The 54,793-nt window shown below is 33.6% G+C and overlaps 5 protein-coding genes across 9 annotated transcripts; 2 read left to right on the forward strand and 3 right to left on the reverse strand.

The window, feature by feature from the left end:
* Positions 1 to 5,927: 5,927 nt before the first annotated feature.
* On the forward strand, positions 5,928 to 19,528 carry LOC128209242 (uncharacterized protein C19orf47 homolog). Of its 2 annotated transcripts, none has more exons than XM_052913192.1 (9): positions 5,928 to 5,965; positions 6,975 to 7,177; positions 8,246 to 8,315; positions 8,640 to 8,768; positions 11,249 to 11,509; positions 12,260 to 12,414; positions 14,314 to 14,527; positions 15,396 to 15,560; positions 16,819 to 19,528. In XM_052913192.1, exons 1-9 carry the CDS (start codon positions 5,953 to 5,955, stop codon positions 17,061 to 17,063), a joined length of 1,455 nt encoding a protein of 484 aa, XP_052769152.1. In that variant the 5' UTR covers positions 5,928 to 5,952; the 3' UTR covers positions 17,064 to 19,528. The 2 variants fall into 2 exon arrangements, with proteins under 2 accessions (XP_052769152.1, XP_052769153.1); XM_052913193.1 differs by having other exon boundaries at positions 11,249 to 11,482.
* Positions 19,529 to 21,800: 2,272 nt separating this feature from the next.
* On the reverse strand, positions 21,801 to 30,340 carry LOC128209096 (spermatogenesis-associated protein 17-like). Of its 2 annotated transcripts, XM_052912948.1 has the most exons (11): positions 30,213 to 30,340; positions 28,901 to 28,990; positions 28,472 to 28,553; positions 28,035 to 28,085; positions 27,493 to 27,596; positions 26,850 to 27,005; positions 26,335 to 26,491; positions 25,585 to 25,733; positions 24,799 to 24,928; positions 23,348 to 23,383; positions 21,801 to 22,708 (listed from the first exon to the last, which is right to left on the reverse strand). In XM_052912948.1, the coding sequence occupies exons 1-11, from the start codon at positions 30,278 to 30,280 to the stop codon at positions 22,634 to 22,636; spliced, it is 1,098 nt and encodes a 365-aa protein (XP_052768908.1). In that variant the 5' UTR covers positions 30,281 to 30,340; the 3' UTR covers positions 21,801 to 22,633. The 2 variants fall into 2 exon arrangements, with proteins under 2 accessions (XP_052768908.1, XP_052768909.1); XM_052912949.1 differs by lacking the exon at positions 23,348 to 23,383.
* A 23-nt stretch (positions 30,341 to 30,363) lies between these two features.
* Positions 30,364 to 36,818, forward strand: LOC128209095 (uncharacterized). 2 transcript variants are annotated; one of them, XM_052912945.1, is made up of 5 exons: positions 30,364 to 30,611; positions 30,794 to 31,242; positions 33,072 to 33,098; positions 33,873 to 33,988; positions 34,387 to 36,818. In XM_052912945.1, exons 1-5 carry the CDS (start codon positions 30,556 to 30,558, stop codon positions 34,957 to 34,959), a joined length of 1,221 nt encoding a protein of 406 aa, XP_052768905.1. In that variant the 5' UTR covers positions 30,364 to 30,555; the 3' UTR covers positions 34,960 to 36,818. The 2 variants fall into 2 exon arrangements, with proteins under 2 accessions (XP_052768905.1, XP_052768906.1); XM_052912946.1 differs by lacking the exon at positions 33,072 to 33,098 and having other exon boundaries at positions 30,381 to 30,611.
* A 973-nt stretch (positions 36,819 to 37,791) lies between these two features.
* LOC128209097 (uncharacterized) lies at positions 37,792 to 39,438 on the reverse strand. 2 transcript variants are annotated; one of them, XM_052912951.1, is made up of 4 exons: positions 39,279 to 39,438; positions 38,740 to 38,849; positions 38,233 to 38,289; positions 37,792 to 37,985 (listed from the first exon to the last, which is right to left on the reverse strand). In XM_052912951.1, exons 1-4 carry the CDS (start codon positions 39,346 to 39,348, stop codon positions 37,899 to 37,901), a joined length of 324 nt encoding a protein of 107 aa, XP_052768911.1. In that variant the 5' UTR covers positions 39,349 to 39,438; the 3' UTR covers positions 37,792 to 37,898. The 2 variants fall into 2 exon arrangements, with proteins under 2 accessions (XP_052768911.1, XP_052768910.1); XM_052912950.1 differs by having other exon boundaries at positions 38,740 to 38,858.
* A 2,566-nt stretch (positions 39,439 to 42,004) lies between these two features.
* On the reverse strand, positions 42,005 to 51,238 carry LOC128207590 (basal body-orientation factor 1-like). Its single transcript, XM_052910625.1, has 11 exons — positions 51,128 to 51,238; positions 50,180 to 50,305; positions 49,696 to 49,819; positions 48,918 to 49,127; positions 48,399 to 48,479; positions 47,826 to 47,896; positions 46,794 to 47,007; positions 45,799 to 46,070; positions 45,273 to 45,425; positions 43,311 to 43,502; positions 42,005 to 42,845 (listed from the first exon to the last, which is right to left on the reverse strand). Exons 1-11 carry the CDS (start codon positions 51,166 to 51,168, stop codon positions 42,737 to 42,739), a joined length of 1,593 nt encoding a protein of 530 aa, XP_052766585.1. The 5' UTR covers positions 51,169 to 51,238; the 3' UTR covers positions 42,005 to 42,736.
* Between the last annotated feature and the right edge of the window lie 3,555 nt (positions 51,239 to 54,793).

The following is a 54,793-nucleotide window of genomic DNA, read 5'->3' on the forward strand; positions in this document are numbered from 1 at the left end:
GAAAAGATGTATCATGCTCCCCGACAGGGTACAAATTCGGAAAAGAAAGCGCAGATCGGATAATTAACTCGTAAAGTTGGTTTTTCTTCTAAAAATATACCTTTTATACAGTGGCAAAAGAGTTGGTTATGAACGCACAGAAGCACGAGCATCGACACCTCAGTTCAATATTATTAGGATTGTGAAATTATTCTAATCATATTATTTGCGGGATGAAATAGCAAGCACATACTATTTGAAAGAGAAGTGCAAATAAGATATTAGAAGCAGAGCTCCCATCGAAATAAAAACAGAATAATGTTAAGTGTTAAATGCAAAGGCTGAAGAAGTCATAAGAATATACTTCAGGCAAACAATAAGTATAGATATGAACAAAGGGCAATTATTGTTAAAACTATAAGAGTAATAGAATTATACCTAGACAGAGATGCAGTTCATGTGCATTACTGCACTCCTTCTTATAAATATATCTGCATGTGAGGTTTTTAGTCAAAACCTCCAAGAGTTTTTGAAGGTTTTTTTTTCGAACAAGAATTAAGCATTAGAATGGACAATAACTCTTAAATACCAAAAGCAACAGTAATTAAGTATAACAAACAAGAGAAAGGGAAGCAAATTCTAAAAAAGGAGTTATGGCTCCTGTGCACTGCATATCATTTTAATAACGTCATATTTATGTGAAGTTTGAAAAAAGTTATTTGGAGTTATGCTTCGGAAAAAAGTAAGTTAAAAAAATAAACAAAAAGCAAAACAAAATAAAAAGATCTAAAAATATACCAATGGCAGTTCAATTCTTCATCTGCACTGCACTTCACTTAATAAGACATATATTTATGTATGACATTTGAAGTCATTACCTCAAATGATTTTAGTGTAATGAACTGGACAATAAGTAAGCATATAAAATATGGTAAAGGGAGTTACCTCCGTTAATCGAGAAAGTAGGATTAGAGATCTTGCGCACTGTACTTCCTTTTATTAGTTTCTAACTATAGTTCATGTTTCATTTAAATGCTTTCAGTAAGTTTCACGTTATGGACCGAAATAGCACATTCCTTTTTAATGCATATTGTAAATGTGAAAGGGGAGAAAACTCAGCCCCAGTTGAAGTGTGTAGTATGGTACATCCGCACTGCACATGTGCATATTACCTTCTGTCTGTGTTTCAAGTTTCATTGAAATCAAATTAGTCGTTTCAAAGTTTTTATCCGGGAAAGGGGGTGTGTTTGCACTGATAATAGCAAAAGATTATGGCAATGTGCAGATAACTCAGTAAATACGGAAGGTATGATAAAGCTTTTGTGCAATACATTTCTCTCATTGCTGTTATATCTTTATATATAAGTTTCATTTACATTCCTCCAGTTTTTTATCGCTCGGACAAGCAGATTCCTTATTTATGCAAACTTTAAACGTGAAAGGGTGAACTAATTCGGCAATGACATGTTGCCCACTTTCGGTGTTCAGAATGACGGACGAGTGTGAGGACGGACGGAGACCAATCATATACAATACGATCAGAGGAAATGTAGCATTTGTCAGGTCTTAGAAGACGAATATTTTCTTCTTCATTTTCTTCTAGAATGTAGACTATACGCTATTACAATAAATAAATTTGTACCCCATTGTTATTAAAGTAGACTAAATGGATAAAGATGATCTGGTAGGAAAAAAAAGTACTGTACTATAAAACTATATATATATATATATATATATATATATATATATATATATATATATATATATATATATATATATATATATATATATATATATATATATATATATATATATATTGCATTTTTGGTAGATCAAATAAACTTTTGTTTTGTGTGTTTTTTTGTTTTCATTCATGTAACATTTTAATATTTATTATATTTATGTATTCATGTATATTTTATTATTTAAATCTATGACTTGATTAAAATTCACTTATGACAGGCTTATAAAGAAAAAAATATTGTTACATAAGTACATGTTCATCTTTAAGTATATAATACTCGTATAACTAATAAGTTTAATGAAAGTAAAATATATTTAGTGTGGTGACTTTTGTCTGAATCAAAATAAGTACGTTTTTAAAAGTAAACATGAATGCTAAAACATATCAGTATGTATTGAATATAACTTTTCTTTAAGACACATTCTTTCTGAATGTATAACGGTAGTCGTTCATGCATGAATCTTAACATAAACTTGGTATTGAAGTCATTCATCTATATAATGATTCTCTGCAGTACTCAAAGGTGAACTCTTACTCCCAAATAAGATTTACCACAATTATCAGAATTGCTTTAATATACCAAAAAGGATGAATAAATATCGAAAACAATGATTATTTTGAAGGATTCCGAGTTAAATTTGAAAAAAGGTGCAGAAAACATGGTATTTCTATCTTATGAATCGATAGTAGATCACAGTAAATCTTTTAGCATTCACCGACCAATCGTTTAATATTTTTGGCGTTTTTAGCTATTAAATAAACGGTTATTATCTTGTTATCAGTAAATCTAAATGCTTTATTTAGTAAAAAGTTTTATCACTCAAAAGTTATGTTTGTTAAACATGTGTATGTATTGATGTTTAATAAGAGTGTCACTTTAATAACCAAACGGTTTTTCAACAATAAATCAAATTTAATTTAGGTAAGACTCTATATAAACGCTTAAAAGCTCCCTATATTGTCCCGTTTTGTATAGGTTGTCCGAAGAAAGGAGTTTGTTCGCAGATTTGTAACTGTAATTGTGAATTATATATAGTTTTACATTGATTCATCTGAGAACACTGTATGTATATGTATGTGTCCATAAAAGCTATGGCATTGTGAACGTTACATAAATATACCTTAAATCTTGAATCATATAATTAGCATGTTTGAAAATATTTCGATGCCGATTAAAATTAAAAAAGTGAATGTTCAAACTGCATGTTTTGTTAATATATATTATGTTATACTCGTTCATAACAGATTATTTACTATTTTAATTTAACTTGATGTATAAAATATTGAAGAATACATTTCCATGAATTACATTATGTTGTACACAGTAAAAATAATGATACTTAAAAGATATGAACATGTCATAGTTATTACAATAATATAATAAACAGATGGCATGGCATAAACAATTACATGCGAGAAAGCATTTAAAATGCATATAAAACAAATAAATATAAACCATTCTATATTAAATACTACTGTTCGCAGGACTATAAACTCATTCAAAGGCATATTTGCAATACAATATAATTTTCTGATACTCGAACATATAAAGTTCACTTATTCTATAAATTTACTAACACGACAGGCTAAATCAAGCTTCTTTACATATTGAAAGCCCCACCTAGAGCAGCATCATTTTTAACATTGAAAGGGTCAAACATTACTTTTCATCTAAAATATTAACAACGAATTGTTCTTTGAATGTTTAGAATATGATTTTAAATCTTAAATTTTTTGACACAGCGTGATAATTACGTGAGGTACATGTACATGTACTGAAACATTTATACAGAAAAATTACAGGTTGTTTACGCCAACATTAAATTTAAATGTGTTTTGAAAGTGCTGCATTACATGTCTTTCTTCAATAATTTGTCTTATATATTCCATATCATTGACAACTTACCTTGAAATGTCTTTCACTCGAAAGATATAGACCAATGGGTCGGCAATTGCATTTACTTGATGCAATTACATTGCCATGCGGCTAACATGGAGTGTAAAACCTAAAGCAAATATAACTATGGCCACAACAATAGGAACAATGCTGAGATAACATAATAATAAGTAGCGCCGCATGAGCCCTTCGTGTCCAAGACTGATCAGAAATGTTCGACCAGATATTTACTGAATCACTTTGAAGTGAAACTATTGCATTCACGCGGGATCTCCGTATTGTTCTCAATGGGGCAATTGAAAGAACATCAGACATAATGGCAGCAACCACATACAGAGATCAGATATCGCTGCAAATAGCAATGTGTCTCTAGTGCTGACATAAGTGTACACAGTGCTAAGATTGCATGATTCGTCAGTATACGTTGTCCTTATTTCACCAGCACTAACGTTCATCCAGATGAAATATACAGTTCCAAATACGTAATTAACTTCATCAAGAATATGCATATATTTTCTTTGACAAACAGAACATTTGCTTGTGCTTTTCGTCCATATGTACCGCTAAAAACAAAAAAAGATCGGTTCGTGTCATTGCAAATGCCAGTAATATCATGTAACCGCAAATTTGTGAAGAAATCCAGTCAAAAACAGGTATCCATAATTACGAAAATGCGACGCCTTATATTACATCATTGATGCCAATATACAATAGTTGAAGGAAAGGGCGATTGAGTGTTTCCTTTAAAATAATCTAAACAGATTAATAACGAGGATTCTATTCATTAGAACAATTACAATGCCGAAAAAAGTGGCGACCGACGCAGTTATTGGGTTCACCGTTTCTTCCATACCCGCTGAACCTGCCCAGTGCTGTCGAGATGGTCACGTCTGTTTTGTGCATGTTTTCAAAGGCCTTGTGATTTCTCTCACCTTTGAGACTTAGACGCAAGGAAATACATTTTCTTGTATTTTGTAAAAGAATCGTAGCAAATACAACCCAAACGCATGAAGTATTAATATGTATATATTACTCAACCATTTTATACAATTTGTTAAAAAGAATGTCTCAAGAAATATCATAGATTTATACCACCTAGAGAGAGACCATTAACTATTTAGAAAAGATTGTAGGAATCATTGATTATATCTGCTATAATTGCAATAAACTCTCCTAGTTTCTGGTGAGGAATATTTGTGAAATTTCATATTCGTCAAATCATTATTAGCAGGGTTCCCTTTTGGTGTGGTTAATGTCGATCAAATGACTTTATAAACAGGATAACAATGGCAAATGCAATGTTGTTATAATTATGTATAAGAGTGAGGTTTTTGCACGTAAACTGGTTTAAACCCCTTATAAATTTACATTTTACTGACCGTTTTAAGGCGGTACCCAACAATCCTTGATAAACATACCTAGTTATTTTTATACAGAAAATATATGCACAGTGTTGTTTGTGGAGTTTTGAGCAGTTGTTCCATGTTTCTTGTTTGTGGGTTTTTGTTTTTGTGTCCACTGTCTTTGGCGTTTACCCTGTGCCATTAAATGGGGTTTATGTTTAAACTTTTGGCTACTGAGCTTGTTTCTGTAGATTTCATATAAATATGGACATCCAATTCTGATTTCACTAATGTATTTCTCACTAGCTACCAGGAGAGACTCTGAGTTCATTACAATTATAGAAGAAACATGTTTGTGGTTTATTTGATGAAAGCCCTTATTTTTCATGATCAGTCATAATAATTATAAATTCCATCCCCAACGAGTTCTCTTATTTTTATTATCTTTATTTTTTTAATTATTACAAATTGTACATATAAATATCAAACTTACATATTACTTATTGTTATCAAATATCGACATACTCATAATTATGCAACACAATCAAACTGTGTGATTTGCTGAAATTGCTGATTTCAGTGAAACATAAATTTCATTCAATGTATAAAATTATGACGAGTATCAGATTCTTCTCATCAAATGTTTTACTGTTAAATTACATATGCCTTATACAGAAAAATACGTGATGGCGGTATTTAACCCGGACCAAGGTATAACATGTGATAAAAATATTTCGGAGTACTGATCTTTTATGAGGCATCACATTGTATACAGTAAAGGAGTTGATCTTGCATTGTATGTATCTTTTTAATCATTCTATTTGGTTTTCTTTGTGAATTGTGTTCGAGGAAGCTTCTTTGGTCATCTAAGTGTGGCTAAAGGCCTGAACAAAAAAGTTTGGGTTCAGCGTTGGAATGGGAAGTAACCGCTGTGTATATATTTTCTTGCTTTCTTTTTTTTCTTTCGGTTTCTGTACACGGCAACAAAGATGGCGTCGTCAGGTAAAATAAATTTTTTATGTTTCTACTTTCAAACTCACTTGTAACCCCTTATAAATAAGAAAAGATATAATGATGTTTGAGTTTGTCTCCTAATAATGATAAACCTGTCAAATAGTCTCACTCTTTGAAATTAACCTTCAAAAGACACTTCGAAAGTCCGTGTGTCTTGAGTTGTTCCCTGACACAAGAGTAAATATCTCGGAAAATGCTTATTTACAGTAAATCTACTAATGATTATCACCAAATTTAGAGTTCTGTTGTGTCTCAGGTTGTTTTCACAACCAAATATTGATTAAAAAGTGAACTAAATGGCCAAATTTTTAAGTCATCAAGTTAGCACCAAATTTGGAATAAACCCTGAGTAACAATAACAGTAACAATATGTACATAAAAACGATTGATTTGTTATTGTCGATTTGGGATTTTTTTATTTGTGAAAGAAGTCAAACATTTCACAGAATTGTCAGTAAACTTGCAGATTCACCAATTTAATCAGTAAATTTATTCATACCCCATCAGGATGTCAAAGGGCCCAGTTAGGTCCGTTCCCTAAAATGGCATTATTGTGGCTAGGCCCCTTTGCCAAGTTCAGGCCAGCGCTCTATTGGTGACCACTGTGATGAAACATTTGATTTTAATGAAAACATAAATTGTATAAATAAAAACAAACATAAAGTTTTATTGTAGATAGACATTCCCAGCAATTTTAATGTAAGCAAAATATTTGAATTATTGTTTGGGAATGATAATATATGTTAAAAACGGGAGACTTCTAATCATAAAAAAAATCCATCCACGTATAATTAATTAGACTAGATTAAGGCCATCTTGATTTAAGGGATTTTGAAACATTTTTACCTGATCTGTTTTTAAGTGGATTTTTTTAGTAAAACTTAAAATTTACTATCCAATAGATGTGACAGATGGATAATAAACATTGACCGCTCTAAACCAGTCAGATGACACTATTTATGTAGCAGATATTTGTTTATGATCTTTTTGCTTTCAGATATGTCATTTTGGATTGGATTCTTCAAAGAAGCAGGAATACCTGCTGGTGAAGCTGCCAACTATGCTGTGACATTTACAGACAACCGCATCACCCGTTCTATGTTAATGGATCTCACAAAGGAATACTTGAATGATATGGGCCTCTCCATTCTTGGAGACGTCATTGCTGTTCTGAAGCATGCAAAAACAGTTTTCAATCAGGTAGAAGTATTGTTTTGAGTCTATTCATTCAGTATTGTATGCATTTTGCTAACAGTACCTATAATAATTTAAATGAACTTTACTTATCAGTTGTTAATGTATCCAACGCTGGGTCATAGAGACCTAGATTTAATTCCAACTTGGAACTTCATTGATGATTAGTAGTAGTACAAGTTATCACACAGGAAAAAAAAGATTCTTCATCACATTTTACTACATTTTTACTGTTTAATTTAATGACAATGTAATAAATTATAGAGCAATTCAAAACAAAACTCGTAATGCTAATTATTTTTTAGACCTTTTTATTGACTTCAATTTTGCCAACAGCCTGCAAATTTGCTGACTCAAATGGTTGTCTGCGTTTTTACAGAGATTGAGAAAAAATGCCAACATAAAATATGTGAACGAGTCACTTTAAGAAGATACAAATTAAAGTGACACTCTTATTCAAAATCAATACATACACATGTATAACAAACATCAATTTTGACTGATAAACCTTCAACTTCTTACTAAATAATGCATTGATGAAAATTTTTAATTACTGATAATAATATTGTAGCTGTGTATTTGATAGCAGAAAACACAAGATATTAAATGATTGGTGAATGCTAAAAGATTTACTGTGATTTACTATAGTCTCATAATGTAGAAATACAGTGTTTTATGCTCATTTCTTTCGAATTAAACTTGGTCTTCTTCATAAGAACCATTGTTTTCGATATTTTTTTTTCATCCTCCTTTTTAAACAATATTATTAATTGTGGTAAATCTTATTTGGGAGTGAGAGTGCATCTTTAAAGTTAATAACATTATTTGTGTCATTATCCCATTTTTCATTCAATCCTAACCAAACTTATTTACAATGTTTATGAGCATATCTTGGACTATATTGATAGTCTGCTTGATCGTCAGTATATTTTGAGTTATGGCTCTTTTAATTTGTAAAAATTTTACCAAAATGACATACTTCGCTGTCTTACTTAATTTTTTTCATCTTATCCTTCGCATAATATCACAAATAAGTTTGATCAAACTCTTTATGTCTCAAGCTACTTTTTTCAGGATGTTCGAGACAGGGTGTTAAGAGACACATCTGCACAGCAGGAAACCCCAACCCTGAAACGATCAACACGTAAGCCTTAATTATTATTAAATATTATATTTAAGTTGATCATAAAATCCCTTGAGCTATAATGTTCTTAATTTTACAGACCTATATTTTCAGGAAAAATATAAAATACTAGTATTGTTGTTTGTTAGCATTCTATACATATTTGTTACAGGTCAAAATTAGAAACCTAGCAAAATGTATTAGTTTATTGTTGTTGTGTTTTAAAACTATTAGTGAATTATTAAACCTGTTAAAATTGCTAAGAGTCTTAAAACCAAAGTTAACCAAATTTAAACAATCTACTGTTGACGATTTATCAATCAAGTGGATGTTTTATCCCTTCAGCCGCCAGTCGCACTATTGGTCACTATCTGAGTGGTTCAGACCGCAGTGCCTCACCCCAGCTGGTCAGTTCCATCCCCAAACTCTCGAAGGAGATGTCTGCCCGGCTAGGCAGTCCCATCACAACAGCAGGTCAGTGTTTGAACAGTTAGTTAGACTGGAGTAGATTTTATGCTTAAATATGCATTATAACACAACAATTTAGTCAAAAGTTGGAAGAAACAAACTTGAAAAACAATTTGTTGAGAATTTGATTTTTAGCTCGACTATTTGAAGAATAAGGAGAGCTATACTACTCACCCAAGCGTTGGTGACGGCGTCGGCGTTACACCTTGGTTAAGGTTTTGCGTGCAAGCACACATAGATTAATATCTCAGCAACTACTGGAGGTTTTGCATTGAGAGTTTATACAATGGTACTCAGCCATCCAACCTACTTAATTAACCAAGTTAGATAACTCGTTTGCATTTAATGCCAATAATAGGCCTTTATTATTCAACTTAGAAATTCTGGTTAAGGTTTTGCATGTAACCACATTTAAGTCAATATCTCAGCAAATATATCATGTATTGCTTTGAAACTTTAGATATGTATATGATAAGTATTCCCAACTATCTAACCTACTAAATTATTAAATGATGAAGTAAGATAACACTTTTCTTAATATAATGCAAATTATGAGCCTTTATTATTTGACTTTGAAATTCTCCAATCTACTTAAATAACCAAGTAAGATAACTCTAGTTTGCTAAGTCAATACCTCAGTGAATACATCATGTATTGCATTGAAACTTTACACACAGGCTCCCTTTATTATTAAATTTTGCATGTAACCACATTTATGTTAATATCTCAGCACATCATGTATTGCATTGAAATCTTATCTAACACTGTGATCCATGCATTTTCGCCAAAACTTTTCAATCCTTACACTGAAAAGTGGGGGAATAGTCGAGCGCGTGAATCTGTGACAGCTCTAGTTTTGGTTTGAACTAAATTCATAATTCAAAAAACTCATTTTTGTCGATCCTGGTATAATAAACTAATTATGTCGGTCCCTGTTTAATAAACATGTTTTATATACAAATTTATCACATGCTTACCCTTGTTTTCCGTGTAATATACCCATTACGAATATTTTTATCTTTCACATGTGTAAGATAACATATCAAACATTTCTATTGGCTAGACTAATCACACGCGACCTAGATATCCCTCCGCATTGTTTGTAAACAAAATGGTTTAAACGCCAACAAATACTAACCTCAATAATGAAGCGGAAGGACTTCCGGGAGACAAATGGCTTACGAATCATAGTGCCAGAAAGCATCTTGTTCGAAAACTTTCTGATAACAATGTTCCGCCAACCAGATAATGCAGATTACTAGTCACAGAAATATCCAGTCAGTCAACAAATACAGTCACATTAGTGACAAACAACACGAGAACATTTCAAACATCTCCATCTTAACAGGCAATATGCGACCAATGCCATAAAATTTGCTTGCCAGTTTAATCAGCTGTCGGTTACCAAAACACAAATACGAATTCCGCAGCACAGGTTTCTCATCACACGTACGTCCCAAGACGGTAAGAACAGCTTGTTCTCTGGAAACATTCTTGATGGAACTTTTTCAACATCAACATCCATGCAGTGCAGAGTAAGGCTTCGTCGTAATCATCTGCATGTTGTGAAAATCCATGTCCACTAAGAAAACGCTTTAAAGTCATCGTAGAAAGCGACAGCGAATAACTTTTAAATCCGTGCACACAGTAAAACTTGACAGACGATGTAGGTCACATAAACCGCGTAAAAGCATGTACTCTCAGTGTGACGTCATCAAGTTGTGTACTTATTGTGTTTTAATGGTTAAAATTGTTCGTTATTCATGTTGTTCGATATTTTACTACACATGTTTATACTTGTGACTTGTTCAGCGCTTTATCAGAATAAAAACTTGATAACTGCTAGCTGTTTTTGTCATTTTCATTTGGAACTATTTATATGGCGCATCGTTGACATTCCACTCAGTGTACTTTGGCTGTCAAACAATGGGTTTAGAAAGTGGAACGTGGAACTAAATTGGTAATAAAAACACCATTTTAAGCATGTGATAAAAAAGATCTGACACTCGTTGTCATTTTATACAAGATTTTTATTAAACTCGTCCATGAAAGTTGTTAGTAAGCTCGCCAGAGGCTCGCTTACAAACAAATTTCATGAACTCGTTTAATAAAATTGTGATTAAATGACAACTCGTGTCAGATCCTATATGTACCTTTCTATTTGGTTTAATTTAAAAATCCATTAACTTATCAGTAAAACAGTCATGAATGCTGCACATTGACAGCTTTTGTTCATAAAAACAATATCCAATGATATGAGAATGGTCTTGTGGTATACCATAAGTGTCAACCAAAAGGTCGTTGCTATGAACCCTGACAGGAAAATGGGCTTTTGGCTATCCATATAGTGCACTATAAGTACTGGTGTCTGCTTTGGAAACAGACTTGAGGGTTTTTGCTGTCTTCACAGTCTGAATAAAGCTACCTGTGAAATAAATCAGTATCAACTAAATTAAAATGGTATCTTGCTTGCTCCATTCCTCTAGCCCCAGCTGCCAGTCCAAGTATCATGGTTCCCCGGGTTAAAAAAATGACCGTTCAAGCACCGACAGCCCAGCCCCTAAAGGAGGAGGTGCCTGTACAGAAGAAGAAGAAAGTGTTCCCGGAGGATGAAGGCCATTATACCATCAACCTGCCTCAGGGCTCTACAGATCGAACCAAGAAGATATTGGCCCAGCACAGGCAGCAGGCGGAGCTGCAGCGAATACGAGCTGAAGAAGGTAGTGTGCCTGACTGCATGACTATAGGTATAAAGTGAAGAATGTTTGATTATCATTTGTAAAATGTCTGTCTTTTGAAGACTCAAAGGTGAGGTATTGTCAGTGAAAAATTGACCTTGGGAAAAACTCAAAATTATTCCAAAGTAGCAACCAGTAATATATAGAAAATATACATCTTTTTACGTTTTTATGCATAAAATGTGCTGAAAAAGAGCTAGTTTTGTCAAGATTTTGTTTATTTGTCAAGAAATACTTTGCTTTTTACATTCATTTTTATTCTGTCGTTTTAAATTTGGAAAATATTATACTGGGGAAAACAATAATTTTTTGGAAAAAGGAACATATTTAAGTAAGGGAAAACAGCCTTTGAAAAGCATTAAATTGCACCAAGAAAAATAGCCTCATTGTCGTTGTCGTTGGCAATCGTTGTGCAAAAAATGTTCCCAGAACATCTTTAACTTTTGTTGAGTTTTTCCCATCATTTGACTGAGAGTAAAAAAATAAGTTGGAGTCTTTCTCTAGCTTGATCCTGGGACTGAGTCTGATAAAAAATTGTTCATGAAAAATTGCTGCTAATCTTACACAAGAAACCATAGATGAGGGGGAAATAATCACAGTCAAAGTTTTAATAAATAAACTATACAAATAATGCCTTGACTGATTTTTGCCAAATAAAAATAGTCTGGTAAAAAGAAAATGCTATTTAACTCAAAAATGATAAAGGTGATAAGAGTAAAGATTTAAATTAAATGTTGTTCAAAACTTATCTTCTTGCAGAGAAGAAGCGAGTGGCTGCCAAAAAGCATTCAGTGTTTCATCGGCTGGGGAGTGAGAAGAAAACAACCAGTCCGGATATTAGTGATTCCTCACCCACTGTGACAATTACTGGGCTTGACAGTATTAACATGCCCAGTACTTCAATGGGCAACCAGGTGAGTCCTAGGAAATAATTCTCTTCCTCCCTTCCCTGTCTTAAACCCCTTCAAACCTGACTTATTTTATTTGACAAAATCAGACTTTGGTGGTTGAAAACTGAAGAAGCAGCACATAAACGTTATTGTACCACAATTAAAAAGTATGGAAACTTAAATTCACTCATCACCTTGTCATGAAAAAACATCTACAGGCTTGAATCTACCTTTAAGCATTATTTTCACCTTTGTAGATATTATAATAATATTTGTAGCCTATCAGCCATGCATTGTATTTTTTTATAATTGCCAACATATCTGGGACTTTGTGGCATATAGAATACAATGTAGATGGATAGTGTATTTTTATATTTTCAAAAACAAAACAAAGGTCAAATAGTGTAGTTATTTCAATTATGTCTCCCCCTCTCTGGGGGAGACATATTGTTTTTGCCCTGTCCGTCAGTCCGGTAGTCCGTCAGTCCGTCAGTCCGTCCGTACGTCACACTTTGTTTCCGATCGATAACTGGAAAACCGCATGACCTAGGATCACCAAACTTGGTAGGGAGGTTGGTCGTGAGGTGTAGAGGATCCCTATTGTTTTTGGGGTCACTAGGTCAAAGGTCAAGGTCGCGGCGACCCCCAATATAAAAAACATTTCTGCTCAAAATCTTGAGAACGGTTTGACCTAGGTTCACCAAACTTGGTAGGGAGGTTGGTCATGAGGTGTAGAAGATCCCTATTGTTTTTGGGGTCACTAGGTCAAAGGTCAAGGTCGCGGCGACCCCCAATGTAAAAAACATTTCCGCTCAATATCTTGACAATGGTTTGACCTAGGTTCACCAAACTTGGTAGGGAGGTTGATCATGAGGTTTAGAAAACTCCTATATTTTGGGGGGTCACAAGGTCAAAGGTCAACGTCGCTGTGACCTCTAATGTAAAAAAATATTTCCGTGCAATATCAGGAGAATGCTTTGATCTAGGTTCACCAAACTTTGAAGTGAGGTTGGTCATGATGTCTAGATGATCCCAATTGTTTTGGGGGTAACAAGGTCAATAGTCAACGTCGTGGTGACCTTCCATGTAAAAATCATTTGCGTGTAATATCTTTCACATATGTTTACCAAAAATTGTAGAGATGTTACTCGGGTGTACAAGACCGGCATTGTTTTTGAGGTCACTATGTCAGAGGTGAAGGTCACAGACACCTGAACATAAGAAAAGGTTTCCGATCAATAAGTGGAGTTCCTATTGCCTTTGAGTCTTGAACTTTTGCATGCTGGTAGGTCTTCTTGGGCAGATGATCCGTATTGCTTTTGGGGTCACTGGGTCCAAAAAGAGAGTGATGATGAAAAACGGTTTCCAATCAATAACTTAAGTTCTGCTTTACCTGCAGTCTCCAAACTTTGCATGCTTGTAAGGGTCATGCAGTAGTTGGGGTCACTGGGTCAAAGGTCAAGTCCACAAGGGCTTGAAGATGAAAACCGTTTCCGATCAATAACTGGCGTCTCATTTCAACTTTCGTGCATTTTGTTTATTTTGTTTTTTGTCCATAAAAGACCTGCCGTTTTTTCCCTGAAAAACAGCTTAGAACACAGGTGTTTCATCTTTACACCTCTAAGTCTTACTAAGCCTTCGGGGGAGACATGCGCTTTTCTCAAAAGCCCATTCTAGTTGATAACCAAGTTTAGATCATCCATGTGTTGTACAAGGGTGAATGAATTTAAATGATATGCATTTACATTTCTAAAAAATATTCAATTATATAGAATGTACATAATTTATTTTAAATATTTGTTTGAAATTGTATATTTCATGCTATTTTATTGTAAATCTTTTACTGGTAAATCATTATAAGATATAAATAAACACCCATTTGTTGGTTAGATGTATAAACTCATCAGTCATGATCCTTTCCAGACCATCTTTTCTCGGCTTGGAGGCAAGACAACGGTTAAACGTGCAGCAACGTCAACAGTCTCTCTTGATGATGATGATAGTGATGACAGGGATGATGATGCTGTCGTTGCTGGTCCAATTCTTGAATATGCAGGCGTTCTGAAAGCATCACCATCTAAAAAGGCCAAAATTGTGACAGCGAAGAAAATTATGAAATCTGCTCAGAAAACTTTAGGTATGGATTAATTCTTTGAGCTTAAACATAATAAAGTAGTATGCTGAAACTTTAATATTGGGATTTTCTAGTTTCTCAAGATTTGCTGAGTTATAAATCCAGGTTAGTTTTATGGAATTGAATCCAAGCAAACTATTTTTTAGTAAAGTTAAAAGGTTTCATACAGCATGGCCACAAACACATTGTACACTAATTTACACTCACAGTAGGAACCTGTTATTTTCTAAGGGCCTGACACTAAACAAAGTCATCAATGTATCACATGTTTGTAGTAAAGCAAATTCACACCTGAACAGAATAATGACTAAAAACTTAAAAAAAATAATATTAAAAATGAACCCATATCCTGCTACAGAAAAAATGCTTATCAGTCCTTACAATGTGTAAACAAAATTTTATAACATGCGTGGATGTCATTATTTGGGCCATCCATCCTTATTTTATTATTATTATTTATTTTCCCTTTTATGTGCTTTGAGAAACTTGGTAGGGAATAATTGAAGCTTCATGCACAAGTTATATATATGTTTTAACAACATTTTAAAATGTGTAAGAAAAGAATATGTAACACAACTACCTTTGCTTATAAGGTATCAACACAAAAAAATCCCTTTGATACCTTGTAGCACTATTTTTTTATATTAATTACTACTGGATGTCAGGAAGAATTAATAAACTATGTAAAAATAAAATTCCTATATATTATAAAACCATTGTAGCACTGAAAATAAGGTAATTTAAAGGGAGACCCCACAGAACAATCTGAGGATGCAACTAGCATTGCATTGTTTACCTGAGTCTATGAATAGCAGGCAAACTTTTAGTCAGATATATACAAAATTGTATTATTCTTACTCATATTTTCTAGCCAGGGCTAAGTCAGTAGAGCACAAAACTGAAGGTATGTTAGCCCAGGACCAACCAGGAGGTTCCAGTATAAAGGCCCGCCTGGGAAAAATAGGGACAGAAGTGTCTAGCACTACACAGGCACAGACCCGCCAGCCGGACATATCAGTTGCCCCGACAAAGAAAGGTCAGGGGTACTTGTAACTTAAGCTTGACTGCTTTTCAAACATAAATGTAAAGATATTGTCAAAGCCTTTGTGTTGTTGTCTATGGTGTTGTTTTCTTCAGCATGCAAAAACATTAACCCTAGCCATAATCCAAAAATCTTTAAAGATACTCACATGAGACTGAGTGTACAATGTTACCATTGAAATACACATGTATCAAGTCCCATAGGCATACAGCTATAGCCTTTCGTTTAGTAATGCTTGTTTCATATGCCCTTTCATAGAAGGGAACATATAGTTTCATCTGCTGCATGCGGACAGGAGAGTGGTTGGGCAGGCTTGTTTCCAAGCCCAGTATGTTGCCTTTTAATATCAATACTTTAGAAGCATTTGTACAATCATAGCCATATTTTGGTCTGAATAAGTATGGGTGTAATATTTTTGACAAGTTTGACAAGCAATATTGTTTGAGTCACTTAAGAGTTATCTACCTTTAATTATAGAAATTACCTTAAATTGGTCTTGTCCAATCAATATTTTTTGTCTGAGCATGACTGAATTTAGACAATATGTTTATGGGCAAATTATCTCGGTTAGCTTCAATAACCAGCCATGACATCATTGCTCTAGAGTTATCACCTAGAAATAGGACAAGCCTATTCTGTGACAGTTGGCCTCTTGTTTTTTTACCTAAAATAAAGGGAATGAGCATTAGTATCTTCTTGTGATGTTATTGTAGCTTACTGTCACACCATTGCTCACATTGACTAGTGGTTGCCCATATTAATGCTTTTGAATCGGAAAAACAAATAATAACATGTGTGTATATTCAAGTTGTAAATAGATTGTTTAGACAAAATCCAAAGAATGACATGCATAATATGGTCATGCAACTTGATATGTTTTTATTTTAACTTTAGTGAAATATGATCTACTGAGTTCCGAAGTCATTCAAAGGTTAAAGTGTTTTGCATCTAAAGCCCATGCGAACTTCTTTACAGATATTCCTGGTGGGAATTTTAGTATGATCATATATTGATTATTTAAGGGTGCATGGCAAAGTGGTTAACATTCTGACTCTGAAATGGAAGGGCCATTGTATGTTCTCACTTGGAGCTTTGTTGATGATTGAATAGTACTGGTTATCATCCAGGAATCGTAAATGATTCTGAACAGCATGCATGTAGCAGGTTTATTATATGTATAATTTTATAATTATTGGTGCTTTTAAGCTGTTAAGAGCTTATGTTAGTTTAATTTTACTTCTATGTTTTTCAGCCATGTCATCACTCAGCAGCTCTCAGCTCGAGAAGATCACCATTACCGTGGCAACAACCCCAAGGGTCAAGGTCTCATCCAGTACTGTTCAACAAGGAATCACAGGGTCAAAGGTCAAGGCCAGCCCCCTTACCGGAAAGGGTTTACAGGAGGGGAACAAAACACGCTCAGTTCCAGTAACCAGCACCTCCAGTAATAGTAAACCCAGTGGCGTGTTTTCAAGACTGGGAAAACCAAAGTCGTGAAAGTTTGGAGTGAACGTTGCATGGGTAAAAAATTTGTCCAAATAGTATATGGCTTTGTGATAGGGATGTGGTATTATTGGATGTAGTGACTATATCATGGGGATAGCTCTCCATAATCCATGTATTTAAGGAGACAATTGAGATCTGAGCTGGGATAGAGAACTAGAGAGATAGCAACATTGTCTGTGAACAGCACCTCCAGTAATAGTGGCTGTGTGGCGTGTTTTTAAGACTGGGAAAACCTAAGTCATGAAAGTTTTTGTGATTGGGTTATGAATATAAACCTTATGATTGTATTGTTCAATGGCAGAATTGTATTCTTAAAAAAATTACATACATATATATTACGTTCACCTAGTTGAGATGTGTCATTTTCTAATTTTCCATGTGGTGTATTAATACCCGTGTTCTGCTTAATATCACAGCTTAAATTGAACCTAATGAAAATCATGCCAAAAAAATATAATTGTGTCTAATAAATCAGTTCGGTTGAAAAAAAATTAAGGTGTTTTTTTCCTGAGTCCTGAATTTTAATCCTACGCAACTGTATATTAATTAAATAATGCTGTGTAACTTAAAACTCAGCTTACGGTAGCCTCTTTAGAGCTGTCTTAATTTGAAGTTGTGTACATGTACTTTGCTAAGTTCTGTATTAAAATCATTTGCAGCAGAATTCAGGCATACCTGCTCAGTGTGTGATTAAGAAATATTAGCTCACTAAAGAAAAACTACAGTCCTGAAATGATCCTAGGGTTTATGTAAAGAGTTATGGTGCTGCTCTCCTGTTTTGTTATAACCCTTTTGGCCTCATGAAGACCAGCATGTGCATCTTGCTGTCTTTCATAGAATTAAATGCTTAAGAAACAAAACAAACTTTACATATTTGGCAGTTAAAACCTAATATTGCTACAATCAAACAGTATTCCTAAAGTTTTCAGTCAAAATCATGAAGTCCTATTGCTTCTGCTGGAAGGCATTTCAGTTCATTACTGAGACGCATATTCACTTATATATGGAGTCTTAAGTTTGATATTCAGACATATTTTTTATGGGCAATTCTTTAAATGTATCAAAAATCATTTTTTATCATGGTTTTTAGTTTGAAGATATATATATGATTGTGAAACCTGCCGTTTGTTACATATACAGCATTCTTCAACCTAGCTGCTTCCTAAATAGCAATTTTACAATAAGATGAAGAGTCTCCATCTAAAACTCAGACTCGTGATGTTAATGAATATGACCCCTGATCAAGCAAGAGAAACAGATTAGTTTTAACAATCCCTTGTGGTGCCCTTGTTAACAGCAGGCTTATATTAGGCAAAAGGTTGTTTTTGTGTCTTGTGATAAGTTTTGAATTGTATGTACATTGCATTAATATGTTCAGTTTGTATATTTTGTGTAATCATTTTTATATAAAACATGATACAAATTTTGATGCAGATACTTTGATTACAGAATGTATTTCTATTGTTGTAGTCGCTATAATTTCTCCACAATGAGAGTAATGTATATGAATGATATTTATGTATAACACATCTTTTAAATGTATTGGGATATTTATTTGATGTACTGTAATATTAGACTTCTTTGTTAAATTTTACAATTTTTTGTCAATTCTATTTTTCACATTGAAAAGATAAGTAAAGTTGTGAATATATGGAAAAAATGATTATGCACAAAGGATATATTAGTAAAACATGATAAGTGAAGGATGGGTTTTCATGTTAAACTTTCCTTTCCAGCCATATTCATCTGTCATGAGTATTCATGTCCTGAAATACTTCAATACTAAATGTTTGTTGTGATAACTTTGTCAACATTATGTCTCAGTTGAAGATCATGATCATTATTAAACTGTAAAGGGCATTATATGATGAACTATGTGCTACTGAGAGTGGACAGTGTTGAAATTGAATGAGAAAATAGAACAAAATGTTCTAAACCTAGCCTAGAAGGTTAAATGTTATGGTTGGTATACAATATACTGTCAGGCTTCACAATAACATGATTGCCTCAAACCCAGGACAAGCAAAATTGCCAGAGGGCAAGTCATGTATTCATTTAGTATGCCGGAATTGGCGAGTGAAATGATCAGCAATATTCCTGCCAACTTCATTGCAATTATTATTGATATAGTTTTTATAGTGAAAACAAAACAAAATGCATATAGATAACTGCATAAAAATACTATCATGAAAGTTTCTATGTACTGTGTTGTATGTATTAAAGTGATGGACTGACTGTATTGTCCCATCAATCTGAAACAGTATACATTGAACTTTCAATTTGGTTCTTTCAGAAACTCTGGGTTGAATAAAAAAACACTTTGTTTGGCAGTATTACATGGTTTTATGGTGACTGATGCTTTGTATTTTTTGATGATGCTTTGTATTATTTTTAGTTCTATTTAGTAGAAAAAATTATAAACATATTCAATAGTTTATTTTGAATAAAAATGTTAAACCTAATTGCTTCAAAATTGATGTTTATGTTATCATTCCGGTGCACTTTAAAGGGTTGAGGAGTAAGAGCATTGAATGGAATAGGTATAGACTGATCATGAACCAGTATAACAATGCCATGTTCCAGCCAATTTTAGCCCTGAAGGTGGGCATATTAAAATTGCACCGTCCGTGTGTCCGGCTCAATAACTCGTGTCCGGGCTGTAACTTTCTCTTGTATGGACATATTTTAAAATAAATTGCCACATGTATTTGACATATCAAGACGACGTGTCACGTACAAGACCTGTATCCCTACCTCTAAGGTCAAGGTCACACTTAGTGTTATTCACAATGGAATGCTGCATATAAGGACATAGAGTATAGGTTTTCGTGTCCGGGCTGTTACTTTTGTTTGACTGGAAATATTTTAAAATGACTTGCCACATGTGTTCGACATGCCAAGACGACATGTTGCGTGCAAGACCCGTTTCCCTATCTCTAAAGTTCAAGGTCACACTTAGTGTTTATTCACAATGGAATGCTGCATATAAGGACACAGATTATAGGTTGTCTTATTCGGGCTGTAACTTTCTCTTGTATGGACAGGTTTCAAAATAACTTGCCACATGTGTTGGACAAACCAAGACGACATGTGATGTGCAAGACCTGTGTCCCTACCTCTAAGGTCAAGGTCACACTTAGGTGTTTATTCACAATGGAATGCTGCATATAAGGACATAGAGTATAGGTTGTCGTGTCCGGGCTGTTACTTTTTCTTGTCTGGACAGATTTTAAAATAACTTGCCACACCCAGGAACTTCATACTTGGTATGCAAGTTTGTCATGATGACCCCTATTGATTTTGTGATCAGTTGGTCAAAGGTCAAGGTCACGATGACCTTAGGGGAGACTAGCGCTTTTTTGAAAAAGCAATCTCTAGTTTTCAAAATTATTTTATTTCACTTACCTAACTTACGGAGACCCAAAAATCATCAATCATAACTTCTCTATAAAGTTTGAACTTGGTGATGTTTCAATAAGGTATTCACATGAAACTTATAACTCACGTAACAAGTGACATTTAATGATATTCGGAGATATTCTCCTTTATCAAGTGAAAAAACAAACCCAGAGGAGTGATGAAACAGGCTGCCTCTTAGTGTCATTAATTGCACCACAGACTCCATGTTAGAACAACACCAACCCAAGACCATGTTACTATACCATTTCAAGATATGGCGTGAACCGCCAGGCTATTAATTAATCTTTCGCCACTTTTTTAATCATTAATTAAGGCGACTGACTGAAAATCAATACCATAATACTAGGTCAAGGTTTAAACTTTGAATTTCTTAAACCGCAACTTCATGGTAATTGATTATACTGCCATGGCCTATTCTACTCATCAATTCACTATGCAGAACCTGTGTTTGAATAACACAGCTGTTAGATTACAGCAACCTTTTACATAGCCTTGGATTTTGTGTCAACTCCATATCTCCCGTACTTGATGATGGATGTAGATGTGAGAGTGGTCTAGTGGTATACTGGTTTCTGCCTCTCAAGAGAGATTGTGTTTGATCCCCACCAGGGAAATTTGTCATGGCCTCTAACAGGCTCTTAAAAGACTAGACTTTGTTTACTTGTCGGCCAGATATTAAACTCTTGAGTTATGGGCATGTGTATGTTTTCATTTTCAACATATGTACTTAGTTCCAAGTTCATATCTTGAACAGATTTTACTTTTAGCTAAGGTTCAAGTACACAAACCTTTTAAGTAAATGCAGGAACATAATTTAACTAGTATGAATTATATTATTGGCCTAGCTACACATGTATGTATTGTTACTGGCAACATATATCAGATCCACAAGCTGCATAAATTGATTATTAACAAAGACAGAGTTAAAGGTTTTAAGTATTCAAGTATAAACACATCGACATCACATATTAAAATCTTGAACAATTTTGAGTTGTGTACGGGGTTGAAGCTTGTACATGGGGACAACACAAGCGCTCACTTGCAGAGACCTTTTTCTTTGAGAACAAAATTATATGCAAATAACTGCCATGCCTCATGTCTATATTTGGTGAGTAATAAGACTGTAGAAATGCCACACCTTGTATCTATATTTTGTGGGTAAATATACCATAAAATTGCCATGCCTCAAGTCTATAACAATACCGTACCATTTTCCATAAGAAAAGTCAATTTGTTCAAATTATTAACCTTAAGTCATTTTTATATAACACATGTGACTTACATAATAGTCAATGATAAAGAATAATATATGTTCTCTCATTTATTAGTAAAAATATGATCAGATAAACAAAAAAGGATGAATAATGGTCAACAAATGTGTACACTCAATAATTCATGTTTCAAAATATCACAAATTGAAATCTTTTGTCTTATGATTGTAAAAAACTATATCTATTTCTCTAACAGATATTTATCTATTTCTCTAACAGATATTTTTTTCTTTAAGTAAAAGAATGATTTACTGCAAAAAAGACTTTCTCACCACAAAGACAACAGTACTAGTACAATATACTTTGATGAATGTCATTTTTTGCGAATATCCTATCACAAAAAAACATGATAAAAGCATGAAACATAAAATTAACAATACTTGAAAATATCACAGACACTTTTAAATGAATAAAGTGAAAATAGAATTAGAGCACAAGGAAGGAATTCTACATCAATATAAATATGTATTTTGTCCTATCTGGTGTTAAATTTCAATTTCTTGAAACCCTCAACAGGCCATTTTTGTCTTTGCTTTCGTATGTAAAACATGCCTGTGATATTGGATTGCAGAATAGTTAAAAATAATTAACACAAATAGATACTATAAATATCATAAATATCAACATAACAAATACAAAATGCAGATGTTCCTCAAAGGTGTGAAGACTTAAAATAGAACAAGATTTCACTATTTTTATTTTCACTTCAAGTTTTAAAATAAAATCATATTTACAAAAAAAAATATTTCTCATCATGATTATGATATTACACTGCAAGATGATGCATGTGATAAAAAAAGTTCATCAAATAATATTTCCAATACATCTCGGTGTTTCTTTGTTTGCATCAATGTTCACACGAAGTTTTATTCACACTTGACCCTGTGAGTATGTGTCGTTGAGTTTATCAAAGACCGGAATCGGAGGCACTAAGGTTTTGAAAGGCTGAAACAGACAACAAAAACACAATGTATTACACTCAGACAAGAGTCAAAATATACTGACAAGTTTGAAAGTCACAGAATAATATTGCTGAAATTCATGAGCTGCATATCATCATGTTCAGTGATAACAAATTTAAATCTAAAACACTTTTCTGAAATTTGTTTTAAAATTTAACTTGTTTAGTTTAGTTCACACACAAATATCAAATATTTGGAAAAATAATGAAAAAACTAAGATCTTCATTGAATTGGGCCCTTGTTACATGTACTCTAAGGAAAGCCAAGTACAATTATTTTTTTCTAATTTCATAAGTTGCAGGTAAAAATCATAACTAAAAATCTTAACTTTTTCAAATTAAAAAGCGAAAGCCAAAGTTTTTTATGTTGAGTGATGAAGCTTAAGCTCTAATGATTTCTCATGATCAGATCAAAGCTGACTGTTTATTTTTTTGCCGGGATGATAAGCAATCAAACATTTTAGGCAGCATGTATTTATTTCTATAGCTTGTCATGCAAAGTTCACTCTCTTTTTTTTCTTCAAGAAATGCATCTATATGCCAATATTTATTAATGATAGCAATATGTGTTTATGAAAGGTTAGAAAATGGCAAGTGATTTTTTAATGGATTTGACCATTTACCATGTAATATATCTTATAAGGATCGGTTGGGGACACCTGTAATGGAATTACAGTTTTTTTTCAAATGATGATACACGTAGCTGGATTCACTTCATGAAGACTTGATCATATACATGTAGTTACTCTATAGTATTTACACACCTAATGAAATGTCCAACTGACATTGATATAATCAGTGAAGATGTACTGTAAACATTTATATACTGATTCTGCTCCACTTACAATAGACATTACTCTCATTTAAAACTTGCAGATATACACTCGCTGACATTTAGAATACAAATTACATGAAATCTAAGTGACATCACAAAAGTTTTTAATTCTACATTTCTATTCCCAAATGACTTTTTGAAGTTAAGTGTTATATTAACAACATTAAGAACAAAAAAACACCTATCATTTATAGAATCAAATAAATAAACTCTAAATGATAGTGACTCATGCACAGATATAGGTAAAAAGCTTAAACTTAAAGTTTTCAAAATATTCATATGTCACATTAAAGATTTTTGGCCCACAGTGTTGGAATATATACAGAACTGTTGCCCTCAGAATAAAATTAACTTAAATAATTATTATGTCAAAAACTAACTTTTGCAAAATCATAAATGAACAGTATTCTTAAAATTGTATGTGGGACCATAATCATTTTCTAGGTAGAAAAACAACATCAATAATGTTTAAAGTGTTTTTTACAGGTAACGTGTATGTGTGTACATGCAATCGTTAAACAGTAGAACAACACTACTCCGACCTAATTGCATGTTACCTGGTGTTCTTATTTCACATGAGCTCTGGTAAAACCGAGGAAAACAGGATTTCATGTTTAAATCAACCATTTTTAATACACCAAATATAACTTTCAATTCACTCACTCAGATTTCAGATTTAAGAATATTTTCATTTTAAAAAAGAATAAAATATTACTTTTAATTTTGTAAATTTAACTTATCATTTTCACACAAATAGACACTAATAGGTCTATAGGGTTATCAATACCCCCAGACCACCCAAAACCTTTATGTGATGTACCCCTTTGGCCAACTAAACGGTCTAGTTGGTACTATTTTAATTACTTCAAAAGACCTCAAAAGACATGTGTACATCATATTTCTAAATAAAAAATGAGTGTCATTCCTTATATTTTTCATACAGATCTTGAGTTTAGTAAACACAATTCTTAAATTTCTTCAAATGAAATTTCATAGCAGTCAACTGAAATTTCACTTCCTGATGAACATGCCTGATTTCTAAGTTTAAAAAATCCCTGCTTTTTTTAGAATTTTTGCAAGCCAAAAAAGCATTTTATCAGGTCAGGGCTTGCAGACATGTTCTAATTTCAACCTCTGTCATAGTTTTTGTTTGATTAATGACTGCTGTCTATATTTCAACCATATTCCTGACATACAAATTAAGTATCAACAAGTAATCAACAGTTTACAACAACATACCATTCTTGTGACATGTTTGTCAATGAATTCTTCCCGGAAATACTTGGTTCCATACGATGGGTGTCCAAAGTTTGAAGTCGTGTGCAACAGAGGATCATATTTGATCTCACGTTTTGTGAAAGGTACAAATCTACAATATGAATAATGACAAATAAATTTTTTTGGTTAATAATCATACCATGTTGTGTTTTTTGGAATAATCAATCTCAAATAAAAATCTTAGTTTAAAAGTTTTTGTCCATCTTCTACAATGGACTTTGTCACCTTAATTATGGTTAATATCCCTAATTAAATTTAAGTTAAAGTTTCTATATAAGATTCAATTTCTAGCTGTATTAATATTTTCACTGTTATCTTTCATTGAAGGAAAAATGTTAATCTCAATAGGTTTATTCATTTATGTGGTCTACAAATGGTGCATACATTTTAAGTTCTAACAACCTTTAGAAATGCAGCACTAGTCTTAATTCATTACTCTCAGTGTTATTAAAGTAGACTCATATCATGTTACAACAACTATTTGCGAGTAGATCTGTACAAAAGCTTTTCTTCCGGTCTCTTAAGGGGCATACCTCAACCTTTAAAACATTGATATGGCAAGGAGTGCATATTGCCATAGTAGAAATGTGTACCATGATTCACATTATAAATTTTGACCTCAAACTTATACAAAAATTACACTGAAGACACCAAGGCTACAATAGTACTACAACTTTGACTTCTAAAAATGGACCAGAAATTACAACACCATGATTAAAATACAACAAAAGCTATGCGAGTACTCACATATCATCATTGATACGTGTGACCCATTCCTCGGCCTTCATCTGTTCCCGTGCATGTTCTAGAGAGGTAAACGATGTAGCTACACGAAGGCTTGGCTGGAACGCCTTGTAACGCTGCATCTGAACTTCCTCAGGACCACGGAATGGACCCTGCAATACAAACAAATAAATAGGGAATACATAAATTTATATCCTGGTTTGTTTCACTGCCTTGATCTTTAATTTCAAAACAAATACTAAAATTCGTAGAAATAAATAATGAAGAGCCTTCATATTTAATCTTGATCAAATTTGACAATTCAAGGGTCATAACTCTAGGGTCAAAGATGTGATCTGGCTGTTTACTAATTTTCGCTTAGATATCATGTGACATTGTGACGAAGAGAAATGTTTAAATTAGAAGGCAGATATTAAAGTGATATGCTGCGTACAGCAACGATAATGCCGGAAAACATGGGAATTGTTATGTTTCAAAACTATGCAATATTGAAAGTATTTGTGTACTTCAAAAAAGCAAGAATACTTTTACCTGGCGCATATAAAATCCTGTACTGGTGGTTTTACAGAGCCTAAGATTCCATTATTTCATAAGCATGTTCATCAACAGGATTCATTTTTTTAACAGACAAAACTATGTCTTGGAATTTCAGTTGTTACGGTTATTCATGGTTATGACATATTCAATCCAAAGTGACATAATCAAGCACATTTGAAAATAATTCACTCAAAATATAATGCACAAGTCATTTACCTGAGGTTTAGATGCCAGGGGTGGGAGGGCTGGTGGTTTTGGCAGCTCGTGTCCATAACTCTTCCATGCTGGGTCGTAGGGGTTGTCCTTGATAGATCGGCGCTTGTGTACAAGCGGTTTCACACTGGACAGTGCATACTCCATCTCACTGGGATAACTGTGAAATAAACACAATCCTTCAAATGATTTACCGGTACCTTCTGAAGTTTTGTTTATACCCAGATAAAAGATGTTACAATTGTAGATCCCAAAATGGCATTAAATTGCAGAAATGAACTTTTTGTACATGAAATGTTCATCATAAAACTTAATGAATGCTTTTAAAAAAAGATATAAATGAGCCAAAAAAGGCATTTATGATAGAATTATGCTTTATACATGGCAGAATATTCAATAGTTTATTTGTGTTAGTGAAAAATCACTTAACATGATAAAAGTCAATATGGTTGTATTAATTACCCAACTTTAGCATCATTAAAATCAAACTACATATTCTCTCTAAACTATCCACATACGGCTGGAATGGTGAGTTGAAGACACCAGGAATGACAGTCGTTGAGATGAGATAGTGGTACTTGCGGGCCAATCTCTCCTGGGTCACCTTTTCCTTAGCCTCTAGCTGGCGCCGGCGGGACTGGGCCTGCTGTTCCGAGTACTCATCTAGCTCATTTCTGAAGGAAGAAATGATGACATATAGTAGACAGTTATTAGTAATAGACAGTTGCTAAAAACAACTTTTAATACAACAGATGACTTGATTAAGATCTTTTTGTATACATTTATGAAATGAGAATTGCTACAGAATTATTTTTAATGTAAAATTTAGTTCAATTTTAGAACACATGACTGATATCTTGTGAGCTTTGTTTAAGTAACGGATGGCTGCCTTGATAGATGACAATTTCCTTACACATGATGGAGACAACATGATGCCATAACAGAGCAGATATCTTGCTCAAGAGTCTTTAAGTGTAAGTCTGTAGCAAACAAATATCAGCTTTTAAACAAAATAATCATATCTATTGTACACTAATATATCAAGGATATTTGTTGAAATTCAGTGGAAGATCAAAATTTATTTCATCAAGTGATCGCAGAAATTCACAAGTGATGCAGTAACAATTACATGTTATTTCACAGAAAAGACTTAAAGAATACCTGATGATGTCATTCTTGATAACAAGAGCCTCTAGATAGCGTTTACGGCTGTAGTAGTTAAACACGTATTTCCTCACATAGTAGCCACGCCAAATCTTCTGAACCTGAGAGCAAGGAATGGGGCACATCAAATCAAAATACATCAACAAACTCATCATTTAATTGAGGTTGTGTGTATGATATTGTGTTTTGTCCAAAAAAGGCCAGTTAAGTTTCAAATTCTTTACAATATATTTGTATTCTAACAGCAGTAGCAACTATGTAGACCTGATACTAAATTATAAATAGTAACTCATGTAGTATTGCACATACTTCTTTAATTTTTTGCTTTCAATTACTACAAATATCACTTTGATCCCAAAAGTTTTATGATAGGCATTTAATTGCAGTTTTTAATCCAATTCATACACAGATCATCTTTGTGCATCATTCTGTTAATTGTTTATTAAGTTTAGTTATATTGAAACACTAGCTGTTGACCTGTGGGTAGTTTTCTTTGATTTTGTTACACACCATATGGTGTACAGGATGATTGAACATACCTTGGTTGCTTGATTATTGAAGAAGTTTAACTTCATCACAAGTACATAGTTCTGAAAAGGGAAAAAATGGGGCGAAATTATAAAATTTATTATCACTGCAACCATGTAGAACTCTGCAAAAAAAAAACAGAACCTCAGAAAGAAAAAAAATGTTAAATGAACTTTATATAAAGATGTACATAATTATTTTCAGGTTGGTGTTTTCCAAACTGTCTTAGTCTACAGAAGTATGAAAACAATAATGCAATATTTGTAAACACGCTTTAGAAAGGTTCTCCTAAAACTCTTTTTTGTATTGTTCATTATATCCTTAGTAAACTGACATAAACTGATAATTCTGTATGACAGTAGCTTGTTGGAAATGTACATTGACAACCTGAAAATAACGACACTACTGTAATAGTTTGTGTGTTAACTTATAAGTTGCCAAAGATCACCTTCACATAAAGCCTGAAGAACTGTCTTCCAAGAAATCCCCTCCATCTTCTCTGGATATGTGTGGCACATTTGTTCATATGCCTGAATGAAACATTGAGTATAAATAGTTATTCCATGACCTTTTTCATTTTTGGGGTTAATTTATTGTTCAAACACTTAACTTAAATTTAGAGATACAAGCAATAGTGTTATCAGTCTCCTCAGCATGATTTTTTTCCCAAATTTCTGTGATGAGGTTAACCAGAGTTTTTCTCAGCAATATTATGGATACATATTAAAGCAATATAAAAAATCAGAGAAATCCTTATTTTATCACAGCAACATCAGAAAAAAACTGATACCATAATCATGACATTAAACTTTTTGTATTTTTTGAAAGCTTAATATTTTTTATTTGCAATGGTTTTTCGTGTCCCTTTACCACTTACGTCATGTATGCCCTGACTCTTGCCCCACGGAACCATGCCTGCACCTTGACAGACGCAGCAAACTCTTGTAGCCTCTCTTGTTCAGCGACACTAAATATGGAACAAAAATACACATATCTGGATATGTATCAATCAAACAAATATTAGTATTTAACACTGAGATCTGCGCTTTACATTCAAAAATTATTGTGTATTAAAGCTAACATACACATATTCCTAACAGATTCAAGTAGTTGGAGTCAGGTAAAAATGGATGACCAAATAGAAATAAATAAAACTGCTTCTTTGGCCTATTTTGGTGTAATACCTCCATATTTCGTTAGTTTTGATTTTAATTATTTTTTCTAGTTGGTGATCTGATTTTCATAAATCTTAAATGAATCGTTCAGTTATGCAGAATATACCACTTAAATAATGTAATATATACTATATTTTAATAACAATGCATTCTGTGATTTCTGTACGAATGCTACCTGTGAATGCTGTGATCCACATTTTTCACACGCCAGTAAAATAAACAGCAATAAATAGACCATTGTTAAACCAGATATATACACAATTAAAATTATTGAATGTTTTCAGCAAGGGCAGTGATTGTTTGGTGAATTCTTACCCCTTTTTTTCACTAGAGTCCATTCACGAAAAACAAATAAACATTTTCCCAATGAAGTTTTTGTACAGAAAGAAAATATATTTTTAACCAAGATCTGCACAAAACCAATTTTAGGGATGAAAAAATGAATTTTTTATATTCATCTGGCATATTAAGGTTTTTCCCAAAGTATGGAAATTCACAAAATTAATGTACAAGGCATGGTTGGTGGAAAAATCTAAAAATACTGATTGAAAGTGAGGTTGTTGTAGATTTTACGACTATAATATATACTGATGTTGCTTTGCGTCAGTAATCTATGCACCTCTGTAATTAATTGGAGCAACCATCATGCTATACTCTACCTCCTTTAATTAGAATTATGCAAGCCTCATTATTTAAAACAGTTCAATTTCAAAGTGATATCAGATGAGTGAATCTTGATAAAATCTATCCTGGGTTTTATTTTCATCACCTGACGATCTGCATAAAATACCTTTAATTCTCTGTAAAATAAATAGTCATTCTGGAATCACTAATTTTCAAACGCTCTAAGCTTGCCTTTACACAGAAATGTTCAGAATGTCGAAACGAAATGAGTACGAATCGATGTAAACAAACATATTTAAGGTGATGAAATGGTAATTTACTCATATGGACAATAATTATGAATGGAATATCAATATAAATTAATTTAGGGTTATAAAAAACAGTGTTTACTTTCTTCTCTCGTAGGCTGTTTCGACTATGGTGCCAGTTTCTTCCAGCAACCTTACCATAGCCGCCATCTTTGTTGCTGTGTGTTGTTTAGTGACATCACGCTGAAAATTAAGCACGATATTTGTTTTAACTACAGAACTATTTTCAAGATTATTTTTATATGATTTTATTTATTAAAGAAAGTTAATTAATTATCTTTATATTGTTTATAATTTCTTGGAATAAAAACTATTCAATCTATCCATAGCAACCTGTCAACAAGATGGCGGACGTTAATCTGTTTTGAGGGCATGGGATCAGTTAAATTCGAAATAGTTTGATTTTTATTCGTTGACAGGTCAAAATGGCCATTAACATGCCACCACTCTGTAGGAGGAAGAAAGTTCTGGACAGATACAAGTATGAATTTTATCACATTTGATATTTATTTGTAAAAATATTATTCATAATTGACTTTTAATTGCAATTAACCTATTAAGTCAAATAATGTGTTTGCTTTATCAAAATGACAAATCTGAATCATGTTCTTTAATTCTTACTCAAATGATCAAACTGTTTACTAACATGTTTCTTAACTTCAGCCCTGACACCTTTCGAGTTATAAGTGAGTTTGCAGAGGAAACCCACCCAAAACATCCAGAGGAAGGAAATTATCCATCAGAGTGGCGGCGACAATGGCTAGACAATGAAGGCCTTGCCCTCCCTGACATTTACAACAGGCAAACTGAGGTTCTACCCAAGGCTGTACCAGATTACAGGATAAATAGACCCCATCCAGGCAATTGTGGTTTCCTTAGGAATAATGTACGCTCTCTGAACGAGCCAATCTGCAGCGTGTACACGTATGTCCCAGAAGATGATAGCAAACACTGGTGGCCATCTAGAGCTAATCCTGGGCCACCTAATGTGCCTCCAAGAACAAATGACACAGTGTACCGAGGAGATTTTCAGGAGGCAGAGAACAAAACTGCTGAGTTTGGCTCTCTAAGACACACTGCCAACCCAAACAAAGAACCAGCCCTTGGAGCAGGTACATAGTGTATTTTTGTTTAAGGTACCTAATGTACAGATGAGCATTCAATTTTACTGAGCCATTGGCAATACTGTTCAATTTGATCCCTGGTGACCCTATATAATTATTGTAAGGTATTATTTGAGAGGTATATGTATATTGCATACTGATTATTTATATGTAAATTGAATGACAAAGTTTGCAATAGTTTAATTGGTATATTCTTCCTCTACACATAAACCATTTCAAATGATACTGAAATAATATATATTGGAGAACACCAGGGATCAAAATTTCACATTAATGTACACAATATTTATTTCAATAAAACATATTCAATATATACAGTTTCAGATTATTTTCAAAGAATTTACTGTGGTAGTAATTCATGAAAAGTATTTAATGTCAGTCAGTTATTAAGTAAAATTTGAAGAAATATAAACAAAGATATTAAATACTAATTATAATCTTCAATAGTTTTGTATATTTGGTGAAATTTTTAATGTCAGCCTTGTGTGAATCCTTAAAGGAAGAATGCTAAAGAATGCTAAAGAATTGTAGTTTCATTATAATTTGATAATTATATTATTTATTCTAGAAATATGTTTATTTAAGTTGAATAATTTTTAGCTCGACTATTCGAAGAATAGGTGAGCTATACTACTCCCCCCGGCGTCGGCGTCGGCGTCCGGTTAAAGTTTTAGGGCAAGTTGGGATTTTCACTTATAAGTCCAATACCCTTCATTCAATTGACTTAATACTTCACACAGTTGTTCAGGGCCATCACATGATGAGGTAATATAACTCCATATTATTCTTTACACAGATTATGGCCCATGATTGACTATGGAACTTAGGTTAAAGTTTTAGGGCAGGTTGGGATATTTATTAATAACTTCTATACCCTTTGTTCAATTGACTTAATACTTCACACAGTTGTTCAGGATCATCACACAATGAGGTTACATAACTCCATATTATCCTTAATACAAGTTATGGCCCCTGATTGACTTAGGTTAAAGTTTTAGGGCAGGTTAAAGTTTTAGGGCAAGTTGGGATTTTCACTTTAAACTCCAATACCATTTTTCAATTGACTTAATACTTTACACAGTTGTTCAGAGCCATCACATAATGAGGTTAGATAACTCCATATTATCTTTTATACAAATTATGGCCCCTGATTTACTATGGAACTTAAAGTTTTAGGGCAGGTTGGGATATTTATTAATTACTTTTATACCCTTCATTCAATTGACTTAATACTTCACACAATTGTTCAGGACCATTACCCAATGAGGTTACATAACTCCATTTCCTTAATACAAGTTATGGCCCCTGATTGACTTAGGTTAAAGTTTTAGGCAAGTAAAAGTTAAGGGCAAGTTGGGATTTTAATAAAAAAAACTTCTATACCGTTCATTCAATGCACTTAATAAAATTCAAAATCATTTACGACCATCTTTCAACAAGAAACATAACTCCATTTTAACCCTTAATACAAATTATGGCCCTTGATTATTTTTTTTCATTTGAAAGGCATATTTGTATATTCTTATTTTCATAATGGGAAATCAAGTTATTTGAATCTGCCCGGGCTGGTGGGAGGGCAGCATCAGTCACCTTATGTATCGAATAATTTTAGTTAGGTTTGACATAAATAGACCAAACTTGGTAATATTACATCGTTATTGTATTCACTTCTAAGTCAAAGCGGCGTAGTCGAGCGCGCTGTCTTACGACGGCTCTTGTAATTTAAATTTTGGTATGAAATGATAAAAAACTATAAGTTAAATAACCATTACCGTAGTTACTGAAAAAATTGTTTTAAAATGAAAATTGCGTTGCAGATGTGAACCAAAAAAGAGTCAAAACATGTATGAGTTTATTTTTGTCGAAGGGGCATTATTTGTAAACATTCATTAATTCCTTATTTATAGTCCTTTCTATTTTTAAAATGCTGTCAACTTGGCGCAAAATTCTATCTTTACATACCTTTAATATTTTCTTTAGTCTTTACTAAGGTAATCAGATTATTTACAGGTAACAATCACTGTCTTAGGACAACCACTAACATGACGTAGAATTAGTTTTTCTACCATTTATTGCTATCATAATCAGAAAAAAATATCAATGTACGGTAGTTATAAACATCTTTTTTCTTCAATCTGTTATCTCATAGTTCTTCTCTTTGTTGCCTAGTATGTTTATAATTAGAATATGTTCCATTCATTTTATGAATGTCTTGAATATTTTTACCAATACTTGATAAATTAATTTGACACTGCATCTGCCCAAGAAATCCTTATAAACTTTACTCTGAAATTCAGTCTTTTATATCAATTTAACAACTAATATTAATAACACACAACACTCACATTCTTCATTCAGAATGTGACACTAGGGCATAATAGTAATTATAATTATATTAATAGTAATAATATTAATAATAATGCATACAAACTATTGTATCATTCAGTATATGCCTTGTTTCAACTTGCAAATACATACATGTATAGTGTAGCTAGCAGCATTAGTTAGTGACAATTATGTTTGGTATTCCTACATTGTAGTTTCATGCATAAAGCATGGGCAATATGGATTTCGAGAGAAAATGTAAAACACCGAAATAATGAATGCATATTTTTCAGTGCCTGTAAATTTCTTACGTCCTCGAGATGGTGGTCAAAAGTTGTTCAAGGAGAAAATGTCCTATGAACACTTATACAACAGCAGAGTTGATCCTAATTATCCAATTAGAGGAAAGGTATCAATTTTATATTATATAATATGCATTTATTTACTAAATCATCAGTGAAAAGATATCAGTCATACTTTTAAATTTGACTGTTATTCCTTACAGCCCAGGATGGTAAAAAAGGATAATAGAAATTGTTGTGAGAATTGAAACAATGAATGAAAAATATATGTTATTAAAACAAGAATGCACCACCTTGGATGACGATGCAGCTGTGTGAATACTGTCAACATTATACCAATGTGTCCGCAATGCTATGTATGAGACGCAAAAAAATGATAGTGCATTTATTATCCAGGCTGTCATGCCTATATGCAAGATATTTTGTTTTAAGAGATATGTATACAATGAGATCATTTGATTTATAGAACTTGTAATGTAGGACAATGATATTTTTTTTATTTCAGAGACACGGGTCATTTGTCTGGGATCAGATGTCTTCTGAAGCAACCAAGAATTTTGTAGACAAGTACAGGGTCATTTCTGCAGAGGAAGGAGCTAGGCGTCAACAAATCTCTGAGGCTGAAAACCTTGCAAATGAAGCTGCAAATCTCCTTGAATCTACCCAGCAGGCCATAAGTGCGATCCCTGGTCAAGGTCAGGGTCAAGGTCATGGAAACCCAAATCAAGGTCAAGGACAATCAGCCCCTGATGTGAGCAGTCAGTCTCTTGGTGAATCAATTCAAGTAAACAACAACAATGTACAAGAGGTACCACCTGTCTCTTCAAAGGAAGAAAATGCTACAAAGTCCAGCAAAGCCTCGCCCAAACAGTCCCCTACTGCTTCAAAGAAAGGTACTCCAGCCCCTTCAGGTCAAAATTCACCAAAACGGCCTGGATCAAGAAAAAATTCATCTAAGCCTTGTTCAGGAAAGAAAGAATCATCAAGAAAAAGTTCAGTTTCAAATGAGCAAAAGCCAGTACAAAAGGACGTTCAGAATAATGAAGTCACAGACAATGCATTTGATAGAAGTTCATAGGATAATGTCATGTCCTATTTAAACAGTAATTGTTTGTGGAACTTTTTTCTTGTTATTGTTATTGGAGTTTAGGTGCTCTTTGGCATATTCTCTAAATGTGTAAAATGTTCTCCTGTTTTTGCCTTATCTGACTGACTTTCTGTGCCTTAAGTTGGATAATTATGCTATTATAAATGTTTTGGTGAACAGTTTTCTTTTAGCTGTCTATTTTAATTTTAGAATTTTCATTCCTTGTCAAATAATTTTCTATGTTTTGTTAGATGAACATGGATTTTCTGCCTTTTATGAAAAAGTCACAAACGCATATCTGTTCTTCCTCTTGAGAACTGTTAGATGAACATGGATTTTCTGCCTTTTATGAAAAAGTCACAAACGCATATCTGTTCTTCCTCTTGAGAACTGTTAGATGAACATGGATTTTCTGCCTTTTATGAAAAAGTCACAAACGCATATCTGTTCTTCCTCTTGAGAACAAACTGCTTTTTGTTGATTCTGCTTTAATTTTCTTCTTTTTACTTTTTCAAAATTCAAAAATTAAGCTTAACAATAATTTGGTCTTTTGAAACACTTTGTAATGGCTTTAAAGGAAAAACCCTGTTTCAATAAAATTAAACATGCATGCAAATGTGTGTAGTGATTTCATATCATTCTGTGAGCGTTATAACCGTTTTCTTTTCAAGCTATGGGTATTTTCTACTGCCATTGGAACCTGTTTGCTTTATACATCATAAGTGTCTTAAACACTATATTGATTATTTCGTATTTGTTCACTTGAACACTTGAAAATACTTTTATTATTTGATACATCTGTGGTCATAAGCTATCTTTTGTTTTTATTATTATGCATTTTCTTATAAAACCGAATTATAAAATGTCAAAAAATCATGTGCCAAGCTTCAAAAGCATTTTTCCATTTATTGTTGACACAAGTCATGAAATATTACCACATAATTTTAATGACAGTATTATTTATTAAAAAGAATGAATTCATTTTACCTCTAGCATTATTACAGATAAAAGCATTAGAAAGATGTTGTGAAATTCAGCACAAGAAATATTACAGTGAAATGCATAAAAAACAAGTCACTGGTATTATAACAGAGAAAAGCATTAGAAAAAAGTTGTGAAATCTCACTACTAGAAATATTACTGTGAAATGCATTAGCTTTATCATTATAGCTTTTATGTAATTAAAAAGCAAAGTCTGTGATTGTTTAAGAGTTATTTAATGATGCTTTAATGAATATATATCTGTTGAATTGAGCTTTTTTAACCGTTATTATATATTATATAATTGTGTTTAACCAAGGAAATCCATTCTTGTGTATATGGTTGGCTATAAATCATACAGTTTTCATATTAATGTTCTTTTGTTGCAATAAATGTTAATATATCTATTTCTACATTACTTCATCTGCATAATAGGGTAAACGGATAAATTGTTTATTATATAGTATTCTGTTACATAATATCAATGTATAGTATTCTTTTGCTCAATTTATGAAAATATTATCATGCAAATATGATGTATTCTTTCTTTTCTGGTGAATAAAATAAAGAAATATATTTTTAAAATCAAACTACTTTCCAAAATGCTTACAGGAAAAGAACAGTTTAAGAATATTGGAATACGATTTCATAAAACAGAAGCAGATATGCTTTTGAAAGAATACATCCTTAAACTTCATATCATGTTTAAATTGAGATAATGTAGTTGCCTTTTTGTTTAAAAATATACACCACACCGCTTTAGGTTTGTTTGTTTTCATTTTTGTGCAACTTTTATCCAGATAAATCTTTGTTATTCTTTGTTTATAAATCCACTGTCCTATAATAAAAAATAAATTTTCTGTTAAACATTCATGACTTACTCCTCCAGTTAATAATAATAATAATAATAATAATAATAATAATAATAATAATGATAATAATAACAACTTTATTTAGCGAAGGTTACATACTAAGTGTACACTCACTACTTATTTCCAGCATGGCCTTCACACAAAAAGTATTACAAAAACACATATACTAACTTACATATTAAGCAACATACAAAACATACAATCACACTCTCACTATCATACTTTTCTCATGTAATTCAACATAATTATACATGTATTCAACATTTCTTCGACAAACACAACTCAGTTTAATATGATGATTATAAATTATATAATATAAATTACAGCGCGGACAACATAACATTTGTTTAATTTTACTCATTCAAGTGCCATAACTCTGTAGTGACTGGGGCGACATGGTTGGGTCACCGGAGTAAGCCGAGATTGCGGACAATTGTTGACGCCGCCCGCCCGTCTGTACAACGCCTGCCTGCCCTTCGTAAGTGAATCCATAATACGATCTGTCTAATGACGGACGTATAAAAACGTTCAGAAAGTTGACATGAATCTTAGTACACACATGACCAGTAACACTACGTTTATGCGTAACAAAGCCCACACCTAATTAATAAATGATTGTCAAGCTAGGTCCCATGATAGACACGAGAGTTTGCTTGTGGAGCACTTATTATTCTTACAAATACGAAAGTAAATATTTACTATGTATGGTTATAAAACAAACCAGCACTCATTTGTTTTTTTTAAACGATGTCATTTTTAGCTCGTGTGTTATACTTAAAAAACAATAGGTATTGTCATAGCTTTGGTCTCGTTGTCGGCGTCTTTGTCGTGCATTCATTTTTAAGCTTTGGCCATAACTCAAAAACCGTCAATACCAATAATTGTTAAGGAGACGCACATATGTAGCAATATTCATAACTCATATTAAATAATCGTCCCTTAACTGGAAAATAATACCAACACGTTACCGTTAGCTCGGCGGCCATTTTATTTTCATAACATATCCAACACATATAATCATTATAAGTTCTATGTACATGTTTTAAGTCTTTGTATAGTATCTTCGCCGTCATGGTGTCACGTGCATTTAGCCTTGACCAGCTTTTTCCAGCCCCGCCATTTTTGTTCCCACACTTGAACCGTGCATTTTGGCCTCAGCAGCCTCTGCAATATACAAAGATGTGCATAATATATTCCGCAGGGAAAACATAACTGCTTTAACAATCATTTGAGGTATTGTTAACAGTGCTTTCATAATTTATAAAACCTATTGTAAATATGATTTACATGATTTACATAAACGAATGAGTTACATGTATAATCAGAAGTCATAGAAATTCTAACCATGAGATTCCTTATGATTATGTATTTATCAAGAAAATGAATAACTATTAGAATGTTTTGTACACACCCTATTTCTTCTTTCTAGAATTATCATGTCAATGTAGTATACTATTCCAGCCACAATCTATAAAATAAAACAAATAAAAATCATTCATTATATAATGTAATGGTTATTAATGTATGCGCACATTACTCCGACTTAATTGTTTAGAAAACGAAAACTAAATACTAGAGAGGTTGCGAAACACTGTACGTGTACGTGCACTTGTATGTGTACGCTTTAAGTACGCGTTAAAGTTGCCTTTGACTCTAAAAGTTGTTTACGAAAACTTTCTTTAATATTGCACTAGTAAAGCTAACTGATTCTCGTATAATCTCGCGCCTTTGCATATGACATGCTAAACCTATTGAGTATTGTACACATACCTGGATAACGTAATGCACACGTACACGTACCCGTGCAAGCAAAGGTTCACAACCTCTTTTACTATACCAAATAACGTACATGTAATGGGGTTTCGCATGCATTCTAAACATGTTTATAAGATGAATAAAATATCTGAAAAACACATGCCTGTTTCTGAGCGGAGATGACGTCGACGAGAACGGCCCCTAGCTGTTGACTCGCCCAGGCCGCCGCAGCTTTCATCTCCTTGTCATCATTGGACACGGGTTCTCGGCCTCCTGCAGTTACTGATATGCAGTTAAAGGTTGTCAGTTTAAGTCTTCTTTTACCAGGTTATATACTGGTACATTTTAATGTCTGGACAATAAAAAAACGAATAAAAGGAAAGACGTTTAGACGTTGAAACTCACTTTTTCGACTTCAAAACCACTGAAAACCACCGGCATAGGTTACCTTTAAACAGAAGGTGTGCCTTCTTGTCTTGCACTCCTGCAATGCTTCCATATGTGTGCTTATCTTATAGTATTCTTAATTTGAGTGATATTTTTTCGAGAAGAAGAATACTAATAATATATAGTGTTGAAAGACTAGTAAGATATTACAAAATTAACCCAATCATTGTAAAAAATTGTGTAGACCTATGTTGTACAAAATAAACTAAACTGTTGTGCTCTTGTTAGGCATCGCAGATAAAATATACAACTTACCAAATCTCGTAGACTGGCACCGACTTAAAACTGTTAAACCTAAAACTAGAAACAACAAAGCCTTCCACATATTTACTGTCTACAAAATTAACGTCCCCACTGCTTGATATCAACAAACCATTTACTTCAGTTCGTGGTCATCAAAACTGATCAGAGATATGGATTAATTGCGTTTGATCAACAAAAAGGTCCGGGTTATAAGTAGCTCGCTGTCAATGGTTTCCGTTTAATTAAAACGTGTACAGCTATTTGTCAGAAGTGTAATAAACAAAATTTGATTTCAGGAAGTGATTGGTTTCATTATTAAGATAATAGTTTTAGAAAATTGAAATAAAATTTCATAACACATATAGATATTTTACGTATACACCCCAAAAATTCATATTATATCAGTTTTTGGGCTTCCCGAAAAAACACAAGATGTTAAAATGACCTTGCCGAATATTTTTTTTAACTTCCCTTTACTACAATTCTTCTTTAACGCTTTTAACTTTGTTCTAGTATTCTTGGCATTTGATACCAGGAAATGATGCATTCTGTGTGATTTCCATGATCAACACACTTAATTAAAGTTTTATTTGAAATCATTTTGCAGTGGAGATCTATCTAACGGAGAATGGTCCACAACTGACTAAAGAGGCTCTGATGTTTATATTCTACTGAGGATATAACTCATTTAGTATTCTTTTTTGATCAGAGGTTCTTTTTTAGGATAGCCTGATCTATAGGTTTCGTACTAAGAGTTCTCACTAGACCTAGGCAAAAATGGTATGGCCTAGCTTACAAGTGATGTTGTTGCCATTTAGTTTAAAAATATACACCAAACCGCTTTCGGGTTTTTGTTTTCATTTTGTGTGCAGCTTTATATCCGGACAAAGCTGGCCGTTGTACTCAGACAATTGTTTTTTTTTAGTTAAATATGGTCTGGTGGCATTATTTAACCAATAAACACCATCTACACAACGTGCTGGCCACCTTAATTTGTATCCAGATAAATCTTATCCTTTGTTTATATCCACTCTCATATAACTTTTTTGCTTATGGGTTGTTTAAGCGGCATTTTGTCCAATATGCTATTGAAAATAATGAACAAAATAACCTAAAAGACTCTCGGTTCATCTCATCTGTTTCATGTCAAGCCCTCTGCTTTCTACACGACACAGTCTCCGCATTGGTGATGATCTTTGTGTTGTCAATGCCGACATGCAAACTGACTAATATTTAACAAAAGTGGCAGCTTTCACAAGATATGCCTGGCGAAATTATTACATACATATTTGTTTTCAGTTTGAGTTATTTAAAAAAAATCAAGGGCCATAACTCTGAAGTGAATGTGGCAAAATGGCTGGTTATTCAACCCTACTGATATATTCTGCCCATACATACACTGTCCAAGTTTGATGATGGTCAGATAAAAGCTCATCGAGTTACAGTGTGGACAACATAACGTTTGCATAGTTTAAGCAATTCAATTTCATTATTCTGAAGTGATTGGGGCGACAAGTCATTCAACCTTACTTATTATATTATTTCAAAATTTAAAGGTTGAATATATTTATAATATTAATATAAGGTCCAGTCAAAGCAAACAAACAAATATATGATAGTCTTAAGCCTTTCCTTTCCACGAAGGCAGAATGGTTACTATGCAGGACTCCATGAGTGGGCAAAAGGGTGCTACCAAAAAGGGACAGGGTGCAGCACCCTTCCATAACTCTTCAGGTTAAGCCCTTCTATTATTTCCGGGGTCATTAGGTCAAAGGTTAAGGTCACAGCTAGCAATGCATTAAAATGTCTACACGAATATTAGAGAACGGTAAGACCCAGGACCATTTAACTTTACTGGTATGTTAGATATCAGATGTATATTACATATATTTTTAGTTAATATGTCAAATACCAACGAAACGGCCGAAAAGTCATCAGCTGTCCGCAATACAACCCGAGAACGGGATGTTAGACGTAGGGCCATGCATCTTCAGTGGTATGTTAATTGTTCTTAACACAGATGGCAAATTCTTTTGTATTGTAATGTCAGTCAATTCGTCTGTCTGTCCATCTGACCGGAAAATTGAACACTACAATAACTTGTATGCAAGTTAAGTAAATGGAGCTTGGTATGTGTATAGACGGTCATAAGGTGTTTATTCACATCGTTTAAAAATGCCAGACAAACACTGTGGTGGCTATATGGCATGAAAATACTAAAGTAGCTTTTATACTTTTGAATTATGTGAAGATCAATATTTTACTATTTAGTAGTAAAAATACACCTTTGGAAAATTCAAAAGAATAAAAGCTACTTTCATGAAAGATAATACGAAAATAGAGGGCAAAAAATTATCTGTCAGATAAAAATTATGGTTGCTATGGCAACATAAACCATGTAAATACCATTCCCTTTGAATTGATCCTGTAAAAGCGTTTATAAGCTAGGTTATTGCCACTTGGTTTGCTGATAGAGGGCAACTTATGAATTATGCAAATTGTGTCTTTTCTTCATCAGAAAATAATTGTTGTTGATATGGCAATGAAAATAGCTGAAATACCACTTTTCAACTTGAATTCGCCACAACGCAAAAAAACAAACAAACGGACTATTGTATTAATGGGAATACTAAATAACTCTATATACTAGTAACTCAGGGTTATATCATTATATAACACCTTTTAAGACTATTTATAACATTTTACGAAACTTTTTAAAAACAGTCAACATATTTTACTTTCTATTTTTTAATGACAAACAAAATATTTTAAACAAAAAAGGTACAATAAAAACTAAAGAACTTCCAGAATGAGGCAAATTAATGATCCAACTGATCTTGTAAAATCTTTGGTTGGTTTAATACAACTATCAGATTCTCCTTCTTAACTTTTAACATAAAACTGTATTTTTTAATTGACAATACCAAAGTGAAAATATTAAACCAATCAGCTTTAAAATAAAAACATATGCAAAATTGAAATACTTAAAAGTCGGTCATTATCGATACAACTTTCAAAGTACATGGACATACCATCTATTATGGTTGCTGTACAATAAATGCAGCAGTTTAAATATCTTATCACAGACATGCCTGTATAAACATGATTACCTCATGAAACAATAAAATAATGTTTAGCACAACGCATTATAAGACATAAAAAATAAAAACGTTGGGGGCACATTTTCCCCTAAAAATAAGCTAATACTTGTATGTTTTTTTGTCAAAGAAACAGAGTCAATAAAGCATGTGTGATACTTTTTCTTACATATACAAATATTAATTCACATTCTCAATGATATGTCATTTAATTGAATGAAAAGTTAAGAATACAATATTCATGAAGTCAAACCATTTCAACATTGACAAATAATCTAGAGAATTTTATCAGTCTCTCAAAAATACAGAAATGTTTTCGAGACAGCCCTCATCTAAATTCTGGGCACTTTATTTTTTGAGACGACCGATGGGTCACGTGGCCACCTGGGCTGGTTCTTGCCATGCAGTGGTTGCCTCGGGTACATCGACTTGGGCTTGGGTCAGGAAAGTTGTGTCTGGCTTGTCTGAATCTTTTGGAAGTCTGCAAAAATAAGCATTGTCTAGAAAATGTATATTTCTTAATTCCAGGGTACAGGTAAAGTAAAGGTTGTTTGCTCTTTATGTTAAGCATGGGAAGGACATGATTAGATTATTCAAAGGACTGTATAGTACTTACAAGTTAATATGTGCACCATGTTTTTTTGCAATACTAAATCAATGTAACATTTTACAACGATAGCCACAGTTGCATTATAAATATGCAGCATCAGCATATTCGTGCAGGGAAAATGATATTTACATACTGTTAACAAACACTGATTTACCCCATGTTTATAAAGAAATAAAGGAACCAACTGCAACGGCAAAAGTTAATGTGAAGCATCTTGGAATAATCCACAGTTGCAGGTGTTCAATGATGGTTTGCAAGCAAGCTAACAGACTAGACATGACATTGTATCTAACTTAAATAACTACATCTACTTAAACACTGCTCCTAGTGACTTACTCAGTATCGTCATGAGAGTGTGTCAGAGAGAGCCTGTTTTTCCCCTGTTCGATGGCAGGCAAGGAGGGGGCAGATGACGCCTTGCGGTGTTCCTTTGAGCTTCCCCCGTTCATCCGGTCGAATAGGTAGCGCATGACCCGCTCCTTTTGTTCCCACGTGAGGTCACTGATGTCAACCTTCCCACTGGCATACCTAGGTAGCACAAAATAAAGTATCGTTCAATTAAAATGGTATAATATATGTAAATATATGTATTAGATGGCGAAAGATTTATAAAAAAAATGTAATGATACTGAGGTCAATTAAATCTGCACTTTGATACCAAAAAGAAATAGTGCCAACATTTTGACGAGAAGATGATTACAAATGCTGGCATTGGAACAAAATTTTGACCGCAATGCTTAATTGGTCTTGAGCCTATGAGTGCAGTATTTATGCATTGTGCTACGCATCAAAAGCTAACTAGGTGTTCTTGTGTTTTTACGTTGAACAAGGGAAATAACTAAAAACTTATTTACGCCAGAATCATGTCCCTTGAAAAACATGTTTGAATTGTCACTGGCAACATGTGTATCAAGTTTTGTTTCATTTCAATAATTTGAACACTTTTGAATTATGACCCAAGATGAAGGTTTTGCAGCCAAAGACATTGACCCTGATGGCATGCAGCATTGACACAAAGGCTAACACAATACCTCACATATTATTTTTTTTTTTAAATACAATCATATATGTACAATTACACTCAGAAAACTTTTATTTTACCTTATTGTTGAAACATACAACATTGAACATTTATGTTTTGCACGATAAGTGTACAGTACAACAATTGAACAAAAAGGACATATAACCACATACACAATAAAGGATGTTGGCAAAATATTTTTACAATATCCATTGCTTTAAACCATAAATGTGATCAAAGTCATTTTACAGGTGAAAATGTGAAACAATAATGTTATAGCCGCATACTTTTACCTATACTTTTAGAATTATTATCTCTGTAAAACTGTAAGAAAATACTAAAAGTTCAATCTCTATGGCTTCACATAATTATATCAGGGACATTTATGTTCATGACCACCATTGGCATGAAATGGGATAAAAGAGTGGCAACATTTTTCCTTATTTTAAATTGACAAGATCATTAATAAAAAAATCCTTGTTTATACAGTGTTTCTCTTTTAAACTCCAAATATTTTTACAACGATTATTTCACTTGGTATCGTGAAATTATTTACAACAAAACAATGAATAAGACTTACAAAGTATTTCCACATTGATGGGCAAGAGAACAAACATTTGTTTACATAATTTTCTTTAAACCAGTACCGAGTATGAGTATTTACAAATAGTTGAATGTGTACTTGTTTGTTACCTGTAGCTCTAAGCACATGAAAACACATGGTTGTCAGACAGCACTGTTACCCAAACTATTTTATCACAGTGACATAAAAAGCAGGAATCATTTAAGACCTATTTGTTACATTGTAAATGTTTTTAATAAAATAGTCATTAATACTGATTTAAAACTCAAATGAATTAATCTCTGACGTGATTACTGATACAGTTTGAATACTCATTAGTATAACAATACACATAGTATCTTAAACCTATTAAAAAAGCATGCATTCCTTTACTCAAATAACATTAAATATATTTCAAAGCACTATAACCATGACGCTACCGGGAGGCCAGCTCCATCCAGTCACTTGTCAGAAGTAATTTTTTCCAAAGTGATCAATTGCATTATACAACCATGTGCTTTTATTTTTTGATGCTATGATTATGATCCATTTATCAATGAAATGGCTAAATGACCATCGCTGTGTTTATAACTTTATGTTGCAAGGTTAAATTTTGAAGAATTCTTGAAATATCATATAATGTAAATTACCTCACCAATTTATATTTTTGGAGAATAATGTAAATAAATAAATGGCATCAGGTTACCACACTTACAGTTTTTCAGCCGCCTCTAGGTCTCTGAACACACTGTTGGTGCTGGTTTCAGACTTGTTGAATGTGCGGATCTTCGGGTACTCTCCCTTCCCTCCATGGGCGGCTAGCATCTTCTCCTGATAAGCCCGATGTGCATCACGGCGATACTGATCTCTTGGAAAGTAGGGAGGAATATAAAGGCATTGAACACTTTGAGGGAATAGATGCTTAGGAAAGAATGATCATTTACAAAAGGCAAAACAATTTTTTATTCTACGAATTGATTCAATTCTATTTTGATTCTTTTGTTTCAAAGGATCATTTCGCATTATTAAAAAAAGAGTTTTTTTGGAGAAATTTGATTCACGTTATTAAAAGGTGTTATTTTCAAACTTTTAATTTCATGTTAATTTCATTTTAATAATAAGATACCGGTATATTCCCTTCCATTTTAACTATTTCCTATGATACAAGAATTTGGTAGAGCACCATCCACTAACAAGATAAGGAGTTAACAAATTCCTTGAAAAAGAACCTATGGACATACTGGTTGGCAGCTATTTCCTGCTTCACGTGCTCCAGTGACTCTAAAAAGAATCGCTCCAGTTCCGTTCTTTGATCCAGGATATTTTTAGCCAGCCTCTTTACTTTGTTCATCTCCTTGGTTTTCAACTCAATCACTCTCTGTAGCTTGGCAAGTTCTATCTTTGAGGCTTCTGCTTCGATGCGGAGCTTTTCGGAGATGGCTCGTTTCTCTGTATGGAACTCACGAGACATGTGGCTCAGGGAATGCTCCAGGGTGTTGACCTTCTCTGTCATCTAGAACACAGAAAAAATAGCTTTTAGAGTTATCATGAAGCATTATATTTTATTTCAGAAACAAGAGGAGGCTTATTTGAGTGTCACATGTCTAAAACAACAAAAGTTCTGGGCCCATAATTATGACTCAAGTCTGAGTTCAGACTCAAGTGGCAAAAACGCAAATCTTCATTTCATTATTACTTAAATTCCATCCAGTTGAGTATTGATAATGAAATTTTATAAATTTTATTACTAAATATATTTGTTTTTTAAATTAATGATTTACTTACCTTCATTTTTGTAAAACAAATGGAAAAGATGGGTTTTTTAATAAAATAAAATGCTTTTCTGAGACTGAGTCTGGACTCAAACTTGAGACTGTTTGTTATCATGAACCCTTATTATTGGTTTTCTAATATCTGAAATACAACTGTTTAACAACAAAAGCAATAAAATCATGAACTATTTTATCCAAGTACTTGGATCCCTGATTTGAAGTTTGTGCTTTTGCATTTCCTTCTCCCCCTCAGGCCCTCAATCAATCCTTTAATCTAATTTCTTCACTATTCAATATTTTTAACTCAAACCACCAACCTCCCATTTTGTTGTTATAAATGGTTCTTGGTTTCAACCACCATCTGCTGTACCATGACTTCATTTATTCCTCCCCCACCCTCCTTAGGCCCACAATCAATCCTTCAATATAATACATCCTTCAATCTTCCAAATCAAATCACCTACCTCCCTAATCTGTTGTTTCTGGTTCTTGGATTGGGAAACCTTCTCTTGTACCATGAGTTCATTTATTTCTTTCTCCCCACTCAGTGCCTCCACCTCCTCCTCCAATCTCTTGTTTGCCTTCTTTAACACTTCCCCTTCCTTCATATGGTAGCTCAGGGCCTCAGACAAGCGCACATTCTCTTTGTAGACTGACTTTGTGGTCTCGTCAAGATTGCTGTAAACAGGAAAAAGATGGAGATAAAAGAAAGACATAAGTTATGTTCCGTCATTGTCATAGCCAAAAGTTCATGTTTTCATATTCTGCATGTTAAATTCAGAACAACTTTGACTTGGACTTTAGTCCATTTACATCTTACCACTCAAAAGTAATTTGAAAAATTAAAAGTCATGAAACCATGATTGATACCAAAGAGACCAACATTGATTGAGATTAGATATTTGAAAGTTTGAACTTTTTGTTAAAAGAAGTTAAAATCCAAATAACATTTGTTGTGCAAGTCATTAGGCCTTGCTCTTTTATTTTAAGTTTATTTTTGAAACAGGTATTACTAACTGTATCTTATTATTCTTGAGTCTGGTTCCAGGGTAGAAACCAGTCCATTTTGAGAGGTCAAGAGAATATTACCCTGGTTGGGCTTGATCACACAACCATTATAGCGAGAGGCAGACACCTTAACTGCTAGACCTCTCTCCTGTCTTCAATAATTTCACAGCCTTAATACATGTACTTATGCTACTGGCTCCAATTTCTCGAAACTTCTTAAGCTTAACAGATTTAAGTTGCTTATTTCAATTAGCCAAAATACATACTAATAATGGATTTTGATATATGAAAAATGGTTTCATCTAATTAGCATACAGAATGTTCTTACATAATTCATAAAAACTCTTAAAGAAGTTAATATAACGCATATTATAGAACAACAAAAATAGTGAGTTTAGCTTAATCCTGTTATAAGGGACTTAAGAAGTTTCGAGAAATTGGTGCCTGATTGTTGGACAGACATATCCAGCTATATGAATTCAACTTACACAATGGCTTCTGTATGAGCCCTCTCAGCTAGCTCGGCAATTTTCTGGTTGGCCTCTTGTTGCAACCTCATCTGGAACATGTAAAGCATTGTGTTATTTTGCAATTTTCAAAACCAAATTGACATGTTTGTTATATCATTTTCAGTAAAAAAGGTATATTTTCTGCACGTAAAATTTCTTTAAGTGATACCAAAATAGTATGGGTCAGCTGGCATGTGAAATTCATATATTTGTGGATCAGATATCTTAACTATAGTGCAAAAGTAGTAAAAATTGATAGTTATTTAAAAAGCCGGACTACTGTAGTTGACTACCAACTCAACAAAATATATGTAACACTATTGTGAATTAATAACTTCAATGGATACTAATATCACTGAGACTTGTAACATTTTATGAAAAAATGTGGTGTTTCATTCATTTAGATAATGTTCAGTATATTACCCTTAACATAAGAGTAGTTTGGTGGTAAATGTATTTTGTGCCATCTGACAGCAAATTTCCTTGTGTAAACTTCATAGACGTGCAAAACTTTGATGAACACCGAGAATACAAGAAAAAAGCAATGCATACCTTTTCTTCAAAGAATTTCTGTTCCATTCTTGACAGAGTTGATTTGTGCTCTCTGTTGGCGGTGTACATGGACTCTTTAATCTGAAAAGATGGGTACATGGCATAAAACTGGCTAATTTGTAAACAAAACAAATTATTAAAGCAGAACCATATTAATGCAGACCTTCCTTGTGAAGGAATAATACTCTTTCTATCTTGACTGCCATTCAATACACTTGTTCTTAAGACTTAATTGTAAAACATATCATTTATAGTCTAAACTATTTGCCTAACAGACTAACAATGTTTCCAAAATTTGCCTTTGAAACCCTGAGAATCCTTTTCTTTATCAAAAGCAATTATTTGTTTAGGTTAACATCCACAACATTTCTAGGGAGAACATTTTGTGGCAAGAATACTTTTCATCAAGATTGTGGTACTGTGCAATTCAGCAGGTTCAGCCTTTATAGCAAATAAATACATAAAACTCTTAGATTTCCATTTTTTTCTTATTATGCCAATGGGCTCCTTGAATCATACCTCATCCAGGTCCTTTTGCATCTGTCCCCTTTTCCTGCGGAACTCCTTCACCATCTTCAGTTCACTCTGCATCACCTCCACCTCTTTTGTCCGGTCAATCAACCTCTCCTCAAGGTCGTTAATCTGTTTACTGAAGTCCTCCACAATGTTCTCTTTCTCCTTCCGATGTTCCTTACGCTGGTCCCGGATCTGCTGCTGCAGCCTCTCCAACTACGAAAAGAATGGTTTATGATATTTTGATGTAGTGTTATGACGCAGAGGCCTTGACTATACTGTAAAAGCAACTATTTCTATGGTGTTAAATCATTTGTTGGTGAAATGGTAATCAATGCTTATGTTTACCAATAATTATGAAAAGCATATGACATCCAACAAAAACAAATATTGACTATAAGAAAAATGTAATTTTAACTCTTTTGGGATGGAATTAGGGTCATGATTTCCGATTATTATTGAATGGGAAAAACATGAAGGATACCTTGCTACAAAATTTGCTTTTAACTTATTGATGACTACCATTGTAATTGACAGGGTCTAGGAAAAGACAAAAATTATGTGACCTTAAATTTATGGCTTTTAAGAAAACATTAATTTAAGGCTCTGAGGTTGGATGGATATTAGTTTTATAATTGTTATTACTGTAAGATAATTTTTTTACATAAATCATACTGATACTGATAGTACTCACAATATTCTAATTTAGTATAAGGTAAGCTCAAACACTGCTCTGTGAATTTAAATATTTTATTCAATATTGATAAAATATTAAGTAGCATACATGATTGTCTTTGACAGCATCTTCTTTCTTGAGGAAGGTGATCACGTCGATGGTGTCACGCTCTGTCTGTAACATCTGCTTCTGCAGTCCATCATTTTCTATCATCAACTGCTTTGCATTGTCCCTGAAATGTTATTGTTAGTCATATCATATTTCATATCATCTTATCAGGTTGTTGTATGTTGGGTTTAAATTAAATTCAACCATTCCGCATATTATATATATATCCATGTTTACCTGAATATAAATTTATAGTTTCTCAATGTTTCATTTGCTACAAATGTTAAGCATTAACAAAGCCTTTAGTCTTGCTATGACAATGCCATCAAAGTTATTATACTAAATGGTAAAAATAAGTATCATAGGCCTTAAAAGTTGTTTTCAAAATCCTATTGCAACTATCAAGAGAAATACATGTAATATATCAGTACATGTCTACCTGAACTGTATTCAGTCACAGACTTTGAAAGCAAAATGCACAAACCTGTATTCTTGTTTGGAGTTTTCAGCAATTACCAAGCGAGTTTCCCATACTTTGGAATTGGCTACTGCAATCTTCGCTATGGACTCTGTCTTCTTGCCAGATTTCCCTCCCTTCTTTCCTTTCTTCCTGGAATAAAAATAGTTTGAAAAATTTATTAGATTTATAAACATGGCACTGTATTTTTTAGTAACTTGTTACACTTTTACAGTGTATAAAGCATATTTACCATTTAAACAGCCAAACTGAAAGATTAAATAGATCATGAGAAGTATGATAACTGATATGACAAAAGAATAAACATGTACTGGATTGCAATTTTTTATTTTCTATTTTAATGAATGCTATTCCCAAATACATTGAGTATCTTATGTAATTACCGTGAATCAAACAATGCTTACTGTGTACAATTGACCGTCAGTTGATATCAACAAAGTAAACATGTATATTGTACATGCAGATTGTGCATGTAATTGTTCATGCCATTGTAAATAGATTACATGCTTTTGACAGCACTGACATTATATATTATAGTATATATTCAATTTGAATGGATCTTATATTGTTTATTTCTTTCGAATAAACATTGACAAATTCTTATGATCATGGAACGGTATTTGGGTCAACCAGCATAAGTATCTTTTAACATACCAATTTCAACACAATTTGGCGACTCCTGGAGGCCATTTTATTGGTCTTCTCTAAATCTGAATGTTTTGACATTGGACTTTTTTGTAACTAAAAAAAGGACAAAACAGCAAATAGAAAGCTATTACTGTCATGGTTATTATGGTAAGCGCATATGTAGAATGAATTTTTAAGTGTTAGTGGCGCTGACCTGGCACAGTGGTGACAATATTGATGACAGAACTAAAACAACATCGAAATTCAGTGAACTTCTTTGTTTGATAATACATTTTGGCGTTGAAATATAAAAAAGGATTAACTTACCCTTTCTTTCCCTTTTTCCCCTTCTTTCCTTTCTTCGGCATTTTGTTTCTGTCGCGTTTTTGTTATACTGAAAAAATTAGGTATAATCCGCCATCTTTGTTTACCTTTCCCTGGATACCGACCGATTCGTACCCGTACTTGTTCTCGCAATAGTTATTCGCTCCCTTTTTTACTCAACGGACCAGCACAATATAATTAAGATTATTGAAGAGACTCACTCACACATCTCATGTTGGCAAGCCAACCATATGCTCAATATTGGTGCCCGTTTGGTGAATTTGTTGCAATTTTGATAGTGTCACCCCTTAATTATTTCCCCATAGCCTCCGAAGTTCAAAGCGGAATGTGGAATGGAATCAGAAATAGCCGTAGTAAAAGAAGTAACAAAACCTGAGTGTTATTTTTGGGGGGCTTCTTTGATCTTTTTTTTAAAATTAGTCTGTTTGTTTGTCAAGCTTTCATAATATTGTTTTTCTTTGCTGTTGCTGTTGTTGCTGATGATGGTGGTGGTGGTGGTGGTGGTGGTGATGATGATGAGGTGAAAGAGATGAGGATGATGATGATTATAATGTCGACGACGTGGAGGTGTTAGTGATGGTGCTGGTGGTGGCGATGATCTAAACCGTGTGTTGACACCATAGGGTTTTCCCTCATAGCCTGTCGATCGACTTCACACATCAAATAAACCGACCACCACCATCAGCGATTTGGCTTTCAACACACTGAACTTATTTCTTGCAAGCGTTATTTGAAACCAATGAAAGCAAATACATGTAATATGGGTGTTTGCCAGACTGTGAGCGCGCCTCTTCAGAAGTTAATTCCGCGTGGTACGTTAAAAAAGTACAAAATCACTGATGACCGAGTTCGATTTCTTGAGTGTGTGGTGGATTGGAGCGGAGTTAAAGCCAAGATCATGCAATGCTTCAAATGCTTCATAAAGTTCAGTAAGCAGAAGTACTAAACCATTACTTTGTGGACCGACGTTGAGATAATCCAGCCCAAGCACTTATGAATAGATTTAAAGTCATACATGCAGTTTATACTTCTTCGTAATTAGATAAACATAATTTATTAATAGTTGTCATATAATAATCATTTATATTTTGAGCCACTTGTTACTGCTTGATTTTATGTCCTGAAGTTGTATTTCAATATTGCAAACACTGTCATGACTGCCGGACCGCCCGGTGGGCACTGTGAGTACCCCTACCGGTCCTTCTGTTCTGTCAGAGCGGTCCCCCGGTCCTTCGGTGATTGGTCAGCATTTCACCGATCCTCCGTTCCGGCCGCCATTGGTCAGTTTTGATCACGTGGGCATCTCCCGTTCTTTATATAAACAGCGTATTTTCGGGATCAGCAGCGACCGTCTCCGTGGCCTTGTGATTAAGCGTCCGCCTACGGAGCGGGAGGTCGTGGGTACGATCCCGGGCCGCGTCATACCGAAAGACGTTAAAAGCTGGTACAAGTAGCTCCATTGCCTGGCGCTTGGCATTTAAAGGGTAGTGCTTGGGAAAGTGGTGTACTCAGTACTGGTTCTACCCAGGAAAGTTGTATCCCGTGTATCGGTGCTTTACACCGAGCTCGTTTAAGAACCAAGAGGTCTCTTCGCAAAGAGCTAGGGTATCGCACCCGGATCTCTTGTATCTCACTCTCTTTCTTCAAGTCTTCCAATGTCTGGATTTGACTGCGAATTGCTGTCACTTCTATCTCATGTCACTTATGGCATTTAAACATAATTTAAGTCGTGATGGCGTCACGGCGGGGTCAAGCCATAATGCAGCCAATGGGCGCGGGCAGACCTTGATAAACTCAAATAAACAAACGGGATCAGCAGCTTGAATTCTGAATTCGGATAGCTCGTTTGGGTTAGGTTACACCCGTATATTCGAGCTGGACTTTTGATGTCGAATAGGCTTCCTAGTCAAATAGTCCCCAAGTCAAAACGCCCCCAAGTCAAAAAGCCCCCATACCGCATGCGTATTTCAACCATTTAGAAAGGGTGTGAAATAACAAACGTAAGCAGAAATATAAAAAACAACAACTATTAACCGGGCTAACCAAGTCAAAATAAAAAAAAGATGGTAAATGCGATCTATATAATAGAGCAACATTGTACGTCTGGTTTTATATCCAATTCCGTGCAGGGTTAAAGTGCCGATATAATCTGGAAGGATTCTGTGTCGGTCATGTGGGCGGGATTCAAACGAATGGAATAAGTTGAGGTAAAGACACATTCCTTGCTCAGAACTTCTGATCCTGGCGTTTTAAAACAGATAACAGGACAGAACATCCTTTTCAACAAACTAACAAGCGGATTTCGGGGGGAGGGGTGCACTCGACGCCCTTAAATCGTTCAAGTTTACTTTTAATTTCAATGTAGAAGCAAAGTAATTAAATACGCCCAAAATGCACTATTTCAAATAAATTTCGTTTCTGAGGGAGAGGCTCAAGTAAAAAGCGTACGCCCCTAAGTTACGCCCCCACTAGCGACGAATCTTGGATCTGCCCCTGATACTTATTCGTTTTCACAGGGCCTTTTACAGCAGTCAGCTTTGCTGGGTTTTGTTTCCGTGACATAAGGGCACATGTTCACGCGTCGTCCTGTGTGTACGTATTGTCCGTTCATTTAATACGATTCATACTATTCAAGAACTTGGTGTTCGCACATAATTGTGGGCAATGAAAATCGAGGATTAACTCAATTTACTGTAGCCCCATATCATGTAGTCTAAGAGCAGTTTTGAAGGTGAATCACTCAGCGGCAAACATTTATTTTCGTTTAGTATTTTGGCGGTCTCCATGATTTGGTACAGTCGTCTACTTTCCATAGTAAAGTTGTTCCCTTTGCACGTGCGCGAAGTATTTATATGATTGACAGCTAAGAGTGCCGTTGTCTGGTTGCAGTTGAAGCTTGAAATTTTACGACATGAACCCGAATTTAACAAAAGGTGCTTAATCAGCTATCGAATCATATTGACAACTATTCACTACACATTCAAAATATGTATTTGACAATATTCATTTGCATTTACGTTAGATCTTCTACTATTTAGTACCAAAGTTTGTGTTTCTTTTGTTGAATTTTCTTTCCATTCGAGAAACAACAAAATAAGCATTTATAAGCATAGCATCACTATGAAAGACAGAATTAACGATGCCATCCCAGTAACTGTACTGTGTAAATGTACCAACGTAATATATTATAATAATCCAATCACCTACATTTTTTTTATTCAACGAAAATTACCTTATAGTTCACCTTTCGGTGTTTATCCTGTTGTTGTTTTTTTACAACCAACAATCGACTTTATTTGCTATCATGAAATATTCACAAAGCCACAACTATTTGCCACCGCAAGACAATCATTTTCTAATTTGATATTAAGCCATATCGTTAAGGCAATTCTGCTTTCGCGCCAAACATTAAAGAATGTTGTTTTATCTATATGGTCAATGAAAAAATATATTTGTTAGGAATGGACCTGAAGTAAATCATTCTAGTTATTATTAAGTCGATTAAAACGCGGATGTATTCGTAAGTAACCTCCACTTCATATAAGATGTTTAAAGTATGCTTGAATGAAGGTTGAAATGTATCAGCGATTTTATAGGTATTGTTTTAATACTTAGTGAAATAAAAGTTCGTTTTGAGGGTTTGACGGT

The sequence above is a fragment of the Mya arenaria genome, chromosome 11 (assembly GCF_026914265.1).
Source record: "Mya arenaria isolate MELC-2E11 chromosome 11, ASM2691426v1".
Taxonomy (NCBI): Eukaryota; Metazoa; Mollusca; class Bivalvia; order Myida; family Myidae; genus Mya; species Mya arenaria.

Bases quoted from the DNA above. Each gene is read 5' to 3' on its own strand.
- LOC128209242 (XM_052913192.1), top strand. The intron at 7,178-8,245 runs GTAGAAGTATTG...TACTTTTTTCAG, and splicing joins CAAAAACAGTTTTCAATCAG to GATGTTCGAGACAGGGTGTT. The intron at 12,415-14,313 runs GTGAGTCCTAGG...GATCCTTTCCAG, and splicing joins GTACTTCAATGGGCAACCAG to ACCATCTTTTCTCGGCTTGG.
- LOC128209096 (XM_052912948.1), bottom strand. From the start codon at position 30,280: ATGGCGGCTATGGTAAGGTTGCTGGAAGAAACTGGCACCATAGTCGAA. The intron at 27,597-28,034 runs GTATGTTCAATC...CCTTGCTCTCAG, and splicing joins TCAATAATCAAGCAACCAAG to GTTCAGAAGATTTGGCGTGG. The intron at 25,734-26,334 runs GTAAATGACTTG...TTTGTATTGCAG, and splicing joins CCCTGGCATCTAAACCTCAG to GGTCCATTCCGTGGTCCTGA.
- LOC128209095 (XM_052912945.1), top strand. From the start codon at position 30,556: ATGGCCATTAACATGCCACCACTCTGTAGGAGGAAGAAAGTTCTGGAC. The intron at 33,099-33,872 runs GTATGAGTTTAT...CATATTTTTCAG, and splicing joins CCAAAAAAGAGTCAAAACAT to TGCCTGTAAATTTCTTACGT. The intron at 33,989-34,386 runs GTATCAATTTTA...TTTTTATTTCAG, and splicing joins ATTATCCAATTAGAGGAAAG to AGACACGGGTCATTTGTCTG.
- LOC128209097 (XM_052912950.1), bottom strand. From the start codon at position 39,348: ATGTGGAAGGCTTTGTTGTTTCTAGTTTTAGGTTTAACAGTTTTAAGT. The intron at 38,859-39,278 runs GTAAGTTGTATA...ACTGCATATCAG, and splicing joins GTGCCAGTCTACGAGATTTG to TAACTGCAGGAGGCCGAGAA. The intron at 37,986-38,232 runs GTGTGTACAAAA...TGTATATTGCAG, and splicing joins TTCTAGAAAGAAGAAATAGG to AGGCTGCTGAGGCCAAAATG.
- LOC128207590 (XM_052910625.1), bottom strand. From the start codon at position 51,168: ATGCCGAAGAAAGGAAAGAAGGGGAAAAAGGGAAAGAAAGG. The intron at 47,897-48,398 runs GTATGCATTGCT...TACATGTTCCAG, and splicing joins AGAAATTCTTTGAAGAAAAG to ATGAGGTTGCAACAAGAGGC. The intron at 43,503-45,272 runs GTAAGTGTGGTA...TGTGCTACCTAG, and splicing joins CTAGAGGCGGCTGAAAAACT to GTATGCCAGTGGGAAGGTTG.